Genomic DNA, 72,089 nt, shown 5'->3' with positions numbered 1-72,089 from the left:
CACTATAGTAGCTCAGGGCATAGGTGCCACCAAGGCCTACCAGGGGCTGAAGCATAGCTTTTTCCACCCCTGACTGGTTCTTAAATTGACACAACTGGCTGATCACTCAGCTGGGGCAAGTGGGTGTAATCACCCCTTGCTTAGATATAGTATACCTATATCTAAACCTATATCTGGACACATATATAGCCTGTAAGCCACTCCTATGGAAGGCCTCATCAATCCTGGAGGCAGAGTGCGTGGTTTTATGTGAGATGTAGCTCTGGCATGAGCTGAGCCTGTCTGCAGCTGTCGAGAACAACTCCCTAAGTTGATCCGGGATAATGCCATACCATATACTCTTAAGCGCCTTATAATCCTCGCGGTTATATAGCAACTTTGGTTTGGCTTTATCAAAACATGTCGTGTAAGGTGTCATACGAATTGGAATACTACCCCCTCGCAAGTTCTGGCGACGGGGGTAGCATTCCACCCTTCTAGAGGGACAAGACATGTTACTTTACTGAAACGCGGTTGATTTAAAATGAGCCTCAGATCCACAAAATGGATGCCTCTGCCACAGACACGGGTCTGGCCTCCTGCTGCTGACCGAAACTCAGCATATGGTGGCCTTGACAAAGGGTTTCCTGTCGTAGGGCGGTGTCAAACCACCCCAGACAGGAGATAGTGGATTGTAGCAGGGAGGTTTCAAAGAAACCAGACACTGCCTGGGAAGCACAAGGCTGCCCCTTGCATAATCCGGCCAAACCGGTTCTGGGGTATCCCAGCCCCAGTCCCAGCGCGGCCTGGATCAAAGGAAAGGGGTGTAACCACCCCCTTCCTGGGTCCCACCCATAGGAGGGGACCTAGCAGGATGTCCAGCCCACCAGATTCGAATAAGAGTGGGAGCAGTGCCAATGCAACTCAGATCATCCTGAAGAAACATAAGAAACAAATTCTGGACCCTTCGACATTCTATTCAACATAGAAGATAGAAGAATCTCCCTTGTGGTCAAGGAGTGACCACCCTGTGCAAACAGGCACCATCCAGCCCTCGACCCTTGCTTTGTTGCAGTTCCCGCCGGAACTCGAGCGACAGAGATCGACGAGATCAAGCTTGCCTGCCTTCTCCCAGCCCGATCCACAGTCCCTGCAGAGCTGAGACCCGTGGAGGTGACCGGAAGTGTGGGGCACGCCATCTTGAAAAGGCCCCGAGACGCTGACCGTGCAGCCCACGAGTGACCCTCGAAGCTGTACACCGGGGTTTGAGAAGCCCTCACCGCGAGCTACCCTTGCTCCAAAGCTCACCCCTCCACACTCGACGAGTGCTGCATGGGGCCCTTCTGCTTGTGTTGGCTCGATGCGTTGGCCCAGTCACTTGCCAGCTGGCTTGTGGCCCCTGTGCCGACGAAACCTTAAATATGACTTGCTTTTCTGGTTGCTCCAGATCTGCACCAGCTCCTGTGAAAAGGAGCCCCCACTCTGACCCTCCTGGTTCGAGTGAGAAGCAATCTCCCGGTTCCGCGTGGATTGCTTTTGCCAAGTGCTGTTTGCTGCAATCTTGAAGCCGACGGTGCTGACGGCGAGAGCCTACGTGGAACAGATCGTGACCTGCTCCTGGACGTCGCAGATGCCCCAGAGCCCATGTGACAGTGGAGAGAAGCCTCTCAACAACCACCTGATTGCGCCCGACATTGCCTGGTTCCGTCCTGGTTCCACCCTGGTCACTGCTGAGTGACCCAGACTCTGTCCCCTCTGCTTTCAGGTACTTTTCGACTTCGATCCACCCTTGGATCACACCGGACACTTCTGCTTCGCATCGCCTGCAGCTTCTTCAGCTCCAAGCACCAAGAGCCTGCGTGTCAAAACCCGACGCCACTTCGACCCTGTGCACCCGCTTCCTGTGGGTGAGGTAACATTGCAACGCCGGTGTTCCCACACTGGCCCACACCTCTAGGGTCTGTGTCTTAAGTTTTGTTCCTCTAGGTTCAGCGGAAGTATCTTTAAACTCACTTTGTGTAACTTTTATGCACCATTGACATTGCATTGGTGCAAGCCTCACTTTCCGTGCTGCACCCGAGTCCCGTGGGCTACTCCCGACTTCAGCATTGCTAGTCCTGACTGCTCCCAGCGATTCACTAGGCCCTAGGCCTAACCACTGTTCGATTGGTATCTCATACCATTTTTTTAGTATATGGTTTGAGTGGCCACCGGCCCTCATCCAAAATTGTGCAACTTTGTATGTTATACTGTGCTTTTGATTTAACGCTTGTGCCCCTTTCCTCATAAAGAGTACTGGGGAGTAATTTAGAAATAAATACATATATTTTTACAATATATACTTGTGTGGTGTCCTTTCATTTGATTACAGGATTGTATGTGGTAAAACAGCTCGCTTAACACGACCTCTTAAGTTTAGCCTTTAAGGCTGCTTAGTCCATGCTACCACTAGGATAGCTTGTCTAACAAGGTTGACTTACAACCAGACATCTTTGGGGTTTGTTTGGACTGATACCAAGTGGTTCCAGAATTGGAAACACTACATATCAGGCCAACTTCTCACAACAACATAAATCGCGTATCCGCAGAGGGGTTGAAAATGCGCCCTTGGTCAATCATTGGACCAACTTGAAACATAAGTTAACTGATTTAAAATGGACAGTTTTATCAAAAATTGAAAGAGACCCTCGAGGAGGTGATTTGGAGGCCAAATTATCACAGCGCGAGGCGTTGCTGATTATGAAATTCAATACGGCTATAAGGGGGTTAAATGAAATTTCTGAAATCTACAAGCCTACTGCTTGAACTCCCATCCAGAGATCCTTTCCCTTGGTTTCCTGACGTTTCCCTGCAATGCTCCGCCCGTGTATTGAACTACAAGTCCCATAACTGCCTGGGACGCTTTGTATCCAGGAAGTACCGGCCATGTTCACGCAGTTACCAAGGGCGGAACACTTGTCTCACCCGAGTGAAGGACGGATGCCTTCCCTTCGCCGGTGCGTTCTCCCCAAACTCCATTAGCGTTTTTATGGGGGGGTTTTCCATCCTCGCAACAGCGTTTTGATTCACGACCTCCTTTTGTTTCATTTTTCAGCTCCGTTCAAGCAATAGGAGGAACTTGATTACACCGGCGAGTCAGAAGTAAACACGCCACGAGTGTAAGAGTGTGCAATTAAATGTAGTGCTTTTATTCACCTTGTCTACCTGCAGCCCCTGGGAACACGTTATCTTTTGGAGAAGTTTGGTGACTTCGCTTTATTTTGGAATCGACCCTTTTCACGTTTGGCTGATCAGCCTGATGGCTTAAGGTAGGGAGCGGCAGTCGTTTGACACTGGAGTTAGTCTTTAGTCTCTAGTTTGCTTTATTCTGAAGTAGCTGTTTTGTCATTTTTACAGAACCCTATTGGTCCTGAGGAGAACCCCCACAATAAATAGGGGTTCGAAACGCGTCGACCGACCCTGTCCCGTTTTTGGACCACAATTGGTGCTTCACAACGACCCTTTCATTATTCACAAGAGATGTGGATACTCCCTTTGAACTGTGATTTATAAAGACTCTAATAACTAAAACTACGAAAGGTTTGTTTCCATTGAAGTTACAACCATAACGTGGACGCATTAGTTTTGTTTTCTTTAGGTTATGTCTGTGTGAATGTGTTTTGTATGATTGAATGGCCAAGTGTGCATGAAGCGTGTAAATGTTTCACTGTAATTGATGTTTTTTCATGTATATATTGTATATAAAATTGTTTGTATTCCCATGCACTAAAATAGTGTTATAATAAGTGAAAGAAAAACTTAAAACAAAAGAGAATAAATCTGCTATACCTTAAGCAAGTTGTTTTTGCTCTATTCAAAACAACTATTCTTGTCAATCAGTTGCTGGCAAATTGAACTTCTCAGCGTTGGCCCTTGTTTTGCTATATAGTTTCGGTTGGACTCAGCACACTGAGTTAAGAGTCAAGGCCCTTGTGTGTTTGTTGACCCAGAACCGGTTTGGCCGGATTATGCAAGGGACAGCCTTGTGCTCCCCAGGCAGTGTCTGGTTTCTTTGAAACCTCCCTGCTACAATCCACTATCTCCTGTCTGGGGTGGTTTGACACCGCCCTGCGACAGGAAACCCTTTGTCCAGGCCACCATATGCTGAGTTTCGGTCAGCAGCAGGAGGCCAGACCCGTGTCTGTGGCAAAGGCATCCATTTTGTGGATCTGAGGCTCATTTTAAATCAACCGCGTTTCAGTAAAGTAACATGTCTTATCCCTCTAGAAGGGTGGAATGCTACCCCCGTCGCCAGAACTGGCGAGGGGGTAGTATTCCAATTCGTATGACACCTTACACAACATGTTTTGATAAAGCCAAACCAAAGTTGCTATATAACCGCGAGGATTATAAGGCGCTTAAGAGTATATGGTATGGCATTATCCCGGATCAGCTTAGGGAGTTGTTCCCGACAGCTGCAGACAGGCTCAGCTCATGCCAGACCTCCATCTCACATAAAACCACGCACTCTGCCTCCAGGATTGATGAGGCCTTCCATAGGAGTGGCTCACAGGTTTGTATGTGTCCAGATATAGGTTTAGATATAGGTATACTATATCTAAGCAAGGGGTGATTACACCCACTTGCCCCAGCTGAGTGATCAGCCAGTTGTGTCAATTTAAGAACCAGCCAGGGGCGGCAAAAGCTATGCTTCAGCCCCTGGTAGGCCTTGGTGGCACCTATGCCCTGAGCACCTATAGTGCATGGTACAGGGGCTGACAAGGAGTCCATTTCCAATTGTGGTATGTACCTATAGCACATGTATCATAAATTTAGAGAGAGAACAGCAGGCTGGGGGTCTGATTAGCAGGCCCACAGCCTCAGTAAGTCGAAAACCAGTGAAGCAAAAAGCAAAAAATTGGGGTGACCATAGGATAGTAGACCCTACTCTCCTACACAACCCCCCCCCAAACGCAGGGACATTAAACTTAACCTTGACCAGATAAGTCTTCATGTTCTAAGTGGAAGTACCTGGAGAGACCATCTGCATTACCATGGTCAGTCCCTGGGCGGTGCTCCACTGTAAAGTCCATCCCCTGTAGGGAAATGGACCACCTGAGCAGTTTGGGATTTTCACCCTTCATCTGATTTAGCCATAAGAGGGGCTTATGGTCTGTCTGAATTAGGAAGTGAGTACCAAACAAGTATGGCCTCAACTTCTTCAGGGCCCAAACCACAGCAAAGGCCTCCCTCTCAATGGCTGACCAACGTTTCTCCCTGGGGGTCAGCCTTCTGCTAATAAAAGCAATGGGCTGGTCTTGACCATCTTGATTAAGTTGTGAAAGCACAGCTCCCACCCCCAACTCAGAAGCATCTGTCTGTACAATGAACTGTTTGGAGTAGTCAGGACTCTTCAGGATAGGTGCAGAGCACATGGCCTTCTTCAGGTCATCAAATGCCTTTTGACAGCTAACTGTCCACTGAACCTTTTTGGGCATCTTCTTGGATGTCAAGTCATTCAATGGTGTCACAATGGACCCTTAGTTCTTTACACATTTTCTGTAATACCCAGTCAGGCCCAAGAAGGCTCTGACTTGTGTCTGGGTAGTTGGAGGAGCCCAGTCCTGTATGGTCTGGATCTTGCTCTCCAATGGTTGAACCTGACCCCCACCTACTAGGTGGCCCAGGTACACAACCTTGCTCTGCCCTATCTGGCACTTAGTAGCCTTGATAGTCAGGCCTGCCTTTTGCAGGGCCTCCAGAACCTTCTTCAGGTGGATCAGGTGATCCTCCCAGGTGGAGCTAAAGACAGCAATATCATCTAGATATGCGGCACAAAAGTCATCCAACCCAGCAAGGACTTGATTCACCAACCTTTGGAAGGTGGCAGGTGCATTCTTCAAACCAAAGGGCATTACCACAAATTGATAATGTCCACTAGGGGTAGAGAATGCTGTTTTGGCTTTTGACTCTTCAGCTAGTCTGATTTGCCAGTAGCCAGCTGTCAAATCAAATGTGCTCAGAAACTTGGCAGAAGCCAATTTATCAATGAGCTCATCTGCTCTTGGAATGGGATGGGCATCTGTCCTAGTGACAGCATTGAGACCTCTGTAGTCCACACTAAACCTCATTTCTCTCTTCCCATCTTTGGTATGAGGTTTTGGCACAAGGACCACTGGGCTAGCCCATTGGCTCTCTGATGGCTCAATCACTCCAAGCTCCAACATCTTTTGCACCTCAGCCTTTATACAATCCCTGACATGGTCAGGTTGCCTGTAGATCTTATTCTTCACAGGCAGACTGTCACCAGTGTCCACCTCATGGGTGCACCAATTAGTCTGGCTGGGTGTGAGTGAAAACATATGTCTGTGGGCCTGCAACACCTGTCTGCAGTCCACCTGTTGCTGCTCAGTGAGGCTGCCTGCCAAGGCTACTCCATCAACTGAACCATCATCAGGGTTCTGGGAAGGCAGGTCTGGGAGAGGGTCACTCTCTTCCTCCTGATCCCCATCTGTGGCCATGAGGAGACTCATGTCCTCCCTGTCAACAAATGCTTTCAAACGGTTTACATGGAGCACCCTGTGGGGGCTCCTAGGGGTGCCAAAGTCAACCACATAGGTGATTTCTCCCTATTTCTCAATGATAGGGTAGGGTCCAGTCCATTTGTCCTGGAGAGCTGCTGGGCCCACTGGGTCCAACACCCACACCTTCTGCCCTGGCTGGAACTCAACCAGAACAGCCTTTTGGTCATGCCAAGCTTTCTGTAATTCTTGACTGGCCTCAAGGTTTTTGGATGCTCTCTCCATGTATTCAGCCATCCTGGAGCGGAGACCAAGTACATAGTCCACAATGTCTAGTTTAGGCTTTTTGAGAGGTAACTCCCATCCTTCCTTCACCAAACTCAATGGACCCCTCACAGGGTGGCCAAACAAAAGTTCAAAAGGGCTGTAGCCAACCCCCTTCTGTGGGACCTCTCTGTAAGCAAAGAGCAAGCAGGGTAAAAGGATGTCCCATTTCCGCCTAAGCTTCTCTGGTAAACCTTTTATCATTCCCTTTAGGGTCTTGTTGAACCTTTCAACAAGCCCATTGCACTGTGGATGGTAGGGTGTGGTAAACTTATAGTTTACTCCACACTCTTTCCACATTGCTTTTAAGTATCCAGACATAAAGTTGGTACCTCTGTCTGAAAGAACCTCCCTTTGAAAGCCCACTCTTGAGAAAACTGCAATGAGGGCTTTTGCCACCACCGGTGCTGTTGTGGCCCTCAGGGGAATTGCCTCTGGGTACCTGGTGGCATGATCCACTACCACCAGTATAAATCTGTGCCCAGATGCTGTTTGAGGATCCATGGGACCCACAATATCTATTCCAACTCTTTCAAAGGGCACCCCCACCACAGGTAGTTGTATCAGGGGGGCCTTTGTTGTGCCACCTGACTTACCACTGGCTTGGCAAGTGACACAGGAGCGACAAAACTCCTTGACATTTTCTGACATGTGAGGCCAGTGAAAGTGTGGAACAAGCCTGTCCCAAGTCTTATTCTGGCCTAAGTGTCCTGCAAGGGGAATATCATGGGCCAGGGTGAGAAGGAAACCCCTAAAATTCAAAGGTATTGGAGTTCTGGACATTTAATTACGGTCCAGAGGTGTCAGGGACAACACCCGAAGACCCCTGAGTTCTACCTGTCTCGGTGCACAAATGAACAGAAACACGGGCTTCTCGATGGTGGCGTCAAAGACCAAAGGTTTATTACTGCAGGGACACAGAAGTCACAGAAACTACACACGGGCAGATTCTAGGAGCCTGTTCGATTTGCACTAAGTGGGTTGCTCCTTAAATACAAAATATTTAGCTGGGGGCAACATTCTCCACATACTAGTGTGTTTCTTAACCTTTATGTCCTAAACAATAAATATTTGGCGTTACACAGGAATCGTCAACAATATCTGATGTCAAAACATTACGAACGAGAGGTTCCCACTGTTCCATCATAATCCCATGTCATCTTTACATTCAAGAGCCGGACCGCCTCATCGTAAATTTCGTTACCTCCCCCTAATAAAGGCCCAGAAGGAAAGGAGCAGAGCCAGGTGCATAAGATAGAAAAACAGGATAAGAGATGTTTGTGGGTCGTAAATGGGCAAGGCTACCAGCTTCGGCCGCCTAATCATGATCAGGCCAACGAACACGAGAACCAGTATAGCAGGACTGGCCTCGGGCAGAGGAGGCAGCTTCTGCCGAGTCATGCGGCCACAGCGTTTTCTGTCTTAAGGTGCACGTGTCACTAGCAAGGTGAATCGCCGGCTAAAGCCTACGTATCCTTAAGTGAAATGAGTTGATCAGAGGTCACTGTGTGTCCATTGACTATGTGAGGGCAAGAATACAAGATGGATGCCATGATCTAAAATGGATGCCATCGGTGTATCAGAAATGTGGTTATAACAGGAGTGTTCTTGCTCGTAGCATAGCGAAAACACCAGGATATACTAAATGGATCATTTGCGGTTCACCGGTACCAAAATTATGAGTTTACGACAATGTTGAAAACACGGGTTCAAATCGTCACGGAACCTCAGACCCTCCTTTTGCCCTTACATAGCCAATTACTCAGTCTATGTCAGAGTCTATTTCGATGTTCATTTTTTTTTTTTTTTGTATGTTCTTATATAGCGCTCGACTACCCCAAGGCATCTCGGCGCTTGCCTTGGGAACCCGTCCTGGCTTTTCCCTGTGAGATAGCCCCTAACGGGCATCCCCAAGGTGAAAGCCAGGCATCCCGCCGCGGGGGCCGTTGTGGAGATTAAGCAAGCTTAATGCCCAGAGTTGCAGAGTGTGAACCCATGATTAGGTCAGGCACCGAAGCGAGAATTATCGAGTCCGTGGACATTTGAGCTCAAGACCCTGCCGCGTCGGGAATTGAACCCTGGTCCCGGGTCTGACCTCTGCTTCAGGGTCTGCCTGCTCTAACCAGTGAGCCACACTTCTCCACTCTGCCTGCTCTAACCAGTGAGCCACACTTCTCCACCTCATTAGGTCAGTGATATGTTGTTGCATCATCATCCTTCCTCGCACCTTGTCTCCAAATACAGGCGGTTTTCTAAGACAGGTTGCAGCACATAGGCTACACAAAGCGGGACCACATTGGATAATAAGGCAGCACGAGAATAGGAATACTAAGATAATACCAACGACCATCAGAACCTTCCATCCCCACGCTGACAGTAGAGTCCAAAGCCATTCCATTAAGGACCAGTTTCCCTTGTCTACGTGAATAGAGTCGGAAATCTTGTGTAGCTTAGAGATCGCTTCATACACTGTCGGAGCATTATTGGGGATAAAAACACAGCAGCTCGATTGGATCATTCTGCATACCCCACCTCGATCTGCAAGTATTACGTCAAGAACCATACGATTCTGTAACGTCATGAGACGATCCGCCTGGAGCTCAGCTATTAAATTACTAAGGGCACCCGCAGTTTCTGTAATAGTAGATTCAACTACCCGTGTTAGTTGACGTAGGTTTCTACTATTGGCCATAGGCCCCCAGAACGGAAGGAAACCTTTGAAAAAGTCTCCGGCTTCCTGACCAGCGGTATCTTCTTTGCTGAAAACACCTCTTGCTACTCTGGTCTTGTGATAATCTGGGGAAGCAGTGTATGTCGAAGGCAATAGCCGAGCAATATAGCATGAACCTGAAAAGTCAGCAGGCAACCATGTATATGCCCTATCCTGACAAATGAAGTAGGTACCCTTAGCAGTTAGGAAGGCAGGGGAAGAGTTAGACGGATACACGTAAGTTTCAACACAGTCACTCTTCCTAGCCGAGCTCTTGGATTTCTCCCATTACCTTGCAAACAGACTTGACCTCTGTGAAGCACGACCCAAACTGGAGTGGAGCTGTTACGCTTGCTTTCACCCAAACTAATGCGATACTCTGTAGAATTCCAACTCAAATATACTTGTAGTTCATCCTTAGGATAAGATGGGGTGTTATTGACGTCTTTAATCATGTCAATGATTCCCTTGACTAAAGCTTTATTAGCGGAATTATACTTAGCGGAATGTGGTGGACGCGGGGGATAGGTCTCGAGGGCATAAACAAATATAGTCTGAAAGGCCTGAAATGATCCATTATAGCTAAAAGGCAAGACCAGATAGGGAATGCCTTTATCCATAGTGTGTGGTATCAGACCACATACCCAGCAGTCTGTTGTGTTAACTACCAGTTGGTGTTGATGCAAGAGCTGTACAAAAGTGTTATTTATGAATTCTGAGCGTCGAGCTTGCTCGTGTTCGGGGAACGGATGAAAGGAATGAAAAGAAGCAACAGTAGAAGAAACAGGATCAAAGGGAGGTACTGTAGTTGTTATCGGTGCAAAAATCAAATGGATACCAAAGACGATTCCACCCACCAACATTATTAAAACAATTAAAAACGTAATTGCACATTGCATCATAAAACATTTGTTATGAAGAATCTTGTACAGTCTATTTCTGCGAACATAAATTACATTCTCTCGATGCAGACCAGGAAGCTCCATCTTCTACAACCGCTCGCGACCACTGATGGTATGTACGTAGTTGAAAATGCCTCTACCAGCCCTTGGAGTTCCCAGAACTGACAGAAAGACCGACATTGTGTCTGGCCCCCGCAGATTCAACTAGGCACAAAGCCACGACCCTACGGCTACCCAGACGGCAAGGTAATAAGCACAATAGAAATATACAGAGAAATGCGAAATATTTAGCAAACTTCCTGGCTGGAGGCAATGTATTAGTGCAGAATATGAAAAAGATAGGCAGTTTCCTGCTTTATTAGTCCTTAAAATGAGATCGGAGGTTGTATCTCAGTTTTCCTGGAGTAGTTTGATCCGGAAATAGACTGTTTTCAGCAGGAGTGACAGTGTTCGAGTTCGCAGAGGGCAAATTTTCGATTGATGCAGTGTTCTGGTCAGTGTTCAAAGGAGCAGCTTCAGAAAAAGAGTCAGAGTTCGGTGGATCAGTTATTAGTTCTGCATCACTGAAAGGAACGTATTTTGGAACCGGTTCTGTTTCTGAGGCACCAATTCCTTTTCTAATCCAATTATCATAAGGGAGTGGAAGGGGTACACGCTTAGTATGTGTCGCGTGGACCCAGTTTTTTCTTCCAGCCACTCGTACAGCAGTCCTTGTTGCCAACAACACTTGAAACGGGCCAACGAACTTGGGTTGAAGATTTCTGGTCCGTCCAAAATTCCTTATGACAACGAAGTCGCCGGGTTTCAGCTGATGACCTGGACTTTCCGGAGGCTTTGGCAATGCATCAAAAACCTGTTGGTGAATGAGACTCAATTTAGCAGTCAAGTCAAAAAGGTAATCAATTAGCATTGGGTATTCCAGCTGCCTAAACTCCCTAGGTCTTGGTACCCCCCAAATATTGGCAGGGCGACCGAACACAATCTCATAGGGACTAAGCCCTACTCGGGAATGCACAGTCGCTCTTGTGGATAACAGGGCCAAAGGTAATGCGTCTGGCCAGGACACGCCCGTGGAGGCTTGTATCTTAGCCAGTTTCAGCTTGAGGGTGCCATTGTAGCCTTCAACTAAACCTGCTGACTGGGAGTGATTCGCACTGTGGAACTTTTGCTTGATGCTCAAGCCTGCACACACACTCTGCATAACTTTCCCTACGAATTCACTTCCATTATCTGACCATACAATCCGTGGCATGCCATACCTGGGGAAGTATTCCTTTAGGAGAATTTTGGCAGTGGACAAGGCAGTATTATCTTTGAGTGGATATGCTTCGATCCACCTTGAAAAAGCACAGACTACCACTAGAACATATTTAAGGTTGTTACATCGATCCATATGAATGAAATCTAACTGAATCACTTCAAAGGGGCAAGAAGGAGGAGCGAAGTGACCAGTAGGTGTGGGAGTTCCCTTGCCAGGATTATGCATCAGGCATATCATGCAGTTTCTCACCACTCTTTCTGCACACTTACTAATTCCATCATTCTTCCAGACTGGAGCCAACATCTTACAAATCCCTTTAGAACTGATGTGCGCTGCTCCATGCGCCATCGTTACTACCGCAAGCACATACGCATCAGGCAACATCCAACGCTGTTGTTCCGACAAATCAATCCAACATCCATTCGAGTTCAATTTACCCGTTTTCTTTTTCCATGCGAGCTTTTCCTCTTCAGTCGCTTCTTTCTGAATCATTCTCACACTTTCCATTGTGTCCTCACACATTCCCGAATCAGTAACCCATCTTGCAGACATTGCAACATACATCCCACTCATCGTATTCCTAGCTGTCTGTTTTGCTGTCTCATCAGCAAAGGCATTTCCTCGACCAACATCATCCGTGATTGCTCGATGAGCACTGCACTTCACAATCACAACTTCCATTGGTAAGGTTAGAGATTCCAACAAGTCATTGACTAGCTGACCATGCTGGATCTTAGTCCCATGGGACGTAATAAAACCTCTTTCCTTCCACAATCGGCCAAAACTATGGGCTACGCCGAACGCGTACTGACTATCTGTGAACACATTCACTCTCTTTCCCTTAGCTAAAACACACGCTCTAGTCAATGCAATTAATTCTGCAGCTTGGGCAGAATTCTGACTCACTCTTGCAGTCTCCACAATTGTACTCAAAGTCGTTACGGCATAGGCAGCTGTTACATCACCATTCTCCAATTTAAAACAAGACCCGTCAACATACAACGTGCCATCTGGGTCTGGTAACGGAGTGTCTTTTAGATCATGTAGGAGAGTAGGGTCTGCTATCCTATGGTCACCCCAATTTTTGCTTTTTGCTTCACTGGTTTTCGACTTACTGAGGCTGTGGGCCTGCTAATCAGACCCCCAGCCTGCTGTTCTCTCTCTAAATTTATAATACATGTGCTATAGGTACATACCACAATTGGAAATGGACTCCCTGTCAGCCCCTGTACCATGCACTATAGGTGCTCAGGGCATAGGTGCCACCAAGGCCTACCAGGGGCTGAAGCATAGCTTTTGCCACCCCTGGCTGGTTCTTAAATTGACACAACTGGCTGATCACTCAGCTGGGGCAAGTGGGTGTAATCACCCCTTGCTTAGATATAGTATACCTATATCTAAACCTATATCTGGACACATATATAGCCTGTGAGCCACTCCTATGGAAGGCCTCATCAATCCTGGAGGCAGAGTGCGTGGTTTTATGTGAGATGGAGCTCTGGCATGAGCTGAGCCTGTCTGCAGCTGTCGGGAACAACTCCCTAAGCTGATCCGGGATAATGCCATACCATATACTCTTAAGCGCCTTATAATCCTCGCGGTTATATAGCAACTTTGGTTTGGCTTTATCAAAACATGTCGTGTAAGGTGTCATACGAATTGGAATACTACCCCCTTGCCAGTTCTGGCAACGGGGGTAGCATTCCACCCTTCTAGAGGGAGAAGACATGTTACTTTACTGAAACGCGGTTGATTTAAAATGAGCCTCAGATCCACAAAATGGATGCCCCTGCCACAGACACGGGTCTGGCCTCCTGCTGCTGACCGAAACCCGGCAGAGGAGGCCTGGACAAAGAGTTTCCTGTCACAGGGCGGTGTCAAACCACCCCAGACAGGAGATAGTGGATTGGAGTAGGGAGGTTTCAAAGAAACCAGACACTGCCTGGGGAGCACAAGGCTGCCCCTTGCAGGATCCGGCCAAACCGGTTCTGGGGCCTCCCAGCCCCTGTCCCAGCGCGGCCAGGATCAAAGGAGAGGGGTGTAACCACCCCCTTCCTGGGTCCCACCCATAGGAGGGGACCTAGCAGGATGTCCAACCCCCCAGATTCGAATAAGAGGGGGAGCAGTCCCAACGGACCTCAGATCATCCTGAAGAAACATAAGAAACGAATTCTGGACCCTTCGACTTTCTACACGACGTGAGAAGACTGAAGAATCTCCCTTGTGGTCAAGGAGTGACCACCCTGTGCAAACAGGTACCATCCAGCCCTCGACCCTTGCTTTGTTGCAGTTCACGCCGGAACTCGAGCGACAGAGATCGACGAGATCAAGCTTGCCTGCCTTCTACCTGCCCGATCCACAGTCCCTGCAGAGCTGAGACCCGTGGAGGCGACCGGAAGCGTAGGGCACGCCATCTTGGAAAGGCCACGAGACGCTGACCGTGCAGCCCACGAGTGACCCTCGAAGCTGTACACCGGGGTTTGAGAAGGCCCAGCCCCGAGCTCCACTTGCACCAAAGCTCACCCCTCCACACTCGACGAGTGCTGCGTGGGGCCCTTCTGCCTGTGTGTGCTCGACGCGTTGGCCCGGTCACTTGCCAGCTGGCTTGTGGCCCCTGTGCCGACGAAAACTGAAATACGACTCGCTTTTCTGGTTGCTCCAGATCTGCACCAGCTCCTGTGAAAAGGAGCCCCCACTCTGACCCTCCTGGTTCGAGTGATAAGCAATCTCCCGGTTCTGCGTGGATTGCTTTTGCCAAGTGCTGTTTGCTGCAATCTTGAAGCCGATGGTGCTGACGGCGAGAGCCTACGTGGGACAGATCGTGACCTGCTCCTGGACGTCGCAGATGCCCCAGAGCCCACGTGACAGCGGAGAGAAGCCTATCAACAACCGCCTGATTGCGCCCGACATTGCCTGGTTCCGTCCTGGTTCCACCCTGGTCACTGCTGAGTGACCCAGACTCTGTCCCCTCTGCTTTCAGGTACTTTTCTACTTCGATCCACCCTTGGATCGCACCGGACACTTCTGCTTCACAGCGCCTGCAGCTGCAACAGCTTCAAGCACCAAGAACCTGCGTGACAGAACCCGACGCCACTTCGACCCTGTGCACCCACGGCCTGTGGGTGAGGTAACTTTGCAACGCCGGTGTCCTTACACTGGTACACACCTCTAGGGTCTGTGTCTAAAGTTTTGTGTTCCTAGGTTCAGCGGAAGTATCATTTAATTCACTTTATCCAACTTTTACGCACCATTGACTTTGCATTGGTGCGCGCCGCACTTTCCGTGCTGCACCCGTCTCCTGTGGGCTACTCCCGACTTCATCATTGCTAGTCCTGACTGCTCCCAGCGAATCTCTAGGCCCTAGGCCTAACCATTGTTCGATAAGTGTTCCTTATACCACTTTTTTAGTATATGATCTGAGTGGCCACCCGCCCTCATCCATAATTGTGCAACTTTATATGTTTTACTGTGCTTTTGATTTAACGCTTGTGCCCCTTTCCTCATAAAGAGTACTGGGGAGTAATTTAGAAATAAATACATATATTTTTACAATATATACTTGTGTGGTGTCCTTTCATTTGATTACAGGATTGTATGTGGTAAAACAGCTCGCTTAACACGACCTCTTAAGTTAAGCCTTTAAGGCTGCTTAGTCCATGCTACCACTAGGATAGCTTGTCTAACAAGGTTGACTTACAACCTGACATCTTTGGGGTTTGTTTGGACTGATACCCAGTGGTTCCAGAATTGGAAACACTACATATCAGGCCAACTTCTCACATTGGTGTGCAGCGGTGCGGATTTGAGCTTGCTGTTTGTTTTACCATTGCAATCTTTATCAAATTGAAAGATCACATCAAGTACCTCTAGGTACATATAAATCAAAAGCTTAGCATATTAAGTTCTACTGAACTTAGTAGTTGTAGATTAAAGGGATTAGCACACCCTGACTACAACTCACTAGCAAGGTACAGTAGGAAAACACTTAGTGTAGGTAAGTGCACCACTTACACCTCACTAGCAGTCATGTCTGATACAGATAGAGCCGCAGGCTCTGCTCCTGTAGAAGTTGATCCTATAGGGACAACATCCAGATATGACAACCTTAGCCACAAAGACCTGAGTGCCTTGTGCACAGCCAGGGGGCTAAAAAAGGGCAGAGGCCCTACCATTCCTTCCCTAATAGCTCTCCTAGAAAAGGATGACCTAGATAAGGTGAGTCAGGCTCCCTTAGAATCAGGTGAAGGGATAAACTCCCCTGAGAATGAGAAACTTCCAGAAGAAGAGGAGGAGGAAGAGGAAGAGGAAGGCTCAGATTTAGAAGAGCCTGAAGATCAGGATCAGAGGGGAAACCAGGTACAGGTTGCCAGCCTTAACCAGGCCAACCTAGACCTACATGGGAATGGAGGGGGCCAGCACCTCCCCAGATCTCATAACCAAATTCTCCCAGGTAACAGAAGGGAGAGATCTCTATCAGGGGACTCTCACCTTTCTAGTGCCTCAAGAGAATCTCAGAGAGGGATGACTCCCTCCCAGAGGAAAGAGCATAGGGCTAGAATGAGGGCTGTCCAACTCCAAATAGAAAGGGAAGAGGTAGCCTTGGCTCAAGCTAAACTTGCTTTAGCAAGAGAAAGAAAATTGTGTGGCTTAGATGCCACTGGTGGCAGCAAAGTTCCTAAAGAAAAAGACAGGGCCTATGACAATAGAAACCTGACAAAAATAGTGCCCCCCTACAAGGAAGGGGATGATATCCACAAATGGATGACTGCTCTTGAGAGGGCCTGCATGGTACAGCAGGTCCCTGAGGACCAGTGGGCAGCAATTTTATGGTACTCCTTTTCTGAGAAAGGGAGGGACAGGCTCCTCACTGTTAGACCTGAGGATGCCAAAAACTACTCTGTTCTGAAGAGTGCTCTTATTGAAGGGTTTGGCCTAACCACTGAGCAATACAGGTTGTTGTTCAGAGACACCCAAAAAGCACAGACTCAGGACTGGACTGATTTTGTAGATTGTGCCACTAAGGCTCTGGAGGGTTGGCTGCAGGGAAGTAAAGTTTCAGACTATACAGGATTGTACAATCTTATGATGAGAGAACAGATCCTTAATAACTGTCAGAACCAGCTGTTGCATCAATACCTTGTTGACTCTGATCTGACCTCTCCCCAAGAATTGGGAAAGAAGGCAGACAAATGGGTCAGAACAAGGATTAAGCAGAAAAACCAGAACCAAGGTGACCAGAAGAAAACAGACCAGAAGGGTGGGAATCAGAAAGATAAAAAAAAAGGACCAGAAGTCTTCAGGCCCCCAAGCTAGCAATAAGGAGGGGGGTTCCCAAAATGGAAACAAGAAAAAGAAGAATGATGGCCCAAAGAAACCTTGGTGTAATACCTGCAAATCAGTTTCACACTGGGGCAGTGAATGCACTAAGAAAAATCCAGTCCCCACCACTGCAGCTCCTAAAGCACCTGCACCCCCCCCCCTAGTACAGGTAGCAGTGGTGGTACACAGCCAAAGGGTTTAGTAGGGTTGACCCTGGGTACTGAGGTGGAATCTGGCCTAGTCAGAATCCCCACACAGGCAGTTCTCCTATATGATGTGGACTTATCTTTGACCACTGCAGTAAGCCCCAGTAACCTGGGCAAATATAGGCAGACTCCCTTAATCAATGAGAAACTGGCTCAGGCCTACAGGGACACTTGTGCCAGTGTCACTATGGTGACACCTGACTTTGTGGACCCTGGGCAGATTGTACTAGGTGAGAGTTACCTAGTGACCAATGCAAGCAACTCCACTACTTCCCATAGTGTGGCTGTTGTGAACTTCTCCTGGGGAGGGGTAGATGGCCTAAAGAAAGTTGTTGTGAGTGCAGACCTCCCAGTAGACTGTCTGTTAGGCAATGATCTTGAAAGCTCAGTTTGGTCAGAAGTGGAGTACAGGACTCATGCAGAAATGCTAGGGATTTCAGCTCATGTCCTTGCAGTGACAAGGTCTTAGGCTAAGAAGTGCCTTCCTGAACCAGTGGTGGATCTTGAAACAATAGACCAACCACAACCCAAGAGGAGGAGCAAGAGGGTTAAGGCTGTGCCTTCCCACTTGCCCCAGGTTGAGGATCAAGTTTCACAGGAAACTGATTCTGCAGTCCAAGAGGAGACTGTCTCAGATGAGCTTGAACCTGAACAGGTTGAGTTTCTGGGGGCAGGGGGACCCTCAAGGGCAGACCTGGGGCAGGCTCAATTAGATTGCCCTTCACTTGAACCCCTCAGACAGCAAGCTGCTGCTGAGGCTGCAGGGAATGCTCAAGGTACCCATAAGGTGTATTGGGATGAAGGACTCCTTTATTCAGAGGCTAGAGACCCCAAGCCTGGCACAACCAGGAGGTTGGTCATACCTTTGAAGTTTAGGGGCTTCCTTCTTACCTTGGCCCATGATATTCCCCTTGCAGGACACTTAGGCCAGAATAAGACTTGGGACAGGCTTGTTCCACACTTTCACTGGCCTCACATGTCAGAAAATGTCAAGGAGTTTTGTCGCTCCTGTGTCACTTGCCAAGCCAGTGGTAAGTCAGGTGGCACAACAAAGGCCCCCCTGATACCACTACCTGTGGTGGGGGTACCCTTTGAAAGAGTTGGAATAGACATTGTGGGTCCCATGGATCCTCAGACAGCATCTGGGCACAGATTTATACTGGTGGTAGTGGATCATGCCACCAGGTACCCAGAGGCAATTCCCCTGAGGACCACCACAGCTCCTGTGGTGGCAAAAGCCCTCATTGCAGTTTTCTCAAGAGTGGGCTTTCCAAAGGAGGTTCTTTCAGACAGAGGTACTAACTTTATGTCTGGATACTTAAAAGCAATGTGGAAAGAGTGTGGAGTAAACTATAAGTTTACCACACCCTACCATCCACAGTGCAATGGGCTTGTGGAAAGGTTCAACAAGACCCTAAAGGGAATGATAAAAGGTTTACCAGAGAAGCTTAGGCGGAAATGGGACATCCTTTTACCCTGCTTGCTCTTTGCTTACAGAGAGGTCCCACAGAAGGGGGTTGGCTACAGCCCTTTTGAACTTTTGTTTGGCCACCCTGTAAGGGGTCCATTGAGTTTGGTGAAGGAGGGATGGGAGTTACCTCTCAAAAAGCCTAAACTAGACATTGTGGACTATGTACTTGGTCTCCGCTCCAGGATGGCTGAATACATGGAGAGAGCATCCAAAAACCTTGAGGCAAGCCAAGAATTACAGAAAGCTTGGCATGACCAAAAGGCTGTTATGGTTGAGTTCCAGCCAGGACAGAAGGTGTGGGTGTTGGACCCAGTGGGGCCAGCAGCTCTCCAGGACAAATGGACTGGACCCTACCCTATCATTGAAAAGAAGGGAGAAGTCACCTACATGGTTGACTTTGGCACCCCTAGGAGCCCCCACAGGGTGCTCCATGTAAACAGATTGAAAGCATTTGTTGACAGGGAGGACATGAGTCTCCTCATGGCCACAGATGGGGAACAGGAGGAAGAGAGTGACCCTCTCCCAGACCTGCTTTCCCAGAACCCTGATGATGGTTCAGTTGATGGAGTAGCCTTGGCAGGCAGCCTCACTGAGCAGCAACAGGTGGACTGCAGACAGGTGTTGCAGGCCCACAGACATTTGTTTTCACTCACACCCAGTCAGACTAACTGGTGCACCCATGAGGTGGACACTGGTGACAATCTGCCTGTGAAGAATAAGATCTACAGGCAACCTGACCATGTCAGGGATTGTATAAAGGCTGAGGTGCAAAAGATGTTGGAGCTTGGAGTGATTGAGCCATCAGAGAGCCCATGGGCTAGCCCAGTGGTCCTTGTGCCAAAACCTCATACCAAAGATCGAAGAGAGAAATGAGGTTTTGTGTGGACTACAGAGGTCTCAATGCTGTCACTAGGACAGATGCTCATCCCATTCCAAGAGCAGATGAGCTCATTGATAAATTGGCTTCTGCCAAGTTTCTGAGCACATTTGATTTGACAGCTGGCTACTGGCAAATCAGACTAGCTGAGGAGTCAAAAGCCAAAACAGCATTTTCGACCCCTAGTGGACATTATCAGTTTGTGGTAATGCCCTTTGGCTTGAAGAATGCACCTGCCACCTTCCAAAGGTTGGTGAATCAAGTCCTTGCTGGGTTGGATGACTTTTGTGCAGCATATCTAGATGATATTGCTGTCTTTAGCTCCACCTGGGAGGATCACCTGATCCACCTGAAGAAGGTTCTGGAGGCCCTGCAAAAGGCAGGCCTGACTATCAAGGCTACTAAGTGCCAGATAGGGCAGAGCAAGGTTGTGTACTTGGGCCACCTCGTAGGTGGGGGTCAAGTTCAACCACTGGAGAGCAAGATCCAGACCATACAGGACTGGGCTCCTCCAACTACCCAGACACAAGTCAGAGCCTTCTTGGGCCTGACTGGGTATTACAGAAAATTTGTAAAGAACTATGGGTCCATTGTGACACCATTGAATGACTTGACATCCAAGAAGATGCCCAAAAAGGTTCAGTGGACAGTTAGCTGTCAAAAGGCATTTGAAGACCTGAAGAAGGCCATGTGCTCTGCACCTATCCTGAAGAGTCCTGACTACTCCAAACAGTTCATTGTACAGACAGATGCTTCTGAGTTGGGGGTGGGAGCTGTGCTTTCACAACTTAATCAAGATGGTCAAGACCAGCCCATTGCTTTTATTAGCAGAAGGCTGACCCCCAGGGAGAAACGTTGGTCAGCTATTGAGAGGGAGGCCTTTGCTGTGGTTTGGGCCCTGAAGAAGTTGAGGCCATACTTGTTTGGTACTCACTTCCTAATTCAGACAGACCATAAGCCCCTCTTGTGGCTAAATCAGATGAAGGGTGAAAATCCCAAACTGCTCAGGTGGTCCATTTCCCTACAGGGGATGGACTTTACAGTGGAGCACCGCCAGGGACTGACCATGGTAATGCAGATGGTCTCTCCAGGTACTTCCACTTAGAACATGAAGACTTATCTGGTCAAGGTTAAGTTTAATGTCCCTGCGTTTGGGGGGAGGGGGTTATGTAGGAGAGTAGGGTCTGCTATCCTATGGTCACCCCAATTTTTGCTTTTTGCTTCACTGGTTTTCGACTTACTGAGGCTGTGGGCCTGCTAATCAGACCCCCAGCCTGCTGTTCTCTCTCTAAATTTATAATACACGTGCTATAGGTACATACCACAATTGGAAATGGACTCCCTGTCAGCCCCTGTACCATGCACTATAGGTGCTCAGGGCATAGGTGCCACCAAGGCCTACCAGGGGCTGAAGCATAGCTTTTGCCACCCCTGGCTGGTTCTTAAATTGACACAACTGGCTGATCACTCAGCTGGGGCAAGTGGGTGTAATCACCCCTTGCTTAGATATAGTATACCTATATCTAAACCTATATCTGGACACATATATAGCCTGTGAGCCACTCCTATGGAAGGCCTCATCAATCCTGGAGGCAGAGTGCGTGGTTTTATGTGAGATGGAGCTCTGGCATGAGCTGAGCCTGTCTGCAGCTGTCGGGAACAACTCCCTAAGCTGATCCGGGATAATGCCATACCATATACTCTTAAGCGCCTTATAATCCTCGCGGTTATATAGCAACTTTGGTTTGGCTTTATCAAAACATGTCGTGTAAGGTGTCATACGAATTGGAATACTACCCCCTCGCCAGTTCTGGCGACGGGGGTAGCATTCCACCCTTCTAGAGGGAGAAGACATGTTACTTTACTGAAACGCGGTTGATTTAAAATGAGCCTCAGATCCACAAAATGGATGCCCCTGCCACAGACACGGGTCTGGCCTCCTGCTGCTGACCGAAACCCGGCAGAGGAGGCCTGGACAAAGAGTTTCCTGTCACAGGGCGGTGTCAAACCACCCCAGACAGGAGATAGTGGATTGGAGTAGGGAGGTTTCAAAGAAACCAGACACTGCCTGGGGAGCACAAGGCTGCCCCTTGCAGGATCCGGCCAAACCGGTTCTGGGGCCTCCCAGCCCCTGTCCCAGCGCGGCCAGGATCAAAGGAGAGGGGTGTAACCACCCCCTTCCTGGGTCCCACCCATAGGAGGGGACCTAGCAGGATGTCCAAGCCCCCAGATTCGAATAAGAGGGGGAGCAGTCCCAACGGACCTCAGATCATCCTGAAGAAACATAAGAAACGAATTCTGGACCCTTCGACTTTCTACACGACGTGAGAAGACTGAAGAATCTCCCTTGTGGTCAAGGAGTGACCACCCTGTGCAAACAGGTACCATCCAGCCCTCGACCCTTGCTTTGTTGCAGTTCCCGCCGGAACTCGAGCAACAGAGATCAACGAGATCAAGCTTGCCTGCCTTCTACCTGCCCGATCCACAGTCCCTGCAGAGCTGAGACCCGTGGAGGCGACCGGAAGCGTAGGGCACGCCATCTTGGAAAGGCCACGAGACGCTGACCGTGCAGCCCACGAGTGACCCTCGAAGCTGTACACCGGGGTTTGAGAAGCCCCAGCCCCGAGCTCCACTTGCACCAAAGCTCACCTCTCCACACTCGACGAGTGCTGCGTGGGGCCCTTCTGCCTGTGTGTGCTCGACGCGTTGGCCCGGTCACTTGCCAGCTGGCTTGTGGCCCCTGTGCCGACGAAAACTGAAATACGACTCGCTTTTCTGGTTGCTCCAGATCTGCACCAGCTCCTGTGAAAAGGAGCCCCCACTCTGACCCTCCTGGTTCGAGTGATAAGCAATCTCCCGGTTCTGCGTGGATTGCTTTTGCCAAGTGCTGTTTGCTGCAATCTTGAAGCCGACAGTGCTGACGGCGAGAGCCTACGTGGGACAGATCGTGACCTGCTCCTGGACATCGCAGATGCCCCAGAGCCCACGTGACAGTGGAGAGAAGCCTATCGACAACCGCCTGATTGCGCCCGACATTGCCTGGTTCCGTCCTGGTTCCACCCTGGTCACTGCTGAGTGACCCAGACTCTGTCTCCTCTGCTTTCAGGTACTTTTCTACTTCGATCCACCCTTGGATCGCACCGGACACTTCTGCTTCACAGCGCCTGCAGCTGCAACAGCTTCAAGCACCAAGAACCTGCGTGACAGAACCCGACGCCACTTCGACCCTGTGCACCCACGGCCTGTGGGTGAGGTAACTTTGCAACGCCGGTGTCCTTACACTGGTACACACCTCTAGGGTCTGTGTCTAAAGTTTTGTGTTCCTAGGTTCAGCGGAAGTATCATTTAATTCACTTTATCCAACTTTTACGCACCATTGACTTTGCATTGGTGCGCGCCGCACTTTCCGTGCTGCACCCGTCTCCTGTGGGCTACTCCCGACTTCATCATTGCTAGTCCTGACTGCTCCCAGCGAATCTCTAGGCCCTAGGCCTAACCATTGTTCGATAAGTGTTCCTTATACCACTTTTTTAGTATATGGTCTGAGTGGCCACCCGCCCTCATCCATAATTGTGCAACTTTATATGTTTTACTGTGCTTTTGATTTAACGCTTGTGCCCCTTTCCTCATAAAGAGTAATGGGGAGTAATTTAGAAATAAATACATATATTTTTACAATATATACTTGTGTGGTGTCCTTTCATTTGATTACAGGATTGTATGTGGTAAAACAGCTCGCTTAACACGACCTCTTAAGTTAAGCCTTTAAGGCTGCTTAGTCCATGCTACCACTAGGATAGCTTGTCTAACAAGGTTGACTTACAACCTGACATCTTTGGGGTTTGTTTGGACTGATACCCAGTGGTTCCAGAATTGGAAACACTACATATCAGGCCAACTTCTCACAGATCAATTCGTCCTTTTGTCTCCTCCTCAGTTCTAAAACAACAGTCATGTGGTTCAGAATCACTCGACTCCTGACTAGTCGGCAACAATGTTGCTGGATTCAATACATTGCATCTCTTAATCTGAATATGACTTGCTAGCAGTGTCAGCTCATAGCCTGATAATCTAGCACTGGTAAGGTGCTGCGTCTTTGTTCTGTTCATGAGTGTATCCACGGCATGTGGAACCATGACCACTAGCATGTTGTTCATGACCAAACCAGCAGATTGTCGAATGGACGCTGCAGCTGCCGCTGTAGCTCTCAAGCAACTAGGCAACGCTCTGGCTACCGGATCTAATGTTGATGAAAAATACGCACAAGGGCGTTGTTTATCACCAAATTGTTGCATCAAGACACTCAACGCGCAACCTTCTCCTTCGTGAACATAGAGTGTAAATGGCTTACTGTAATCAGGTGTACCCAACACAGGAGCTGAACATAGTGCGTTTCGTAACTCAGAAAAGCTTTGCTGACATTCGTCAGACCATGGCACTGGATTCGGAACACCTTTCCCAGTCAAAGCCACCAACGGTTTTGCCAAAAGAGAAAAATTTGGGATCCATTGCCTGCAGTATGAAGTAATACCCAAAAACGCACGCACTTCTCTCTGTGTGCTAGGAACATTCATCTGCGTAATTGCTTTTATTCTCTCTGGGGTCAATCTTCTTCCCTCCTTTGACAAGAGATGACCTAGGTAGGTCACTTCTTGGCAACAGTATTGCATTTTAGAAGGTGACACCTTGTGATTTAAATCAGACAAATGATGCAATAAGGAAATTGTAGCTGCTTTGCAAGTTTCCTTGTCATCGGCAGCCACTAAAAGATCATCGACATATTGCACTAAGGCAGAACCAGGAGGAAGTACAAAAGAATCTAACTGACTTTTTAATGCCTGATTGTAAATGGATGGGCTTTCACTATAGCCTTGTGGAGCACGTTTGAACCTGAAGCTTCGTCCTCCTAGAGAGAAGCCGAAAATATCTCTGCTTTCCTCGGCTATCGGAATTCTGAAAAAGGCATTCTTCAAGTCGATCACTGAGAACCACGTGGCTGTAGCAGGAACCAACGTTAACAATGCAGTAATGTCTGGAACCACAGGAAACTGTGGAATCACAATTTTATTAACCTCTCTAAGGTCGATTACAAATCTATAGACTGGAGGTTTTGAGGGATCAGTGTGTTTTAGAATAGGCAATACAGGGCTATTAAAGACATTTCCTCTAGTTTCCTCTATTACGTCTTTCTTGATCAAATCTTGCACTATCGATAAGAGCGCACGCTCACCTTCATTAGAGATTTTGTATTGTGGGATTCGTGGAAATTTGACATTTGATTTCAACGTTACTACATAAGGTGGAATTTCCAAAAGACCTACATCATTAGGACCAGTCGCCCAAAGAGTATCAGGGAGAGAACGCAGCTCCAGTGGGAGCGCATCCATTGACAAATACATCGGGGAGATGATTCTCTTACCTAATGTAAGCTGTACTCTTGAAGGAGAACAGTACAATGTCGCATATAGGCGTTTTAACAAGTCTAAACCAAGCAGATTTTCATTACAACCAGTCGTCAAAATCAGGGGTGCTTTCAATTGACGAGGCCCAACAGAAATAGACAAAGGATTAGAAACAGGGTTGTGAACAGGGGCGCCTGAAAAACCTACAGAAACATTTGTTAAGCCGGACAAAGGTGCGCCAGGGAGTTTTGCATGTATGATAGAACTTTTTGCTGCACCAGTATCCAACAGAAACGGTTCGACTACACCTGATGTGGCTACTGCGACATAAGGCCCACTCTGGTCTACTGGAACTGATACTACTCCCTCTCTTTGTCCAAGGCTGTCCTAGTACTCGCTTTGCTGAAATTCCTCACCAACTTCACAGTAATCTTCAACATGATACTGTTGAGATCTAGCTGGCTGTGTAGACTGACCATTTCGTTGATCAAAATAATTAGAAGGGCCATCATTCGTTTGTGGAGGCATAGCACCTCGTCCTCGACCTCTAGAATTTTGCATAGAACCACCACGACCTCTCTGAGCTGCAGCAGCATTATTTTGTGCCGGACACTCATTCTTGTAATGACCTTCCTTTTTGCAATAAGCACACTGATTCCATTGGTATTGCGGTCTCTGTGAACCATAGTCGGTCCTCTGATATGACCCTTGCTGTGTGTTCATTTGAGTCGTGCGAGGCGGATATGCTTGTTGCAAAAGGACTTTAGTTTTTAAATCTTTCGTTTTCTTATCTGATTTTTCTTTCTCTTCTTTATCCCTATTTTCATAGTACTGGGCAGTTGCAAGTATCTGTGCAGTCGTAGAGACAGCCCACGCACTTTCAGAATTCTTTAATTAATTACTGAGTTCTGGTAACAGATTGTGCACAAATTTATCAACAAATAATCTCTGGCCTCCTTCCGTGCTCATATCCTGACCACTGTGATCTACGAAAGTTTCTTCGAATCTGGTGAAAAAGTCGGAGACACTTTCGTCTTTCTTCTGCCTGCATGCGGACAACTTGTCCCAGTTAACGCGCAATGCTGGCATCAGGGTTTTCATTAAATCGATTATTCTACCGGGTAAATTAGCAATCAGAGGTTCAGGTTTAGAACCCCCAATTTGTTGACCATCTGCCGCAATAATAGCTGCCCAATCACCACCTAGAGCAACTGGATGATTTTCTCTACAAATTTTAGCCCAGATTGGTTGCGGTACTACATTACCAAATAGCATATCAATGTCCGCTAGATTCATTACGCAAGCTTCAACCGTCTGAGCCAACTCTTTGTAATATCCAGCGGGATTTTCACGCGGATCTGGCAAGGCCTGTTTTACTGCTAACACTTCAGCTCGTTTCCACGGAATGTGTATCCACACTCTCTGGAATTGCGCTGGAGCGGCCGCAATACCACGGACCGCATCAGCTTGCACAGCGTCGCGCCATATTGGCGGAACCTCCCTCATAGGGTATTGGCGACCTTTGTTTGCGCTATCTTTCTCTAAATCTCTTGGTGAACGAAGGGAAGGATCAACCCTAAAACCTAAAATCAGTTCCATTGCTTCTTTAATCTCCTGTCCAACTATCATACCTGCAGCAAATTTCTGTTGGACATGAATCAATTTGTCTGGAATTTGTTCAGAATCATTCTCATCCCATTCCTCACGTAAAAGGGAACACATAACATTGTTGCGTGTTTATCTAGGTTCCTGATCGATACTGTGACCGTATGCCCCTATTCGGCTATAAATCCATTTATTCCCTATATTGGCATAACCGTTCAAGTGCGATTTCAGAAAGTCATCTCTGGCCTCACACGAACAGAGCCACATTCCAGCATAGTTCTCTGCCACTTCCTTTGCAACCAATTAGTGCAATGACAGAGCAGAAGTCACTATCTGATATTCCTAGATTAACACTCCGAGTTCAACAAGATAAAAACTCAGCAAACCTGGAAATCCCCGCTTGCTGTGTTTTGATTAGTAGTGGAACTCTAATGAGCAACTGATAGCTATCACTTCCTAGTGACATCTTTAATTGACGTCTTATGTCCAGCAAACTTGCGTCAAACCCGGCACCTGTCAGGTATAAATATTACCAACGTTGCCTTAAGCAATAAGCTGTCGTGCTGTTGTATGCTGTCGTGCACCCTGTTGTGCACCCCATTGCTGCTGCAGGCAGTACGCTGCTGCTGCTGTCCCTTGGTGGTGAAGCTACTGATACCATTATCGCTGCTAAAGCGCGAACGATGGTGCGGTATGCTTAGGAGCTGAACAGCAGTCCCTCTGCGAAGAGCCCAGCAGATTCCAGCTGCCGCAGACGCTGTCCCCCCTCCTCCTCCCGACGCGCTGAGAAGAGAGCCGCTGCCTTTCTCCTGCAGAGAAATCCAGCTCCAGCGTTTCCGGTCTGCCCTCGCGGGTGACTGGGATATTGAGTGCCCCCTGAAGGAAATACCAGACTTCCATCATTCTATTCAGAGGTATGGTGTTGACTAAACCCTTAGACGAGAATTCTTGAAGCAAACCTTGGCAAAACCAACTTAACTTAAAGCTACTTACTTACTCCCCTTTCACGTGTTAGGCTTAGGTCAGGCACACTGGGGTAGGCTTAGTTAGAAGCACCAGTTGAGTATGTTAGCCTAATGTATATATGAATGTATATATGTTTTATTACTTTTAAACCATTGTATGGCTAAGAAACCATATCAATGCTTTTACAGTAATTTTTCGCAATTCTTATCTTACTGTACGTACTTTTTATAATAACAAGTCTTGCAATTGTGGCAATACATTTCTCTTGTACGAGAAGAAAGACTGTTCAATAAATGTTAACCCTTTATTGACAAACGCCCGTCTCTCTATTCTCTACATATCGTGAAAGTAAACTGCACTAAACTGACTGAGTGAAATACATGTCTATTGTTTCACACGACCCTAGAGATTGACTCTTGATCTGAGGAGCAAAGTTGTCATGTTGCACGGTTGTTGGAAAACTGAATCCCTTCTTGTCTGTGCCAGGGAAGCTGATCACTTCCCATGCAGAGAAGAAAGTTTCCAGTGACCTCTGAGCTAGTTGGTAACACACCCAATTAAGTTTAGCATAGTCAGTGGAGGCCTGGAATATCCGCAGTTCCACGTCGATACTACTGTTTATGTTATTCCAATGCGCAGGGCCTAGTGGGAAACTAGGAACTACACTACATGGCGCCCAATCGTTTGGTAAGGCGATAAACTAACGCAAGACGTTAGAGTAACTCAGTCGTGCATATTTCACACCCCTTTCTCCCGTAAATACTCCAATAGACGTCTGGAGTGGGTGAAAGGTTAAAATCCGCCCGACCTTAGTAGGAAGAGATTCCTATGTAAAGCTCTGGTTTATTCAACGTTGAAGGATACAGTGTTCCAAAATATTGTGCACCTAATCTTTGTATCCTTGGAGACCTACTCTGCAAAGCCTGCATTTATAAAATGTCAGACAGTGAAGAAGAAAGGGAAGCAGTTAGACTGGCAGCCCTACTAATAGAGGAAGACACGAGTCTCCTACAGACTGACCCGGATGCAATTATCATCCCGGTCCACTTAAGAAGATCTATAACATTAAAACTTATAGAGAACGGACTGACACCTCAAGGTGGTACAGTAATTTTCGTGATAGAGGCTCACGAGTATCGGCAGACAGAGGTATTCTATTCATGGATAAACTTTCCAGCGGTAAACGCTACAACAAAAGAGTTTCACTATTACAAAATAGAGAAACTTCCAGAAGAGTATGCTCCTTTCGAGGAGATTGAAATTCCACTTAAATTTCAAGAGCACCTGCTCTGGTTTAATGGCGCCCTAAAACATAATGATCACATTACCAGGCTCGGTCCACTAGGTAGACCAGGAGCCACGTGGCCGGTTCTAGCCAGCTACACACCACATCCTGACATTGCAAAAATGTCAAAAGAAGAACTCTTATTTAACATAGGAGAATTAACAAAAGCATATAGAGAGTTAGTAAAATTATTTATTAAAATTATTCAAACACTCCTAAAAAGAGCTGGGATGGAAATAAACAATCCACTCCCAAGGAAAAAGTTTTCCAGTCCAGAGGAAGGTCTCCTCGACGGAGGGAAAGAACTCCGACTCGAGAACACCAGTCTCCCCAGAGGGAGCCCTCTGAGAAAAGATATAACCTCAGAAATAGGGATAATCTGAAAAAACCTGATAGATATCAAAGTATTGATACACGTCCCTCTCGATCTTTTCCACAGAATTCGGAAAGAAGAGGACGGTCAGACCCAGGAGAGCACACCAAGTCCAAAGACAAGGAACCTGCTCAGAGTAAAAAATCTCAATTTCCTAAAAAGAAGGTAGCCAGTATTAGAGTAATCAACCATGCCGAGAATACTGAGGACACAGTTGAAAAACGGGGAGTGGGCATTGACAATGTTGGACAGTGCAGCAGAAATCAGTATAGCGCGCAAGATCTTGATGAGTCATCTGGAGACAGTGGACACGAATGAATTCATTCAGGTTGAAACTGCCGACACCAGACTTAGCGAGCCCCATAAAATATACGTAATAACATTGCGTATAGAGGGTGATAAGACTAGGAAAATTAGGGGTCTATTTTGGGATAAACTCTCAAAAGGCTATGATATTCTGTTAGCTGAAAAAGATTGGCCCCCAGAGTTTGTCAGGGAGTGCCCTCGTGGCGAAGAAGTAATTATGCCTGCCTTCTCGAATCACATTCCGATTCACAAAAAATATACCTATGCAAGGAAATGGGCATTAGCCCAGGCACCTGCATTGTATAAAAATCATGTAGGATGGGATGAGGACTCAACACCTCACAAAATCCAATTAAAAAATGAACCAACTGCCCAACGGCAGTATCCCATAAAGCAAGAAGCTAAAAAACAAGTCAGGGAGATCTTAGATCAACTTGAATACCAGGGGGTGATTGAAACATGCACCTCTCAAATGAACAATCCTTTGTTTCCTGTCTCCAAGCCAGACAATTCATATCGTCTAGTTTTGGACTACAGACATCTTAATGCATGTTGCAAAACATTTGCAGTACAAAACTTGCATAGTGCAGCCCTAATGAATAATATAGTTAGGAAAAAATATAAAACTACATTAGACATATCTAATGGTTTCTTTTGTCAAAACATTGCACCGGAAAGCAGATATTTGACCGCTTTCTCTGCATTTGGGTCGCAGAAAAAATTCTGTCGACTCCCACAGGGGTTCAAGAACAGCCCAGGACTTTTCTCAGCTAGGGTAACAGAGTTACTACAAATCTATGATGATGAGGCATTATCTTACGTAGATGATATCTATCTCACAGACGATGACTTGGATACTCACTTGAAAAGAGTGAACACCATTATACTTGGGTTCGCAGCAGAGGGTTACAAATTCAACTTTAAAAAGTCTCGAATTGCCCATCTGACAGTACTATTCTTAGGGTACGAATTATCAAGTGAAGGGAAAAGCCTAGCGGACAACTTCTTAGAGAAGTGCGCTGTACTCCAAGCTCCAAAAACGCTGAAGAATTTACAATCCATTCTAGGTTTTCTGAATTTCGGAAGAACTTACATCCTAAATTACGCAGAGAGGGTTAAACCTCTCTACGAACTAATAAAACCTGATTTTAAACAAATCAATTGGACTCAAAAACACACAGAAATTTTGAGATCACTGCAAACAGACATGTTAGAAAAAACAAAATTAGATACACGTGACAACACGATCGATCTTGTAATCCGAGTCATCCCAGGAAGATGCGGATTCACGTACCTAACCTCTAATGAGGGAGAAAAGGTACCAATTTCAATTAAATCTCACTTGTACACACAAGCAGAAAAAACATTCAGTCACACAGAAAGAACTGTGAAAGCAGTGCAAATCGCATTAGCAAATGAACGAGAACTAGCACACGGCAAACGGATTAATATCCTTACAGCTGAATCTGCCTTCGAAGCACTATTCAGCCCAGTAAACCTGCCTACAGTGTCACTGGATCCGAAATGGATACAGTGTATAGATTCTCTAGGAGCGGAAGATGTGAAATACTATTTCGCCCGCAATTTGAAGAACTGAATGATTTAGAATATGAAGAAGAATATCCTGTAGGAAGGTGGCTACCTGACTATGGTTACCCCAGATTTTTGCCCTGTGTTTAGCTGGTTTTCGACTTAGTTGGCCTGGTTCCCTGCTAATCAGGGCCCCAGGCTATCTGCTCTCTCTGTAAAATGGATTCCATGTACCCTAGGTGCATAACTAGATTGGCTTGGGTCACCTTATCAGCCCCTGTACAGAGCACTATAGGTGCCCAGGGCATAGGTGCATCCAAGGCCTACCAGGGGCTGCAGCATATCTTTTGCCACCCCTGGCTGGTTCTTAAATTGACACAACTGGCTGATCACTCAGCTGGGGCAAGTGGGTGTAATCACCCCTTGCTTAGATATAGTATACCTATGTCTAAACCTATATCTGGACACATATATAACCTGTGAGCCACTCCTATGGAAGGCCTCATCAATCCTGGAGGCAGAGTGCGTGGTTTTATGTGAGATGGAGCTCTGGCATGAGCTGAGCCTGTCTGCAGCTGTCGGGAACAACTCCCTAAGCTGATCCGGGATAATGCCATACCATATACTCTTAAGCGCCTTATAATCCTCGCGGTTATATAGCAACTTTGGTTTGGCTTTATCAAAACATGTCGTGTAAGGTGTCATACGAATTGGAATACTACCCCCTCGCCAGTTCTGGCGACGGGGGTAGCATTCCACCCTTCTAGAGGGAGAAGACATGTTACTTTACTGAAACGCGGTTGATTTAAAATGAGCCTCAGATCCACAAAATGGATGCCCCTGCCACAGACACGGGTCTGGCCTCCTGCTGCTGACCGAAACCCGGCAGAGGAGGCCTGGACAAAGAGTTTCCTGTCACAGGGCGGTGTCAAACCACCCCAGACAGGAGATAGTGGATTGGAGTAGGGAGGTTTCAAAGAAACCAGACACTGCCTGGGGAGCACAAGGCTGCCCCTTGCAGGATCCGGCCAAACCGGTTCTGGGGCCTCCCAGCCCCTGTCCCAGCGCGGCCAGGATCAAAGGAGAGGGGTGTAACCACCCCCTTCCTGGGTCCCACCCATAGGAGGGGACCTAGCAGGATGTCCAACCCCCTAGATTCGAATAAGAGGGGGAGCAGTCCCAACGGACTTCAGATCATCCTGAAGAAACATAAGAAACGAAATCTGGACCCTTCGACTTTCTACACGACGTGAGAAGACTGAAGAATCTCCCTTGTGGTCAAGGAGTGACCACCCTGTGCAAACAGGCACCATCCAGCCCTCGACCCTTGCTTTGTTGCAGTTCCCGCCGGAACTCGAGCGACAGAGATCGACGAGATCAAGCTTGCCTGCCTTCTACCTGCCCGATCCACAGTCCCTGCAGAGCTGAGACCCGTGGAGGCGACCGGAAGCGTGGGGCACGCCATCTTGAAAAGGCCACGAGACGCTGACCGTGCAGCCCACGAGTGATCCTCGAAGCTGTGCACCGGGGTTTGAGAAGCCCCAGCCCCGAGCTCCACTTGCCCCAAAGCTCACCCCTCCACACTCGACGAGTGCTGCGTGGGGCCCTTCTGATTGTGTGCGCTCGACGCGTTGGCCCGGTCACTTGCCAGCTGGCTTGTGGCCCCTGTGCCGACAAAACCTGAAATATGACTTGCTTTTCTGGTTGCTCCAGATCTGCACCAGCTCCTGTGAAAAGGAGCACCCACTCTGACCCTCCTGGTTCGAGTGATAAGCAATCTCCCGGTTCTGCGTGGATTGCTTTTGCCAAGTGCTGTTTGCTGCAATCTTGAAGCCGACGGTGCTGACGGCGAGAGCCTACGTGGGACAGATCGTGACCTGCTCCTGGACGTCGCAGATGCCCCAGAGCCCACGTGACAGCGGAGAGAAGCCTATCGACAACCGCCTGATTGCGCCCGACATTGCCTGGTTCCGTCCTGGTTCCACCCTGGTCACTGCTGAGTGACCCAGACTCTGTCCCCTCTGCTTTCAGGTACTTTTCTACTTCGATCCACCCTTGGATCGCACCGGACACTTCTGCTTCACAGCGCCTGCAGCTGCAACAGCTCCAAGCACCAAGAACCTGCGTGACAGAACCCGACGCCACTTCGACCCTGTGCACCCACGGCCTGTGGGTGAGGTAACTTTGCAACGCCGGTGTCCTTACACTGGTACACACCTCTAGGGTCTGTGTCTAAAGTTTTGTGTTCCTAGGTTCAGCGGAAGTATCATTTAATTCACTTTAACTAACTTTTACGCACCATTGACATTACATTGGTGCGCGCCGCACTTTCCGTGCTGCACCCGTATCCTGTGGGCTACTCCCGACTTCTTCATTGCTTGTCCTGACTGCTCCCAGCGAATCTCTAGGCCCTAGGCCTAACCATTGCTCGATAAGTGTTACTTATACCATTTTTTTAGTATATGGTCTGAGTGGCCCCCCGCCCTCAGCCATAATTGTGCCAACTTTATATGTTTAACAGTGCTTTTGATTTAACGCTTGTGCCCCTTTCCTCATAAAGAGTACCGGGGAGTAATTTAGAAATAAATACATATATTTTTACAATATATACTTGTGTGGTGTCCTTTCATTTGATTACAGGATTGTATGTGGTAAAACAGCTCGCTTAACACGACCTCTTAAGTTAAGCCTTTAAGGCTGCTTAGTCCATGCTACCACTAGGATAGCTTGTCTACAAGGTTGACTTACAACCTGACATCTTTGGGGTTTGTTTGGACTGATACCCAGTGGTTCCAGAATTGGAAACACTACATATCAGGCCAACTTCTCACATTGGTGTGCAGCGGTGCGGATTTGAGCTTGCTGTTTGTTTTACCATTGCAATCTTTATCAAATTGAAAGATCACATCAAGTACCTCTAGGTACATATAAATCAAAAGCTTAGCATATTAAGTTCTACTGAACTTAGTAGTTGTAGATTAAAGGGATTAGCACACCCTGACTACAACTCACTAGCAAGGTACAGTAGGAAACCACTTAGTGTAGGTAAGTGCACCACTTACACCTCACTAGCAGTCATGTCTGATGCAGATAGAGCCTCAGGCTCTGCTCCTGTAGAAGTTGATCCTATAGGGACAACATCCAGATATGACAACCTTAGCCACAAAGACCTGAGTGCCTTGTGCACAGCCAGGGGGCTAAAAAAGGGCAGAGGCCCTACCATTCCTTCCCTAATAGCTCTCCTAGAAAAGGATGATCTAGATAAGGTGAGTCAGGCTCCCTTAGGTGCAGGTGAAGGGATAAACTCCCCTGAGAATGAGGATCTTCCAGATGATGATGTAGTGGAGGAGGAAGAGGAAGAGGAAGGCTCTGATTTAGAAGAGCCTGAAGATCAGGATCAGAGGGGAAACCAGGTACAGGTTGTCAGCCTTAACCAGGCCAACTTGGACCTACATGGGAATGGGGGGGGGCCAGCACCACCCCAGATCTCATAACCAAATTCTCCCAGGTAATAGGAGGGAGAGATCTCTATCAGGGGACTCTCACCTTTCTAGTGCCTCAAGAGAATCTCAAAGAGGAATGACTTCCTCCCAGAGAAAAGAGCATAGGGCCAGGATGAGGGCTGTCCAACTCCAAATAGAAAGGGAAGAGGTAGCCTTGGCTCAAGCTAAACTTGCTTTAGCAAGAGAGAGAAAATTGTGTGGCTTAGATGCCACTGGTGGCAGCAAAGTTCCTAAAGAAAAACCCAGGTCCTATGATAGTAGAAACCTGACAAAGATTGTGCCCCCCTATCAGGAAGGGGATGACATCCACAAATGGATGACTGCTCTGGAGAGAGCCTGCATGGTACAGCAGGTTCCTGAGGAACAGTGGGCAGCAATCTTATGGTACTCCTTTTCAGAGAAAGGGAGAGATAGGCTCCTCACTGTCAGACATGAGGATGCCAGCAATTACAAAGTCCTGAAGAGTGTCCTAATAGATGGGTTTGGCTTAACCACTGAACAGTACAGGTTAAAGTTCAGAGATACCCAGAAGACACAGACTCAGGACTGGACTGATTTTGTTGATTGTGCAACTAAGGCTCTGGAGGGTTGGCTGAATGGCAGCAAAGTACATGACTTCACAGGATTGTATAATTTGATTATGAGGGAGCAGATCCTTAGTAATTGTCAGAACCAGCTCTTACACCAGCACCTGGTGGACTCAGATTTGACCTCTCCCCAAGAATTGGGAAAGAGGGCAGATAAGTGGGTCAGAACCAGGATTAGGCCTAAGAATCAGGACAATAACCAGAAGAAGGAGTCTACCAAGCCTCAAGATAAGGGTGGGGATAAAAGTAAAGAAAACACTTCCCCAGGGCCCCAAAACTCCAAGAAGGGGGGTGGGTCCCAAGACACTTCTTCAACAGAGAAAAAGCCTTATTGCCATGCCTGTAAACAGGTTGGGCATTACAAAACAGACAACTGTTGTCCCAAGAATGGCAATAAAGAAAATATACCTCCAAAGCCAGCTCCAACACCTCCTGTTACTGTCAGCAGTAATCCCCCAGGAAGTGGGAGCACACCCAGGAATCTGGGTGGGTTTACTTTTGGAGCCCAAGGGGACCCTGGCCTATCCAGGTCTCCATCCCCAAATGATCTTGTCTATGAGACTGGCATGGGGTTTGCCAACTTCTCTGTTTGCCCAAATACCTTGAGCAAATATAGACAGGAACCCATCATCAATGGTTTGAAAGTTGAAGCTTTTAGAGACACAGGGGCTAGCATCACCATGGTGGCTGACTGTATAGTCCCCTCTAAGCAACTTTTACCAGGTGCCACATACCAGGTAACAAACATTGATGGCATCAAAACCAATCATCCCATGGCAGTGGTAAGTCTCAGCTGGGGAGGTGTCATTGGCCCAAAGAGAGTGGCAGTGTCACCAAACTTGCCTGTAGACTGTCTACTGGGTAATGATTTGGAAATCTCAGCCTGGGCTGAGGTTGAACAGGAAATCCATTCTAGAATGGTAAATTCCAATGGAAAGGTTAGTGGGGCTGTACTGGCTATAGCCCCAATCCAAGATGTCCTCCCTGAAAAGGTTGGTAGGGCTGAGCAACTCTCTGCCCCATCTTTAACAGAAGCTCTTCCAAAGCAGAATAGCAAAGCTGTTATGATAACAGCAGAAACCCAAACTGAGTCTCCTCCTGAAAAGGTTGGTGGGGCTGTGATGGCCACAGCCCAAACTCAAACAGATATGTGTGTTGTGAAGCCTGAAAGGATGGATCACTCCACCCAAACTGAGAGCATGGAGGAGGAAGAGAAATCTCCCCCTCACCAGACATTAGGACAGGATCAGCCTCCTCAGGGAACTGATCTTACCCCTGATGAAGGAACTGCCCCAGAGGTTGTTAGGCCTGGCCTGACAGAGCCTCTGATGGCAGTGGACCCTTCTCAGGTGGGATCCAGTCTGGAGCAGGTAACCTGCCCCTCTCTACCTTGCCTTAGTCAGCCCAGGGCTGCAGAGGACAAGAAGGACAGTGAGACCCAGAGGGCCCCCTGTCAAATAAAGCACCCCCATCCACAGATTAGGGGCACCAAAACTAGTAGGCCTAGTAAGGTGAAAACTTTAAGAACTCCTGAGGGAGCCCCCTTAAAAGTAGTTAGGGACCTCCCACAGATGGATTCTGTTGGGCACAGCCAAACCTGGGACCCAAAGGGCCCAAACCTGAACTGTCCCTCCAGCAAGCCAAACAGAGGGACCCAGCCTCCAGCTTTAGGTAGCCAGAGGTTGACCCTGAGAGCTCAGTGCAACTCAGTTGAAGAAAGAAAGGCATACATGGTGGAAGATAATTGGAGGAAGTTGAGCCCAAAAATAGTGGAGCCTCACTTCAATACTCCATATCCACACCAGCCTTTAACTTTGCATAAACACACCCAAGGTAGTGATTCCCTATGGTGGAGACCCTCTAATACCCCTAGGGTGAGGGACTGCTTAGTGGACCATGAGACAGGGGGTACCCATGCTAGTGCAGGTACTTCCTTATATGGCCACTCAGGCAATAAAGGCTTACCTGGCCAAGGATAGCCTTATCTCCTTTCGTTTGGGGGGGGGGTTATGTAGGAAGGTGGCTACCTGACTATGGTTACCCCAGATTTTTGCCCTGTGTTTAGCTGGTTTTCGACTTAGTTGGCCTGGTTCCCTGCTAATCAGGGCCCCAGGCTATCTGCTCTCTCTGTAAAATGGATTCCATGTACCCTAGGTGCATAACTAGATTGGCTTGGGTCACCTTATCAGCCCCTGTACAGAGCACTATAGGTGCCCAGGGCATAGGTGCATCCAAGGCCTACCAGGGGCTGCAGCATATCTTTTGCCACCCCTGGCTGGTTCTTAAATTGACACAACTGGCTGATCACTCAGCTGGGGCAAGTGGGTGTAATCACCCCTTGCTTAGATATAGTATACCTATGTCTAAACCTATATCTGGACACATATATAACCTGTGAGCCACTCCTATGGAAGGCCTCATCAATCCTGGAGGCAGAGTGCGTGGTTTTATGTGAGATGGAGCTCTGGCATGAGCTGAGCCTGTCTGCAGCTGTCGGGAACAACTCCCTAAGCTGATCCGGGATAATGCCATACCATATACTCTTAAGCGCCTTATAATCCTCGCGGTTATATAGCAACTTTGGTTTGGCTTTATCAAAACATGTCGTGTAAGGTGTCATACGAATTGGAATACTACCCCCTCGCCAGTTCTGGCGACGGGGGTAGCATTCCACCCTTCTAGAGGGAGAAGACATGTTACTTTACTGAAACGCGGTTGATTTAAAATGAGCCTCAGATCCACAAAATGGATGCCCCTGCCACAGACACGGGTCTGGCCTCCTGCTGCTGACCGAAACCCGGCAGAGGAGGCCTGGACAAAGAGTTTCCTGTCACAGGGCGGTGTCAAACCACCCCAGACAGGAGATAGTGGATTGGAGTAGGGAGGTTTCAAAGAAACCAGACACTGCCTGGGGAGCACAAGGCTGCCCCTTGCAGGATCCGGCCAAACCGGTTCTGGGGCCTCCCAGCCCCTGTCCCAGCGCGGCCAGGATCAAAGGAGAGGGGTGTAACCACCCCCTTCCTGGGTCCCACCCATAGGAGGGGACCTAGCAGGATGTCCAACCCCCTAGATTCGAATAAGAGGGGGAGCAGTCCCAACGGACTTCAGATCATCCTGAAGAAACATAAGAAACGAAATCTGGACCCTTCGACTTTCTACACGACGTGAGAAGACTGAAGAATCTCCCTTGTGGTCAAGGAGTGACCACCCTGTGCAAACAGGCACCATCCAGCCCTCGACCCTTGCTTTGTTGCAGTTCCCGCCGGAACTCGAGCGACAGAGATCGACGAGATCAAGCTTGCCTGCCTTCTACCTGCCCGATCCACAGTCCCTGCAGAGCTGAGACCCGTGGAGGCGACCGGAAGCGTGGGGCACGCCATCTTGAAAAGGCCACGAGACGCTGACCGTGCAGCCCACGAGTGATCCTCGAAGCTGTGCACCGGGGTTTGAGAAGCCCCAGCCCCGAGCTCCACTTGCCCCAAAGCTCACCCCTCCACACTCGACGAGTGCTGCTTGGGGCCCTTCTGCTTGTGTGCGCTCGACGCGTTGGCCCGGTCACTTGCCAGCTGGCTTGTGGCCCCTGTGCCGACGAAACCTGAAATACGACTTGCTTTTCTGGTTGCTCCAGATCTGCACCAGCTCCTGTGAAAAGGAGCACCCACTCTGACCCTCCTGGTTCGAGTGATAAGCAATCTCCCGGTTCTGCGTGGATTGCTTTTGCCAAGTGCTGTTTGCTGCAATCTTGAAGCCGACGGTGCTGACGGCGAGAGCCTACGTGGGACAGATCGTGACCTGCTCCTGGACGTCACAGATGCCCCAGAGCCCACGTGACAGCGGAGAGAAGCCTATCGACAACCGCCTGATTGCGCCCGACATTGCCTGGTTCCGTCCTGGTTCCACCCTGGTCACTGCTGAGTGACCCAGACTCTGTCCCCTCTGCTTTCAGGTACTTTTCTACTTCGATCCACCCTTGGATCGCACCGGACACTTCTGCTTCACAGCGCCTGCAGCTGCAACAGCTCCAAGCACCAAGAACCTGCGTGACAGAACCCGACGCCACTTCGACCCTGTGCACCCACGGCCTGTGGGTGAGGTAACTTTGCAACGCCGGTGTCCTTACACTGGTACACACCTCTAGGGTCTGTGTCTAAAGTTTTGTGTTCCTAGGTTCAGCGGAAGTATCATTGAATTCACTTTAACTAACTTTTACGCACCATTGACATTACATTGGTGCGCGCCGCACTTTCCGTGCTGCACCCGTATCCTGTGGGCTACTCCCGACTTCTTCATTGCTTGTCCTGACTGCTCCCAGCGAATCTCTAGGCCCTAGGCCTAACCATTGCTCGATAAGTGTTACTTATACCATTTTTTTAGTATATGGTCTGAGTGGCCCCCCGCCCTCAGCCATAATTGTGCCAACTTTATATGTTTAACAGTGCTTTTGATTTAACGCTTGTGCCCCTTTCCTCATAAAGAGTACTGGGGAGTAATTTAGAAATAAATACATATATTTTTACAATATATACTTGTGTGGTGTCCTTTCATTTGATTACAGGATTGTATGTGGTAAAACAGCTCGCTTAACACGACCTCTTAAGTTAAGCCTTTAAGGCTGCTTAGTCCATGCTACCACTAGGATAGCTTGTCTACAAGGTTGACTTACAACCTGACATCTTTGGGGTTTGTTTGGACTGATACCCAGTGGTTCCAGAATTGGAAACACTACATATCAGGCCAACTTCTCACATATCCTCTGCCAATCGAAATTCTACCTCTCCCACAATACGCCTGTATAATCTATACAGATAGTTTTGTACAGCATTTCAACGTAGAGAGAAAATCCTACGATGCAGCATGTGCGATCATTAAAGGTCGTTGGCTGTGCGGTAAATTCAGACCGAAAGTAACAAAAACTGAATCTGTAAGAAACTGTTCGGTTCAGAGAACTGAAATCAGATGTTGAAAGATGGCGCTCGAAAATGCAGAACGTGAATTCCCGACACTTATCGTGTGCGATTCTCATTTTTGCGTCAACTCTTACAACAATAAACTGCAGAGTTGGATTGAAAACGACTACAAAGATGACACAGGTGCCACAATTAAGCATAAATTGCTATGGAAACAGGTAGCTCTTTTATACAAAGAACTACAAAAAACTCACGTGATTCACGCACAGAGTCTTCAACGTGATGGCGTTCATGTTGCAGGGAATTCATTGGCTAATACAGCCACAGCGGAAGCAACTAAACCGACTTCCGTAGCCACAAAAAAAGCGTGCAGATAAATACATAGACGGGGAAACCATGCTGGCAGTAAAAACGACCGTAAAAGGCGACTGTGCAGCACTACCCGTGAACTATCCACTCAATTATGCATACGTAATCGATGCAAACTCCGTTCCTTTTGCTCGAATCCCTGGAGTGGGGGACAGAGTAATTCCTAACAGGAGCAGGAGGGGCTTCCTCTTACTGGAAGCACACATGGGGTTGGGTCTGAGACATCAAACAATTAAGGAGTCTCTGAAAGAATTACAATCAGAGTACTGGTGGCCAGGAATGAGCATAGATATCCAATGTTTTGCTCAAAATTGTGAAGACTGCAACAGAGATCGCAGTAATGAACAGGCCAGTGTAGTTTCAGGATCCCTTCTAGACAGCATAAGGCGGTCTATCTGCGCAATCAAAGAAGAGAAGCGCGTCCCATTGTACACAGTTAAGGCTAAACACATTTAAATAATGAGGCCCCAGCGCTCGGCTGACGCTAGAACGGTTATAAAAGATTTGCGAGTCTTTATCGGCACATACGCAATTACCACGTTCCATTCTGACCAGGGTCCTGCTTTTAGCTCTCGAGCTTATAAGGAGGCCATGGCTAGCATGGGAATTGGGTTGCGGTATTCTTGTCCGTCGCACCCCGAAGGGAACAGTGTGGTAGAAAGAAAAAACCGGGACATAAAGCAATCTATAACAGCGAAGGTATTAGGTTCAGGCGCTGGGTGGGTCAAACATTTAATAAGTGTCCAGACTAGTCTTAATAACTTGCCAAGAAATTCTCTAAAAGGTTTCAGCCCATACAAACTATTGTTCGGAATTAGAATGCGTATTCAGGACCTCGATAGTCAGATGTCAGTGGTACAAGAAGAAACAACGCACTTTGATGTAAAGGATCGTTTGGCTGTTTTACAGGAACTGAATGAAACAAGAATATCCTTAAGCAACATAAAGTTAAAGCAACAGCCAAGTACCACTGACGAGGCACCACCAGCAACAGCCCCAGCAAGGCCTGTCTGGATTCCAAAGATTGGGGATCTAGTCAGAGAAAAGATCGCGGTTAAGAAGGAATTTGGGCCTTCTTACAGAAAAGCAGTACCTGTCTTGGCAGTCACCGGAACAAGATCAGTTGTGCTACCGCCCCTTGCTGGTAAAAAGGAGAACAGAGTCGTGTCCATCGATCTGGTAAAACCACAAGCATGTGGCCTATAATCAACAGTAGGCCCAGTGGACTCCCAAGAAACAACAGAATACCCAAACTTGCAACAATCTAAGAGGTTCAAACTGAAAGACTAATCACATTCGATCAGCCTGCAGTGCACAATAAAGGACTATGCAATAATGCCATGGAACTCGTGCCTCTTGAAACACAGATTGAAACCGCTTGTCAAGAAACAACACCAGTCTATACTAATGTGGTATCAGAAAGTGCTACGGAGAGACAGATTGAAAGAACAATCCCATCAATTGACAGAGCTGCCTCTGGTTATTTCATCGACTTCGACAACTTCTCTGAAGATCAAAACGACCCCGAAGTGATGCCAGAAACAAAAAAGACTTTTAAAGAAAAAGCAACGGAACTCTCTCATCAACTAAAGGAAATCTACCTTATTTCCCCTTGGCTAGAGTTCTGGTTCGGTCTAGGTGTATTTTCCTCCTGCTTTGGCTCATCATGGTACTGTGTTTGGGAAAATTCATTGAGGGAAAGTATATTACGATGGACACAGCAAGTCAGAACATCAACCTAGTCCTCAAACCACACAGATCATCCCATGTGAAGAAAAGAGAACTGTCAACAGTAAATGTCACAGCAATTCCAATACCTGGTGGGGTAGTATGGGAGAAAACAGACTATGAGATATATGGTCCGGTCGAAATCCTGAAGTATCCTCATCAACTGAAGGTTTCCTTAAGTGACTTTGTAACACCGAGTACATTCTCTGATGATTGGGACTTTAACAGTATTAATGACATGATGTCTGATTTAGTAATGTCAGCTAGATTCACAGATCATGATTATTTACAAGGTTCGCTTAGAATTGATAGACCTAAACAACGAGGTGGAGGACTTGCACTGATTTGCAAAAAGGAATTGGAATGTACTCTCACTAACAAATCCATCATTAATAGTGAATGCGGGACCTTCTCCATAAAACTGACCCCGACGATGACCGTTACTGGTCTGCTTATATATCGCCCTCCTGGCAATGCAACCCCTTTCTGCAGCCAACTAATAGAAATATCTACTCAGTTAACTATAAAGCATAATAATTTTATGATTTTAGGGGACCTGAATCTTCATTTTGAAGATGATAACGCCAAAGAGGCTAAAATACTCAAGACAGCATTGCATGCATTGGGAATAACATTGCTATCAACCAACCCCACGCATCAACATGGCCACCTACTCGACCCTGTGTTTGCCACCTGGGAAGGAATTGAAATATCCCCCCCGGTCCCTATAATCTGGTCAGACCATTACATAATCACTTTTAACATTCCCATCAACATCACTAAGATTGCTCCTAATAAACCTTTGTTCTCTAAGCGCCGTAACTGGAAAGACTACACCCCTGAACGCCTGATCAGCGAATTAAAAAAACACCCTCCGCCCACAGGACAGTCCCTGCAAGACACTTGGAACAACTATGAATTATGGTTGAACAAGGCATTAGATGAAATTGCCCCGTGGACCTCGAAGCCCCCAGTTAGGAGAACGAAGTCAGAACCTTGGTACACGGAAAAACTTAAAATCGCTAAGTCACACTGCAAAGCGATAGAACGCAAGTGGAGAAAATGCTACTCCCCTGAACTTAAGGAAATGTATAAATTGGAACTAAAATCATATCATAAATTGATAAGAGAGGAAAAAAGCGTTTTTTTTCAAACTAGAATTGAAGAGGCCACCAATCCTACAAAAGAATTATTCCGTATTTATAAGGAACTCACAGATACAACATGTCTAGATACGCAGGATACTTACTCCAATGACATATACGAAGAAATAGCTGACTTCTTTGTCGAAAAGGTGGAGAAAATTCACGCTACCTTTCCCAAATCCTCTACCTCAGGAAAAGAGACAAGGTCCAGTAACCCCCCCACTCAAAAGTCAATCCTTACTAAATTTACCACACCTGACAATAAAGATCTGGCCATCATCATCAACAGTATCCACTCAGGTTCCCCCAGTGATGTGTGTCCTCTGGCAAAAAGCAAAGACATTATGGAAAAGTGTCTCATTGACCAATTAAGAAACATGATAAGCCTTTCTTTTAAAGAATGTTATGTTCCTGAGGCTTGGAAAACAGCACAAGTTATTCCTCTAAAAAAAAAACAAATATCCCTGTCATCCAATTCCAATATCTCAGGCCTATCTCCCTCCTGCCACAATCTGCCAAGATTATAGAAAAAATAGTCAATAAACAACTTATGGCTTTTTTAGAATCAGAAGATGTTCTCCATCCGACACAATCAGGTTTTAGACCTGCTATTCCACGGAATCAGCTGTTTTATATTCCACGGAATGCATTCGCAAGATGGTGGACGAGGGAGAGACAGCAGCGTTGGTCATGTTAGACTTAAGCGCAGCTTTTGATACTGTGCTACATGCCACGCTGCTGTCTCGACTTTCGGATATAGGAGTGAAGGAACATGCATTGGCTTGGTTCAAGTCTTTCCTCACAAAAAGATCTTTCCGGATTGTAGGAGAGTAGGGTCTGCTATCCTATGGTCACCCCAATTTTTGCTTTTTGCTTCACTGGTTTTCGACTTCCTGAGGCTGTGGGCCTGCTAATCAGACCCCCAGCCTGCTGTTCTCTCTCTAAATTTATAATACATGTGCTATAGGTACATACCACAATTGGAAATGGACTCCTTGTCAGCCCCTGTACCATGCACTATAGGTGCTCAGGGCATAGGTGCCACCAAGGCCTACCAGGGGCTGAAGCATAGCTTTTTGCCACCCCTGGCTGGTTCTTAAATTGACACAACTGGCTGATCACTCAGCTGGGGCAAGTGGGTGTAATCACCCCTTGCTTAGATATAGTATACCTATATCTAAACCTATATCTGGACACATATATAGCCTGTGAGTCACTCCTATGGAAGGCCTCATCAATCCTGGAGGCAGAGTGCGTGGTTTTATGTGAGATGGAGCTCTGGCATGAGCTGAGCCTGTCTGCAGCTGTCGGGAACAACTCCCTAAGCTGATCCGGGATAATGCCATACCATATACTCTTAAGCGCCTTATAATCCTCGCGGTTATATAGCAACTTTGGTTTGGCTTTATCAAAACATGTCGTGTAAGGTGTCATACGAATTGGAATACTACCCCCTCGCCAGTTCTGGCGACGGGGGTAGCATTCCACCCTTCTAGAGGGAGAAGACATGTTACTTTACTGAAACGCGGTTGATTTAAAATGAGCCTCAGATCCACAAAATGGATGCCCCTGCCACAGACACGGGTCTGGCCTCCTGCTGCTGACCGAAAACCGGCAGAGGAGGCCTGGACAAAGAGTTTCCTGTCACAGGGCGGTGTCAAACCACCCCAGACAGGAGATAGTGGATTGGAGTAGGGAGGTTTCAAAGAAACCAGACACTGCCTGGGGAGCACAAGGCTGCCCCTTGCAGGATCCGGCCAAGCCGGTTCTGGGGCCTCCCAGCCCCTGTCCCAGCGCGGCCAGGATCAAAGGAGAGGGGTGTAACCACCCCCTTCCCGGGTCCCACCCATAGGAGGGGACCTAGCAGGATGTCCAACCCCCTAGATTCGAATAAGAGGGGGAGCAGTCCCAACGGACCTCAGATCATCCTGAAGAAACATAAGAAACGAAATCTGGACCCTTCGACTTTCTACACGACGTGAGAAGACTGAAGAATCTCCCTTGTGGTCAAGGAGTGACCACCCTGTGCAAACAGGCACCATCCAGCCCTCGACCCTTGCTTTGTTGCAGTTCCCGCCGGAACTCGAGCGACAGAGATCGACGAGATCAAGCTTGCCTGCCTTCTACCTGCCCGATCCACAGTCCCTGCAGAGCTGAGACCCGTGGAGGCGACCGGAAGCGTGGGGTACGCCATCTTGAAAAGGCCACGAGACGCTGACCGTGCAGCCCACGAGTGACCCTCGAAGCTGTGCACCGGGGTTTGAGAAGCCCCAGCCCCGAGCTCCACTTGTACCAAAGCTCACCCCTCCACACTCGACGAGTGCTGCGTGGGGCCCTTCTGCTTGTGTGCGCTCGACGCGTTGGCCCAGTCACTTGCCAGCTGGCTTGTGGCCCCTGTGCCGACGAAACTTGAAATACGACTTGCTTTTCTGGTTGCTCCAGATCTGCACCAGCTCCTGTGAAAAGGAGCACCCACTCTGACCCTCCTGGTTCGAGTGACAAGCAATCTCCCGGTTCTGCGTGGATTGCTTTTGCCAAGTGCTGTTTGCTGCAATCTTGAAGCCGACGGTGCTGACGGCGAGAACCTACGTGGGACAGATCGTGACCTGCTCCTGGACGTCGCAGATGCCCCAGAGCCCACGTGACAGCGGAGAGAAGCCTATCGACAACCGCCTGATTGCGCCCGACATTGCCTGGTTCCGTCCTGGTTCCACCCTGGTCACTGCTGAGTGACCCAGACTCTGTCCCCTCTGCTTTCAGGTACTTTTCTACTTCGATCCACCCTTGGATCGCACCGGACACTTCTGCTTCACAGCGCCTGCAGCTGCAACAGCTCCAAGCACCAAGAACCTGCGTGACAGAACCCGACGCCACTTCGACCCTGTGCACCCACGGCCTGTGGGTGAGGTAACTTTGCAACGCCGGTGTCCTTACACTGGTACACACCTCTAGGGTCTGTGTCTAAAGTTTTGTGTTCCTAGGTTCAGCGGAAGTATCATTTAATTCACTTTATCCAACTTTTACGCACCATTGACTTTGCATTGGTGCGCGCCGCACTTTCCGTGCTGCACCCGTCTCCTGTGGGCTACTCCCGACTTCATCATTGCTAGTCCCGACTGCTCCCCGCGAATCTCTAGGCCCTAGGCCTAACCATTGTTCGATAAGTGTTCCTTATACCATTTTTTTAGTATATGGTTTGAGTGGCCACCCGCCCTCATCCATAATTGTGCAACTTTATATGTTTTACTGTGCTTTTGATTTAACGCTTGTGCCCCTTTCCTCATAAAGAGTACTGGGGAGTAATCTAGAAATAAATACATATATTTTTACAATATATACTTGTGTGGTGTCCTTTCATTTGATTACAGGATTGTATGTGGTAAAACAGCTCGCTTAACACGACCTCTTAAGTTAAGCCTTTAAGGCTGCTTAGTCCATGCTACCACTAGGATAGCTTGTCTACAAGGTTGACTTACAACCTGACATCTTTGGGGTTTGTTTGGACTGATACCCAGTGGTTCCAGAATTGGAAACACTACATATCAGGCCAACTTCTCACATTGGTGTGCAGCGGTGCGGATTTGAGCTTGCTGTTTGTTTTACCATTGCAATCTTTATCAAATTGAAAGATCACATCAAGTACCTCTAGGTACATATAAATCAAAAGCTTAGCATATTAAGTTCTACTGAACTTAGTAGTTGTAGATTAAAGGGAGTAGCACACCCTGACTACAACTAACTAGCAAGGTACAGTAGGAAACCACTTAGTGTAGGTAAGTGCACCACTTACACCTCACTAGCAGTCATGTCTGATACAGGTAGAGCCTCAGGCTCTGCTCCTGTAGAAGTTGATCCTATAGGGACAACATCCAGATATGACAACCTTAGCCACAAAGACCTGAGTGCCTTGTGCACAGCCAGGGGGCTAAAAAAGGGCAGAGGCCCTACCATTCCTTCCCTAATAGCTCTCCTAGAAAAGGATGACCTAGATAAGGTGAGTCAGGCTCCCTTAGAATCAGGTGAAGGGATAAACTCCCCTGAGAATGAGAATCTTCCAGAAGAAGAGGAGGAGGAAGAGGAAGAGGAAGGCTCTGATGTAGAAGAGCCTGAAGATCAGGATCAGAGGGGAAACCAGGTACAGGTTGCCAGGCTTAACCAGGCCAACTTGGACCTACATGGGAATGGAGAGGGCCAGCACCTCCCCAGATCTCATAACCAAATTCTCCCAGGTAATAGGAGGGAGAGATCTCTATCAAGGGACTCTCACCTTTCTAGTGCCTCAAGAGAATCTCAAAGAGGGATGACTTCCTCCCAGAGAAAAGAGCATAGGGCCAGGATGAGGGCTGTCCAACTCCAAATAGAAAGGGAAGAGGTAGCCTTGGCTCAAGCTAAACTTGCTTTAGCAAGAGAAAGAAAATTGTGTGGCTTAGATGCCACTGGTGGCAGCAAAGTTCCTAAAGACAGGGCCTATGACAATAGAAACCTGACAAAAATTGTGCCCCCCTACAAGGAAGGGGATGATATCCACAAATGGATGACTGCTCTTGAGAGGGCCTGCATGGTACAGCAGGTCCCTGAGGATCAGTGGGCAGCAATTTTATGGTACTCCTTTTCTGAGAAAGGGAGGGACAGGTTCCTCACTGTTAGACCTGAGGATGCCAAAAACTACTCTGTTCTGAAGAGTGCTCTTATTGAAGGGTTTGGCCTAACCACTGAGCAATACAGGTTGTTGTTCAGAGACACCCAAAAAGCACAGACTCAGGACTGGACTGATTTTGTAGATTGTGCCACTAAGGCTCTGGAGGGTTGGCTGCAGGGAAGTAAAGTTTCAGACTATACAGGATTGTACAATCTTATGATGAGAGAACAGATCCTTAATAACTGTCAGAACCAGCTGTTGCATCAATACCTTGTTGACTCTGATTTGACCTCTCCCCAAGAATTGGGAAAGAAGGCAGACAAATGGGTCAGAACAAGGATTAAGCAGAAAAACCAGAACCAAGGTGACCAGAAGAAAACAGACCAGAAGGGTGGGAATCAGAAAGATAAAGAAAAGGACCAGAAGTCTTCAGGCCCCCAAACTAGCAATAAGGAGGGGGGTTCCCAAAATGGAAACAAGAAAAAGAAGAATGATGGCCCAAAGAAACCTTGGTGTAATACCTGCAAATCAGTTTCACACTGGGGCAGTGAATGCACTAAGAAAAATCCAGTCCCCACCACTGCAGCTCCTAAAGCACCTGCACCCCCTAGTACAGTTAACAGTGGTGGTACACAGCCAAAGGGTTTAGTAGGGTTGACCCTGGGTACTGAGGTGGAATCTGGCCTAGTCAGAATCCCCACACAGGCAGTTCTCCTATATGATGTGGACTTATCTTTGCCCACTGCAGTAAGCCCCAGTAACCTGGGCAAATATAGGCAGACTCCCTTAATTAATGAGAAACTGGCTCAGGCCTACAGGGACACTTGTGCCAGTGTCACAATGGTGATCCTGGACAGATTGTACTAGGTGAAAGTTACCTAGTGACCAATGCAAGCAACTCCACTACTTCCCATAGTGTGGCTGTTGTGAACTTCTCCTGGGGAGGGGTAGATGGCCTAAAGAAAGTTGTTGTGAGTGCAGACCTCCCAGTAGACTGTCTGTTAGGCAATGATCTTGAAAGCTCAGTTTGGTCAGAAGTGGAGTACAGGACTCATGCAGAAATGCTAGGGATTTCAGCTCATGTCCTTGCAGTGACAAGGTCTCAGGCTAAGAAGTGCCTTCCTGAACCAGTGGTGGATCTTGAAACAATAGACCAACCACAACCCAAGAGGAGGAGCAAGAGGGTTAAGGCTGTGCCTTCCCACTTGCCCCAGGTTGAGGATCAAGTTTCACAGGAAACTGATTCTGCGGTCCAAGAGGAGACTGTCTCAGATGAGCTTGAACCTGAACACGTTGAGTTTCTGGGGACAGGGGGACCCTCAAGGGCAGACCTGGGGCAGGCTCAATTAGATTGCCCTTCACTTGAACCCCTCAGACAGCAAGCTGCTGCTGAGGCTGCAGGGAATGCTCAAGGTACCCATAAGGTGTATTGGGATGAAGGGCTCCTTTATTCAGAGGCTAGAGACCCCAAGCCTGGCACAACCAGGAGGTTGGTCATACCTTTGAAGTTTAGGGGCTTCCTTCTTACCTTGGCCCATGATATTCCCCTTGCAGGACACTTAGGCCAGAATAAGACTTGGGACAGGCTTGTTCCACACTTTCACTGGCCTCACATGTCAGAAAATGTCAAGGAGTTTTGTCGCTCCTGTGTCACTTGCCAAGCCAGTGGTAAGTCAGGTGGCACAACAAAGGCCCCCCTGATACCACTACCTGTGGTGGGGGTACCCTTTGAAAGAGTTGGAATAGACATTGTGGGTCCCATGGATCCTCAAACAGCATCTGGGCACAGATTTATACTGGTGGTAGTGGATCATGCCACCAGGTACCCAGAGGCAATTCCCCTGAGGACCACCACAGCTCCTGTGGTGGCAAAAGCCCTCATTGCAGTTTTCTCAAGAGTGGGCTTTCCAAAGGAGGTTCTTTCAGACAGAGGTACTAACTTTATGTCTGGATACTTAAAAGCAATGTGGAAAGAGTGTGGAGTAAACTATAAGTTTACCACACCCTACCATCCACAGTGCAATGGGCTTGTGGAAAGGTTCAACAAGACCCTAAAGGGAATGATAAAAGGTTTACCAGAGAAGCTCAGGCGGAAATGGGACATCCTTTTACCCTGCTTGCTCTTTGCTTACAGAGAGGTCCCACAGAAGGGGGTTGGCTACAGCCCTTTTGAACTTTTGTTTGGCCACCCTGTAAGAGGTCCATTGAGTTTGGTGAAGGAAGGATGGGAGTTACCTCTCAAAAAGCCTAAACTAGACATTGTGGACTATGTACTTGGTCTCCGCTCCAGGGTGGCTGAATACATGGAGAGAGCATCCAAAAACCTTGAGGCAAGTCAGGAATTACAGAAAGCCTGGCATGACCAAAAGGCTGTTATGGTTGAGTTCCAGCCAGGACAGAAGGTGTGGGTGTTGGACCCAGTGGGGCCAGCAGCTCTCCAGGACAAATGGACTGGACCCTACCCTATCATTGAAAAGAAGGGAGAAGTCACCTACTTGGTTGACTTTGGTACCCCTAGGAGCCCCCACAGGGTGCTCCATGTAAACAGATTGAAAGCATTTGTTGACAGGGAGGACATGAGTCTCCTCATGGCCACAGATGGGGAACAGGAGGAAGAGAGTGACCCTCTCCCAGACCTGCTTTCCCAGAACCCTGATGATGGTTCAGTTGATGGAGTAGCCTTGGCAGGCAGCCTCACTGAACAGCAACAGGTGGACTGCAGACAGGTGTTGCAGGCCCACAGACATTTGTTTTCACTCACACCCAGTCAGACTAACTGGTGCACCCATGAGGTGGACACTGGTGACAATCTGCCTGTGAAGAATAAGATCTACAGGCAACCTGACCATGTCAGGGATTGTATAAAGGCTGAGGTGCAAAAGATGTTGGAGCTTGGAGTGATTGAGCCATCAGAGAGCCCATGGGCTAGCCCAGTGGTCCTTGTGCCAAAACCTCATACCAAAGATGGGAAGAGAGAAATGAGGTTTTGTGTGGACTACAGAGGTCTCAATGCTGTCACTAGGACAGATGCTCATCCCATTCCAAGAGCAGATGAGCTCATTGATAAATTGGCTTCTGCCAAGTTTCTGAGCACATTTGATTTGACAGCTGGCTACTGGCAAATCAGACTAGCTGAGGAGTCAAAAGCCAAAACAGCATTTTCGACCCCTAGTGGACATTATCAGTTTGTGGTAATGCCCTTTGGCTTGAAGAATGCACCTGCCACCTTCCAAAGGTTGGTGAATCAAGTCCTTGCTGGGTTGGATGACTTTTGTGCAGCATATCTAGATGATATTGCTGTCTTTAGCTCCACCTGGGAGGATCACCTGATCCACCTGAAGAAGGTTCTGGAGGCCCTGCAAAAGGCAGGCCTGACTATCAAGGCTACTAAGTGCCAGATAGGGCAGAGCAAGGTTGTGTACTTGGGCCACCTAGTAGGTGGGGGTCAAGTTCAACCACTGGAGAGCAAGATCCAGACCATACAGGACTGGGCTCCTCCAACTACCCAGACACAAGTCAGAGCCTTCTTGGGCCTGACTGGGTATTACAGAAAATTTGTAAAGAACTATGGGTCCATTGTGACACCATTGAATGACTTGACATCCAAGAAGATGCCCAAAAAGGTTCAGTGGACAGTTAGCTGTCAAAAGGCATTTGATGACCTGAAGAAGGCCATGTGCTCTGCACCTATCCTGAAGAGTCCTGACTACTCCAAACAGTTCATTGTACAGACAGATGCTTCTGAGTTGGGGGTGGGAGCTGTGCTTTCACAACTTAATCAAGATGGTCAAGACCAGCCCATTGCTTTTATTAGCAGAAGGCTGACCCCCAGGGAGAAACGTTGGTCAGCTATTGAGAGGGAGGCCTTTGCTGTGGTTTGGGCCCTGAAGAAGTTGAGGCCATACTTGTTTGGTACTCACTTCCTAATTCAGACAGACCATAAGCCCCTCTTGTGGCTAAATCAGATGAAGGGTGAAAATCCCAAACTGCTCAGGTGGTCCATTTCCCTACAGGGGATGGACTTTACAGTGGAGCACCGCCCAGGGACTGACCATGGTAATGCAGATGGTCTCTCCAGGTACTTCCACTTAGAACATGAAGACTTATCTGGTCAAGGTTAAGTTTAATGTCCCTGCGTTTGGGGGGGGGTTATGTAGGAGAGTAGGGTCTGCTATCCTATGGTCACCCCAATTTTTGCTTTTTGCTTCACTGGTTTTCGACTTCCTGAGGCTGTGGGCCTGCTAATCAGACCCCCAGCCTGCTGTTCTCTCTCTAAATTTATAATACATGTGCTATAGGTACATGCCACAATTGGAAATGGACTCCTTGTCAGCCCCTGTACCATGCACTATAGGTGCTCAGGGCATAGGTGCCACCAAGGCCTACCAGGGGCTGAAGCATAGCTTTTGCCACCCCTGGCTGGTTCTTAAATTGACACAACTGGCTGATCACTCAGCTGGGGCAAGTGGGTGTAATCACCCCTTGCTTAGATATAGTATACCTATATCTAAACCTATATCTGGACACATATATAGCCTGTGAGTCACTCCTATGGAAGGCCTCATCAATCCTGGAGGCAGAGTGCGTGGTTTTATGTGAGATGGAGCTCTGGCATGAGCTGAGCCTGTCTGCAGCTGTCGGGAACAACTCCCTAAGCTGATCCGGGATAATGCCATACCATATACTCTTAAGCGCCTTATAATCCTCGCGGTTATATAGCAACTTTGGTTTGGCTTTATCAAAACATGTCGTGTAAGGTGTCATACGAATTGGAATACTACCCCCTCGCCAGTTCTGGCGACGGGGGTAGCATTCCACCCTTCTAGAGGGAGAAGACATGTTACTTTACTGAAACGCGGTTGATTTAAAATGAGCCTCAGATCCACAAAATGGATGCCCCTGCCACAGACACGGGTCTGGCCTCCTGCTGCTGACCGAAACCCGGCAGAGGAGGCCTGGACAAAGAGTTTCCTGTCACAGGGCGGTGTCAAACCACCCCAGACAGGAGATAGTGGATTGGAGTAGGGAGGTTTCAAAGAAACCAGACACTGCCTGGGGAGCACAAGGCTGCCCCTTGCAGGATCCGGCCAGCCGGTTCTGGGGCCTCCCAGCCCCTGTCCCAGCGCGGCCAGGATCAAAGGAGAGGGGTGTAACCACCCCCTTCCCGGGTCCCACCCATAGGAGGGGACCTAGCAGGATGTCCAACCCCCTAGATTCGAATAAGAGGGGGAGCAGTCCCAACGGACCTCAGATCATCCTGAAGAAACATAAGAAACGAAATCTGGACCCTTCGACTTTCTACACGACGTGAGAAGACTGAAGAATCTCCCTTGTGGTCAAGGAGTGACCACCCTGTGCAAACAGGCACCATCCAGCCCTCGACCCTTGCTTTGTTGCAGTTCCCGCCGGAACTCGAGCGACAGAGATCGACGAGATCAAGCTTGCCTGCCTTCTACCTGCCCGATCCACAGTCCCTGCAGAGCTGAGACCCGTGGAGGCGACCGGAAGCGTGGGGCACGCCATCTTGAAAAGGCCACGAGACGCTGACCGTGCAGCCCACGAGTGACCCTCGAAGCTGTGCACCGGGGTTTGAGAAGCCCCAGCCCCGAGCTCCACTTGCACCAAAGCTCACCCCTCCACACTCGACGAGTGCTGCGTGGGGCCCTTCTGCTTGTGTGCGCTCGACACGTTGGCCCGGTCACTTGCCAGCTGGCTTGTGGCCCCTGTGCCGACGAAACTTGAAATACGACTTGCTTTTCTGGTTGCTCCAGATCTGCACCAGCTCCTGTGAAAAGGAGCACCCACTCTGACCCTCCTGGTTCGAGTGATAAGCAATCTCCCGGTTCTGCGTGGATTGCTTTTGCCAAGTGCTGTTTGCTGCAATCTTGAAGCCGACGGTGCTGACGGCGAGAGCCTACGTGGGACAGATCGTGACCTGCTCCTGGACGTCGCAGATGCCCCAGAGCCCACGTGACAGCGGAGAGAAGCCTATCGACAACCGCCTGATTGCGCCCGACATTGCCTGGTTCCGTCCTGGTTCCACCCTGGTCACTGCTGAGTGACCCAGACTCTGTCCCCTCTGCTTTCAGGTACTTTTCTACTTCGATCCACACTTGGATCGCACCGGACACTTCTGCTTCACAGCGCCTGCAGCTGCAACAGCTCCAAGCACCAAGAACCTGCGTGACAGAACCCGACGCCACTTCGACCCTGTGCACCCACGGCCTGTGGGTGAGGTAACTTTGCAACGCCGGTGTCCTTACACTGGTACACACCTCTAGGGTCTGTGTCTAAAGTTTTGTGTTCCTAGGTTCAGCGGAAGTATCATTTAATTCACTTTATCCAACTTTTACGCACCATTGACTTTGCATTGGTGCGCGCCGCACTTTCCGTGCTGCACCCGTCTCCTGTGGGCTACTCCCGACTTCATCATTGCTAGTCCCGACTGCTCCCCGCGAATCTCTAGGCCCTAGGCCTAACCATTGTTCGATAAGTGTTCCTTATACCATTTTTTTAGTATATGGTTTGAGTGGCCACCCGCCCTCATCCATAATTGTGCAACTTTATATGTTTTACTGTGCTTTTGATTTAACGCTTGTGCCCCTTTCCTCATAAAGAGTACTGGGGAGTAATCTAGAAATAAATACATATATTTTTACAATATATACTTGTGTGGTGTCCTTTCATTTGATTACAGGATTGTATGTGGTAAAACAGCTCGCTTAACACGACCTCTTAAGTTAAGCCTTTAAGGCTGCTTAGTCCATGCTACCACTAGGATAGCTTGTCTACAAGGTTGACTTACAACCTGACATCTTTGGGGTTTGTTTGGACTGATACCCAGTGGTTCCAGAATTGGAAACACTACATATCAGGCCAACTTCTCACACGGATACATTGCCCACCCTTCAAATCATCCTCTCGTGACGTGAGCTATGGGGTTCCACAGGGCTCTAGTTTGAGCCCTACCTTATTCAACATCTATATGGAACCCATCTATATGGAACCCCTGGCTCGCGTCGTAGAGAACTTTGGGGTGGGCATTGTCAGCTACGCGGACGACACCCAGCTTATGGTCGCCACATGGATGGACAACAACTGCCTCCGCTTAAATGGAGACAAAACGGAGGTGTTGGTGGTCGGGAACAAAACTTCAATATGGTCCCAGGCTTGGTGGCCGGCAGCTCTGGGTGACTTCCCTCGCCCCGTAGAGAAGGTTAAAAATCTAGGGATTATGATTGACTCTGATCTTTCAGGAAAATCCCAAGTTAACAAAACAATAGGTAAATGCATTGGCACGCTAAAAATCCTGAGGAAAATTATAGATCTCATCCCGACAGAAGCCAGAAAAACGATTGTACATGCGCTTATAACGCCCCATTTGGACTACGGTAACGTTCTCCTATTAGGCGTGAACCAAAAGCAGTTACATCAGTTACAATGCATTCAAAATACAGCCGCCCGCATGGTACTGGGCCTTCCTAAAAGAACATCTTCCAAAGCGGTGCTGGCCAAACTTCACTGGCTTCCTGTTAGGGAAAGAATTAGATTTAAAAGCCTTTGCTATGCCCACAAGATTGCCCATAACAAGGGACCCATCTATCTAAGAAACCTTCTCACCATTCATTGTCCGATCAGAGAACTTAGATCCTCAGGAATGACACAATTTAAACTCCCTCGTATTCACAGAACCAAAATGGGGGGTCGCTCCTTCCGATACCTTGGAGTAAAACATTGGAATGCCCTCCCCGTCCATTTGCGTATGGAACCCTCAGAAACCCTTTTTAGAGCCAGATTAAAAACCCATCTCTTCCCCCAATAATACTGCCCTACTCCTTTCTGTAGGAAGGTGGCTACCTGACTATGGTTACCCCAGATTTTTTGCCTTGTGTTTAGCTGGTTTTCGACTTAGTTGGCCTGGTTCCCTGCTAATCAGGGCCCCAGGCTATCTGCTCTCTCTGTAAAATGGATTCCATGTACCCTAGGTGCATAACTAGATTGGCTTGGGTCACCTTATCAGCCCCTGTACAGAGCACTATAGGTGCCCAGGGCATAGGTGCATCCAAGGCCTACCAGGGGCTGCAGCATATCTTTTGCCACCCCTGGCTGGCTATCTAAAATTGACACAACTGGTTGATCACTCAGCTGGGGCAAGTGGGTGTAACCACCCCTTGCTTAGATATAGTATACCTATATCTAAACCTATCTGGACACATATAAACCTGTGAGCCACTCCTATGGCAGGCCTTAACAATCCTGAAGGCAGAGTGCGTGGTTTAATGTGAGATGGTGCTCTAGCATGAGCTGAGCCTGTCTGCAGCTGTCGGGACCAATTCCCTTAGCTGTTCCGGGATAATGCCAAACCATATACTATTAAGTGCATTATAATCCTCGCGGTTATATGTCAACTTTGGTTGGGCTTTATCAAAACATGTCGTGTAAGGTGTCATACGATTTGGAATACTACCCCCTCGCCAGTCCTGGCGACGGGGGTAGCATTCCACCCCTCTAGAGGGGACGACATGTTACTTTTGCTAAAACGCGGTTGATTTTTAAAAGAGCCTCAGATCCACAAAATGGATGCTTCTGCCACAGACACATGTCTGACCTCCTGCTGCTGACCGAAACTCAGCAGAGGAGGCCTGGACAAAGGATTTCCTGTCACAGGGAGGTGTGACACCACCCCAGACAGGAGATAGTGGATTGTAGCAGGGAGGTTTGAATGAAACCAGACAGTGCCTGGGGAGCACAAGGCTTCCCCTTGCATAATCCGGTCAAACCGGTTCTGGGGCAGCCCAGCCCCAGCTCCAGTGAGACCTGGACAAAGGAAAGGGGGTGTAACCGCCCCCCTTCCTGGTCCCACCCATAGGGGAGGGACCTAGCAGGAGATCCACCCCTCAGATTGGAATAAGAGGGGGAGCAGTGCCAATGCAACTCAGATCATCCTGAAGAAACATAAGAAACGAATTCTGGACCCTTCGACTTTCTACACGACGTGAGAAGACTGAAGAATCTCCCTTGTGGTCAAGGAGTGACCACCCTGTGCAAACAGGTACCATCCAGCCCTCGACCCTTGCTTTGTTGCAGTCCCCGCCGGGACTCAAGCGACAGAGATCGACGAGATCAAGCTTGCCTGCCTTCTCCCTGCCCAGTCCACAGTCCCTGCAGAGCTGAGACCCGTGGAGGCGACCGGAAGTGTGGGGCACGCCATCTTGAAAAGGCCACGAGACGCTGACCGTGCAGCCCACGAGTGACCCTCGAAGCTGTACACCGGGGTTTGAGAAGCCCCAGCCCCGAGCTCCACTTGCACCAAAGCTCACCCCTCCACACTCGACGAGTGCTGCGTGGGGCCCTTCTGCTGGTGTTGGCTCGATGCGTTGGCCCGGTCACTTGCCAGCTGGCTTGTGGCCCCTGTGCCGACGAAAACTGAAATACGACTTGCTTTTCTGGTTGCTCCAGATCTGCACCAGCTCCTGTGAAAAGGAGCCCCCACTCTGACCCTCCTGGTTCGAGTGATAAGCAATCTCCCGGTTCCGCGTGGATTGCTTTTGCCAAGTGCTGTTTGCTGCAATCTTGAAGCCGACGGTGCTGACGGCGAGAGCCTACGTGGGACAGATCGTGACCTGCTCCTGGACGTCGCAGATGCCCCAGAGCCCACGTGACAGCGGAGAGAAGCCTATCGACAACCACCTGATTGCACCCGACATTGCCTGGTTCCGTCCTGGTTCCACCCTGGTCACTGCTGAGTGACCCAGACTCTGTCCCCTCTGCTTTCAGGTACTTTTCTACTTCGATCCACCCTTGGATCGCACCGGACACTTCTGCTTCACAGCGCCTGCAGCTGCAACAGCTTCAAGCACCAAGAACCTGCGTGACAGAACCCGACGCCACTTCGACCCTGTGCACCCACGGCCTGTGGGTGAGGTAACTTTGCAACGCCGGTGTTCTTACACTGGTACACACCTCTAGGGTCTGTGTCTAAAGTTTTGTTCCTCTAGGTTCAGCGGAAGTATCTTTTAATTCACTTTATCCAACTTTTACGCACCATTGACTTTACATTGGTGCGAGCCGCACTTTCCGTGCTGCACCCGTCTCCTGTGGGCTACTCCCGACTTCAGCATTGCTAGTCCTGACTGCTCCCAGCGAATCTCTAGGCCCTAGGCCTAACCATTGTTCGATAAGTGTTCCTTATACCACTTTTTTAGGTTATGGTCTCAGTGGCCACCCGCCCTCATCCATAATTGTGCAACTTTATATGTTTTACTGTGCTTTTGATTTAACGCTTGTGCCCCTTTCCTCATAAAGAGTACTGGGGAGTAATTTAGAAATAAATACATATATTTTTACAATATATACCTGTTTGGTGTCCTTTCATTTGATTACAGGATTGTATGTGGTAAAACAGCTCGCTTAACACGACCTCTTAAGTTAAGCCTTTAAGGCTGCTTAGTCCATGCTACCACTAGGATAGCTTGTCTACCAAGGTTGACTTACAACCTGACATCTTTGGGGTTTGTTTGGACTGATACCCAGTGGTTCCAGAATTGGAAACACTACATATCAGGCCAACTTCTCACATTGGTGTGCAGCGGTGCGGATTTGAGCTTGCTGTTTGTTTTACCATTGCAATCTTTACATCAAATTGAAAGATCACATCAAGTACCTCTAGGTACATATAAATCAAAAGCTTAGCATATTAAGTTCTACTGGACTTAGTAGTTGTAGATTAAAGGGATTAGCACACCCTGACTACAACTCACTAGCAAGGTACAGTAGGAAAACACTTAGTGTAGGTAAGTGCATCACTTACACCTCACTAGCAGTCATGTCTGATACAGGTAGAGCCTCAGGCTCTGCTCCTGTAATAGTTGATCCTATAGGGACAACATCCAGATATGACAACCTTAGCCACAAAGACCTGAGTGCCTTGTGCACAGCCAGGGGGCTAAAAAAGGGCAGAGGCCCTACCATTCCTTCCCTAGTAGCTCTCCTAGAAAAGGATGACCTAGATAAGGTGAGTCAGGCTCCCTTAGAATCAGGTGAAGGGATACACTCCCCTGAGAATGAGAATCTTCCAGAAGAAGAAGAGGAGGAGGAAGAGGAAGAGGAAGGCTCAGATTTAGAAGAGCCTGAAGATCAGGATCAGAGGGGAAACCAGGTACAGGTTGCCAGGCTTAACCAGGCCAACCTAGACCTACATGAGAATGGAGAGGGCCAGCACCACTCCAGATCTCATAACCAAATTCTCCCAGGTAACAGGAGGGTGAGATCTCAATCAAGGGACTCCCATCTTTCTAGTGCCTCAAGAGAATCTCAAAGAGGGATGACTCCCTCCCAGAGAAAAGAGCATAGGGCCAGGATGAGGGCTGTCCAACTCCAAATAGAAAGGGAAGAGGTAGCCTTGGCTCAAGCTAAACTTGCTTTAGCAAGAGAAAGAAAATTGTGTGGCTTAGATGCCACTGGTGGCAGCAAAGTTCCTAAAGAGAAACCCAGGTCCTATGATAGTAGAAACCTGACAAAGATTGTGCCCCCCTATCAGGAAGGGGATGACATCCACAAATGGATGACTGCTCTGGAGAGAGCCTGCATGGTACAGCAGGTTCCTGAGGAACAGTGGGCAGCAATCTTGTGGTACTCCTTTTCAGAGAAAGGGAGAGATAGGCTCCTCACTGTCAGACATGAGGATGCCAGCAATTACAAAGTCCTGAAGAGTGTTCTAATAGATGGGTTTGGCTTAACCACTGAACAGTACAGGTTAAAGTTCAGAGACACCCAGAAGACACAGACTCAGGACTGGACTGATTTTGTTGATTGTGCAACTAAGGCTCTGGAGGGTTGGCTAAATGGCAGCAAAGTACATGACTTCACAGGATTGTATAATTTGATTATGAGGGAGCAGATCCTAAGTAATTGTCAGAACCAGCTCTTACACCAGCACCTGGTGGACTCAGATTTGACCTCTCCCCAAGAATTGGGAAAGAGGGCAGATAAATGGGTCAGAACCAGGATTAGGCCTAAGAATCAGGACAATAACCAGAAGAAGGAGTCTACCAAGCCTCAAGATAAGGGTGGAGATAAAAGTAAAGAAAAGACTTCCCCAGGGCCCCAAAACTCCAAGAATGGGGGTGGGTCCCAAGACACTTCATCCACAGAGAAAAAGCCTTATTGTCATGCCTGTAAACAGGTTGGGCATTACAAAACAGACAGCTGTTGTCCCAAGAATGGCAATAAAGAAAACATACCTCCAAAGCCAGCTCCAACACCTCCTGTTACTGTCAGCAGTAATACCTCAGGAAGTGGGAGCACACCCAGGAATCTGGGTGGGTTTACTTTTGGAGCCCAGGAGGACCCTGGCCTATCCAGGTCCCCATCCCCAAATGATCTTGTCTATGAGACTGGCATGGGGTTTGCCAACTTCTCTGTTTGCCCAAATACCTTGAGCAAATATAGACAAGAACCTATCATCAATGGTTTGCAAGTTGAAGCTTTTAGAGACACAGGGGCTAGCATCACCATGGTGGCTGACTGTATAGTCCCCTCTAAGCAACTTTTACCAGGTGCCACATACCAGGTAACAAACATTGATGGCATCCAAACAAATCATCCCATGGCAGTAGTAAGTCTCAGCTGGGGAGGTGTCATTGGCCCAAAGAGAGTGGCAGTGTCACCAAACTTGCCTGTAGACTGTCTACTGGGTAATGATTTGGAAATCTCAGCCTGGGCTGAGGTTGAACAGGAAATCCATTCTAGAATGGTAAATTCCAATGGAAAGGTTAGTGGGTCTGTACTGGCTATAGCCCCAATTCAAGATGTCCTTCCTGAAAAGGTTGGTAGGGCTGAGCAACTCTCTGCCCCATCTTTACCAGAAGCTCTTCCAAACCAGAATAGCAAAGCTGTTATGATAACAGCAGAAACCCAAACTGAGTCTCCTCCTGAAAAGGTTGGTGGGGCTGTGATGGCCACAGCCCAAACTCAAACAGATATGTGTGTTGTGAAGCCTGAAATGATGGATCACTCCACCCAAACTGAGAACATGGAGGAGGAAGAGAAATCTCCCCCTCACCAGACAGTAGGACAGGATCAGCCTCCTCAGGGAACTGATCTTACCCCTGATGAAGGAACTGCCCCAGAGGTTGTTAGGCCTGGCCTAACAGAGCCTCTGATGGCAGTGGACCCTTCTCAGGCGGGATCCAGTCTGGAGCAGGTAACCTGCCCCTCTCTACCTTGCCTTAGTCAGCCCAGGGCTGCAGAGGACAAGAAGGACAGTGAGACCCAGAGGGCCCCCTGTCAAATAAAGCACCCCCATCAACAGATTAGGGGCACCAAAACTAGTAGCCCTAGTAAGGTGAAAACTTTAAAAACTCCTGAGGGAGCCCCCTTAAAAGTAGTTAAGGACCTCCCCCAGATGGATTCTGTTGGGCACAGCCAAACCTGGGACCCAAAGGGCCCAAACCTGAACTGTCCCTCCAGCAAGCCAAACAGAGGGACCCAGCCTCCAGCTTTAGGTAGCCAGAGGTTGACCCTGAGAGCTCAGTGCAACTCAGTTGAAGAAAGAAAGGCACACATGGTGGAAGATAATTGGAGGAAGTTGAGCCCAAAAATAGTGGAGCCTCACTTCAGTACTCCATATCCAAACCAGCCTTTAACTTTGCATAAACACACCCAAGGTAGTGATTCCCTATGGTGGAGACCCTCTAATACCCCTAGGGTGAGGGACTGCTTAGTGGACCATGAGACAGGGGGTACCCATGCTAGTGCAGGTACTTCCTTATATGGCCACTCAGGCAATAAAGGCTTACCTGGACAAGGATAGCCTTATCTCCTTTCGTTTGGGGGGGGGTTGTGTAGGAAGGTGGCTACCTGACTATGGTTACCCCAGATTTTTTGCCTTGTGTTTAGCTGGTTTTCGACTTAGTTGGCCTGGTTCCCTGCTAATCAGGGCCCCAGGCTATCTGCTCTCTCTGTAAAATGGATTCCATGTACCCTAGGTGCATAACTAGATTGGCTTGGGTCACCTTATCATCCCCTGTACAGAGCACTATAGGTGCCCAGGGCATAGGTGCATCCAAGGCCTACCAGGGGCTGCAGCATATCTTTTGCCACCCCTGGCTGGCTATCTAAAATTGACACAACTGGCTGATCACTCAGCTGGGGCAAGTGGGTGTAACCACCCCTTGCTTAGATATAGTATACCTATATCTAAACCTATCTGGACACATATAAACCTGTGAGCCACTCCTATGGCAGGCCTTAACAATCCTGAAGGCAGAGTGCGTGGTTTAATGTGAGATGGTGCTCTAGCATGAGCTGAGCCTGTCTGCAGCTGTCGGGACCAATTCCCTTAGCTGTTCCGGGATAATGCCAAACCATATACTATTAAGTGCATTATAATCCTCGCGGTTATATGTCAACTTTGGTTGGGCTTTATCAAAACATGTCGTGTAAGGTGTCATACGATTTGGAATACTACCCCCTCGCCAGTCCTGGCGACGGGGGTAGCATTCCACCCCTCTAGAGGTGACGACATGTTACTTTTGCTAAAACGCGGTTGATTTTTAAAAGAGCCTCAGATCCACAAAATGGATGCTTCTGCCACAGACACATGTCTGACCTCCTGCTGCTGACCGAAACTCAGCAGAGGAGGCCTGGACAAAGGATTTCCTGTCACAGGGAGGTGTGACACCACCCCAGACAGGAGATAGTGGATTGTAGCAGGGAGGTTTGAATGAAACCAGACAGTGCCTGGGGAGCACAAGGCTTCCCCTTGCATAATCCGGTCAAACCGGTTATGGGGCAGCCCAGCCCCAGCTCCAGTGAGACCTGGACAAAGGAAAGGGGGTGTAACCGCCCCCCTTCCTGGTCCCACCCATAGGGGAGGGACCTAGCAGGAGATCCACCCCTCAGATTGGAATAAGAGGGGGAGCAGTGCCAATGCAACTCAGATCATCCTGAAGAAACATAAGAAACGAATTCTGGACCCTTCGACTTTCTACACGACGTGAGAAGACTGAAGAATCTCCCTTGTGGTCAAGGAGTGACCACCCTGTGCAAACAGGTACCATCCAGCCCTCGACCCTTGCTTTGTTGCAGTCCCCGCCGGGACTCGAGCAACAGAGATCGACGAGATCAAGCTTGCCTGCCTTCTCCCTGCCCGATCCACAGTCCCTGCAGAGCTAAGACCCGTGGAGGCGACCGGAAGTGTGGGGCACGCCATCTTGAAAAGGCCACGAGACGCTGACCGTGCAGCCCACGAGTGACCCTCGAAGCTGTACACCGATGTTTGAGAAGCCCCAGCCCCTAGCTCCACTTGCACCAAAGCTCACCCCTCCACACTTGACGAGTGCTGCGTGGGGCCCTTCTGCTGGTGTTGGCTCGACGCGTTGGCCCGGTCACTTGCCAGCTGGCTTGTGGCCCCTGTGCCGACGAAAACTGAAATACGACTTGCTTTTCTGGTTGCTCCAGATCTGCACCAGCTCCCGTGAAAAGGAGCCCCCACTCTGACCCTCCTGGTTCGAGTGATAAGCAATCTCCCGGTTCCGCGTGGATTGCTTTTGCCAAGTGCTGTTTGCTGCAATCTTGAAGCCGACGGTGCTGACGGCGAGAGCCTACGTGGGACAGATCGTGACCTGCTCCTGGACGTCGCAGATGCCCCAGAGCCCACGTGACAGCGGAGAGAAGCCTATCGACAACCACCTGGTTGCGCCCGACATTGCCTGGTTCCGTCCTGGTTCCACCCTGGTCACTGCTGAGTGACCCAGACTCTGTCCCCTCTGCTTTCAGGTACTTTTCTACTTCGATCCACCCTTGGATCGCACCGGACACTTCTGCTTCACAGCGCCTGCAGCTGCAACAGCTTCAAGCACCAAGAACCTGCGTGACAGAACCCGACGCCACTTCGACCCTGTGCACCCACGGCCTGTGGGTGAGGTAACTTTGCAACGCCGGTGTTCTTACACTGGTACACACCTCTAGGGTCTGTGTCTAAAGTTTTGTTCCTCTAGGTTCAGCGGAAGTATCTTTTAATTCACTTTATCCAACTTTTACGCACCATTGACTTTACATTGGTGCGAGCCGCACTTTCCGTGCTGCACCCGTCTCCTGTGGGCTACTCCCGACTTCAGCATTGCTAGTCCTGACTGCTCCCAGCGAATCTCTAGGCCCTAGGCCTAACCATTGTTCGATAAGTGTTCCTTATACCACTTTTTTAGTATATGGTCTGAGTGGCCACCCGCCCTCATCCATAATTGTGCAACTTTATATGTTTTACTGTGCTTTTGATTTAACGCTTGTGCCCCTTTCCTCATAAAGAATACTGGGGAGTAATTTAGAAATAAATACATATATTTTTACAATATATACCTGTGTGGTGTCCTTTCATTTGATTACAGGATTGTATGTGGTAAAACAGCTCGCTTAACACGACCTCTTAAGTTAAGCCTTTAAGGCTGCTTAGTCCATGCTACCACTAGGATAGCTTGTCTAACAAGGTTGACTTACAACCTGACATCTTTGGGGTTTGTTTGGACTGATACCCAGTGGTTCCAGAATTGGAAACACTACATATCAGGCCAACTTCTCACACTTTCCGTACTTCCCCTCTGTTAGTTGAGTCTGCAATCAGCGCGGGGATACACTGTTTGTGCAGCCAGGCGCTTTAGAAATGTTTTTATTATTATTATTATTATTGTTCATCTAGTTATGAGCAGTTATTCTGTTACACGCACTATGGTGATCATTACTTGCATAAATCTGCACAGCCTAGAAATGTTTTTAGGTATAATCAATGGGAACATTGTGCTACACCACCTAAAAGCAGTTCTAAAGCATTTTTTGAGAAATTCAAATACTTCTCAGGTTTTAACACCAGTAATGCAGAAACGTTTTATTACAAACTGTTAGATAAAACAGGAATGAAAACAATGCTGACAAATTCTAAATTGATATATTCAGAAGCATTTTATGACAAAATGATGACATTTGGTTTTGAGTATTGGAAAAATAACATTGAAACGAAAACAATTTGGGGTACAAAAGATTGGCAGGTACAAGGCATTGAAGCACTATTTAGAACCTGCATGATACCAGAACAAATGTTGTTTTTAAATGACACAATACACCAAACATCTTGTCTTGGCCTAGCTAAGATCAAAGACCTTAAAACACCATCCATACCAAAGCCAATACCTGAAAATGCAACTGCAGATATTGAGTTAGACGTTTCACAATTTTTACATTTTAACAGAACACATCCTGATTGGAATAAGTGGTTAATCTGGCCTACTGACACAAACAGCTGTCAAGATAGATTCCTGAATAAAACACAGGGGTTAAAAATGACCAGATTAGACTCGAGATACTCCCAGAGACAACATCCAGGGATAATAACAACATACAGTGTAGGGAAACTCTGCCTTGAATGGCTAACAACATCCACACTGGCTGAAATTAAGCAACACTTATCTTTACTAAAAGATGGTGCTGATTTGCGCGATTTCATTCTTGGACCACGCAAACAGCGTCAAAAGCGTTTCATAGCGACCAGTATCTATGCTGCTTACAACGAGGCTTGGAAAGTCAAACACATTGAAACTGCTGAAAAAAATACGAGAAATTGATCGTATTAATTTGGAAAAATCACTTTCTGTAGTAGACAATGGGTTAATGACTCTGTCTTCCAGAATATATTCGTTGGACAATATTGTATCCTCTGCCTTTGATGTGATAGACAGAGACTTGCTAATGTTACAACATGGCCAATCCCAATTACGTTCTATTATAGAATTAGGCTGGACGCTGCAAAATCTTCGTTCAGGCTATGAGCCTTGGCGTTTAATCAACACAACGTCATTATTTTCCATTTTTAACCTTACTGATAAACAGATCAGTTTGGCACAGAAAGGAGCAGACTATACAATCCTGAGCATCGAAAAACTCGAGAGATTACCATTGACAATGTCAGAGAGTCCTGTCATTGAATGGATAATACACGGAAAAATTTCACTATTCCGATAACAACTTTCCGATTTAAAAAGTGCCTTGAGTACATACCTGCTGGCCAGTATGAACAATTGGGTAAAGGATATGTAAAATCTGAATGGAAATTACCATACACACATTCTTGCTATAGTGACAGCGACAAAAATGTATTTCTTAGTGGTGACAACTGTAAACATTCACTAAGTGGTATACTTTTGTGTCAGGGTATTAATTTACACGGAGCATGTGATGGAAATTCTAACAACCTTTCATGCCACCAGCTAGTCACACCTGCAACTCAGATAGAGCCCTTCTTTATGCAACTTTCAAACGGGAGTTACATTCTTAGAACGGATCACAGATGTTGTGGCCTTGTGCCAGGGAAAAGTTATCTAGTAAGCGTAACATCCATGGTCAAATGCTGTATGCAAGCATTGTTCCCGAGTAGGCCTGCAGACACAGTGACACCCATCTGGCCTCGTCTGAATCTCTATTCTATACGAATTGATACTTTAAGCAAAATTAAATCTGTGCTTTTACAGACAACAGTGCCTATAACGTCATCAAAAGAGACGTATGATCTTCTAGTTGCAAGGACAGCTACTGAAGTTCATGACCTTTTATCAACAAATTGCCCCGTGCATTTCGTAGAAATGCTCAGCCAACTCCTTAACATGTCTAGTGCCACAAGCATCCCAGGCATATTTAAGTCGATTTTTACGGGACTTCTAACACCCTTCCAGGCAATTTTGGGAATCGTTCCTAATTTTGTACACTCTGTTTTTGGCGGCATACCATTATTTTTGGGACTTGTAGCAGGGATTTTATTTTTGACCCTCCTGCTTCGTTATGGCAAGCCGAAACTCAGACATAGCTCCCATGGGAATGGAAGAGACAATCCTAGCAATGCGCTACCGGGACAGGATAACTAATGTCCTTGGATTGGCCAGGCTGAGAGATCTAAACATGACCTGGTTCCTTTCATTCAGACCTATATGGCAGAACTGTATCTTACCGGTACTACGATGTATGCTATGCGGAGATGAGTGCGTGTTGGACATCTGTCTTTCACTTTCATCAGCAGTACCAATGGACGTCGATACTTTGCTCAGTCCAATAACGGCTCACGCATTGTGTTGTCCCCAGCGGCTACCAATCCTGATGACGGCATTCGTTGAGACTCCTGTACTACGACTAGGTGGTAACAGTGGAGCAAGCAACAAAAGCAGCATCACCCAGGTACGACCTTCTGTGAGCATTGCTGCTCCTGACTACGATGACAGCAATCATTCTCACACCTGCCAAGTTACAGCACTATCGAATTTGGTTGAACTGTCACCTGATTTTGTAGACCAATTCTTTGAGAGCCTGTCTGATACGATGTTCTCACCCGTACAGAAACAATAACTTTTGAGAAGCTTTCCGACACACAGCGTTCCCATGAACTCTGAATTCGGCCTTCAGTTTTGATCAACAAAAACTGCAAAAAGCTTTGGAACTCTATTTCCCCGTTCAAGCAATAATTCTTTTGAAATGGACATTTTTAATATTCACCCTTTTTTTGGCACGAACAATTCTTTGCTTAACGTAAAAACTATTCTTAGAGAACAGAAGCTTCACACTTCTATTTCTAAACACATCTAGAGACATAACAACATTACATCAGCCTCTAGCACATGTTATTACAATGCATTTATATGTGATGATTTATCTCGCCCTTCTTCTGTCAGAGATACTTCATGTGTAATTCTTTTGCATAATTGTTCATTGATTTCATATGGAATAATTTTTTGAATGATTTCTATGCTTCAAAAAACGTACAGTACCTAAATTTCATGTATTACAAATACGCCTATTTCGAATGCATTTATGTATTTTGGGGTGGGCAATGTTACACATGCATCTAATTGCTCTAGTTTTAGTAATTTGATGGACATGAATACGTGGAGTGGGTGTTGCGTGTTTATCTAGGTTCCTGATCGATACTGTGACCTTATGCCCCTATTCGGCTATAAATCCATTTATTCCCTATATTGGCATAACTGTTCAAGTGCGATTTCAGAAAGTCATCTCTGGCCTCACACGAACAGAGCCACATTCCAGCATAGTTCTCTGCCACTTCCTTTGCAACCAATTAGTGCAATGACAGTCACTATCTGATATTCCTAGATTAACACTCCAAGTTCTTCAACAAGATAAAAACTCAGCAAACCTGGAAATCCCCGCTTGCTGTGTTTTGATTAGTAATGGAACTCTAATGAGCAACTGATAGCTATCACTTCCTAGTGACATCTTTAATTGACGTCTTATGTCCAGCAAACTTGCGTCAAACCCGGCACCTGTCAGGTATAAATATTACCAACGTTGCCTTAAGCAATAAGCTGTCGTGCTGTTGTATGCTGTCGTGCACCCTGTTGTGCACCCCATTGCTGCTGCAGGCAGTACGCTGCTGCTGCTGTCCCTTGGTGGTGAAGCTACTGATACCATTATCGCTGCTAAAGCGCGAACGATGGTGCGGTATGCTTAGGAGCTGAACAGCCGTCCCTCTGCGAAGAGCCCAGCAGATTCCAGCTGCCGCGGACGCTGTCCCCCCTCCTCCTCCCGACGCGCTGAGAAGAGAGCCGCTGCCTTTCTCCTGCAGAGAAATCCAGCTCCAGCGTTTCCGGTCTGCCCTCGCGGGTGACTGGGATATTGAGTGCCCCCTGAAGGAAATACCAGACTTCCATCATTCTATTCAGAGGTATGGTGTTGACTAAACCCTTAGACGAGAATTCTTGAAGCAAACCTTGGCAAAACCAACTTAACTTAAAGCTACTTACTTACTCCCCTTTCACGTGTTAGGCTTAGGTCAGGCACACTGGGGTAGGCTTAGTTAGAAGCACCAGTTGAGTATGTTAGCCTAATGTATATATGAATGTATATATGTTTTATTACTTTTAAACCATTGTATGGCTAAGAAACCATATCAATGCTTTTACAGTAATTTTTCGCAATTCTTATCTTACTGTACGTACTTTTTATAATAACAAGTCTTGCAATTGAGGCAATACATTTCTCTTGTACGAGAAGAAAGACTGTTCAATAAATGTTAACCCTTTATTGACAAACGCCCGTCTCTCTATTCTCTACATATCGTGAAAGTAAACTGCACTAAACTGACTGAGTGAAATACATGTCTATTGTTTCACACGACCCTAGAGATTGACTCTTGATCTGAGGAGCAAAGTTGTCATGTTGCACGGTTGTTGGAAAACTGAATCCCTTCTTGTCTGTGCCAGGGAAGCTGATCACTTCCCATGCAGAGAAGAAAGTTTCCAGTGACCTCTGAGCTAGTTGGTAACACACCCAATTAAGTTTAGCATAGTCAGTGGAGGCCTGGAATATCCGCAGTTCCACGTCGATACTACTGTTTATGTTATTCCAATGCGCAGGGCCTAGTGGGAAACTAGGAACTACACTACAATATCAAACACATAGCGTTGTGTCGGTTCATTCCATTGCATAAATGTATCTAATACATCTCGTACATTATACCTTCCAACTTTCGAAATCCACCTAAGAGCAGTGAATCTAATATTCCTCGTTCTTCAACACTAGGAAGCTGACTACGTCTCTGAACTGATTCAGAGGCAAGACTTTTAATCAGAGTTTTGTAAAAGGGAGAGAGAATATTAGAGACAGATTCAGTAATTCTCCGACAAACAGAAAGCGGAGTCATATAGCTAGAGGAAGTTTGAAGTAGAGTGGTAGTTGGGACAGAAGAAACAGCAACAGTAGGTGTAGGAGGCAAAGTAGCTTGCGAAACAACAGGTATCAGCGGTACAGGCATAGGCAGAGGAGCTGGCAACCCTGGAAGAGGGGGTGCCGGAGGAACATTGTTAATCACAGGGAATGCAGGAGCTTGATTCAGGGGAGCAGGAGCAGGTATACCAGGCTGTCCAGCAACCGGTAACGGTAACACAACATTCGGCAGAGGTGGACCTGTAGCACCCTGTGCATACGGTGGAGGTGACCTCAACAAGTAAGACAACAGAGGATCATTTTCAGAGTCCTCCACTATCTTAGCTGTACTCGATGGCAAAGCAGGGTAGCACTTGTCTATCGCTAAATTACGTTCTCTATCGGCTACCTCTATCCCTTTCTCAGATTCATTGAGTTGCAGCTGCTTAGCAGACTGTTCTAAAGTCAATTCTTGTTCTTTCTGCTCTTTCTTCAACTTTTTAGTCTCTCTCTGTTTGGATTCTTTTCGCCAACAACGGAAAGAATCAAACATTGCCGGCCGGGCTTTCTTTTTAAACAACTTTCTTTCTAGATTATCGAGAATTTCAAGTTCGAAACTACCATGTAGTGGCCAACTAAGGACACCATCTTTCTCCGTGTAGCGGATCCATACCTCGTTATAAGTTATAGGGCCCACACCGAACTTGCAATAAAGATCATAAAGAGGAGTTCCAATCGGAGGAACCGAACACGAGTCCTCCAACCGGGAATCCCTGTTGCAACCAAAACATGAAAACATAGAACTTTTCCGACTTACCATTTTATAAACCGGAACACAGAACAACACAAACAAAGGTGCGCACTCGAACTAAGAACTTAGGCCTACCAAAATGAACAAATGTATCGATACCCAAACTAAACCAAAAGATTATCGTAACTAGAACAACCAGTGATAATCTTACGAAACCAAACCAAACCAAGGAACTAAAAGGATTATCCATACCCTTACGAAGTAACCAAACAACTAGCAACCACTTAATACTTAACTGAGGCACTGAAGACGTCACCAAGGAGAAACCCGTCACGTCTCGCCGTACTAAGGTCTGCACCTCGGGTCCAAGACAGGGCGACGGTCAAGGCAACGGACCACTGCAGCCGTCCGAACGGGAACCCTCATGGAAGAGAACGTCAGGCCACTTTTGCGATATGCCGGGATCGATGAAGTGGGGCGCCTCCCTCCGGAATCTTCACACGAAGCTTCTCGAACTCTTCAGGCTTTTGGACCGGTACAGAATGACGTCGACCCACGTTGGGCCCCAATTGGAGTTCTGGACTTTTAATTACGGTCCAGAGGTGTCAGGGACAACACCCGAAGACCCCTGAGTTCTACCTGTCTCGGTGCACAAATGAACAGAAACACGGGCTTCTCGATGGTGGCGTCAAAGACCAAAGGTTTATTACTGCAGGGACACAGAAGTCACAGAAACTACACACGGGCAGATTCTAGGAGCCTGTTCGATTTGCACTAAGTGGGTTGCTCCTTAAATACAAAATATTTAGCTGGGGGCAACATTCTCCACATACTAGTGTGTTTCTTAACCTTTATGTCCTAAACAATAAATATTTGGCGTTACACAGGAATCGTCAACAATATCTGATGTCAAAACATTACGAACGAGAGGTTCCCACTGCTCCATCATAATCCCATGTCATCTTTACATTCAAGAGCCGGACCGCCTCATCGTAAATTTCGTTACCTCCCCCTAATAAAGGCCCAGAAGGAAAGGAGCAGAGCCAGGTGCAGAAGATAGAAAAACAGGATAAGAGATGTTTGTGGGTCGTAAATGGGCAAGGCTACCAGCTTCGGCCACCTAATCATGATCAGGCCAACGAACACGAGAACCAGTATAGCAGGACTGGCCTCGGGCAGGGGAGGCAGCTTCTGCCGAGTCATGCGGCCACAGCGTTTTCTGTCCTAAGGTGCACGTGTCACTAGCAAGGTGAATCGCCGGCTAAAGCCTACGTGTCCTTAAGTGAAATGAGTTGATCAGAGGTCACTGTGTGTCCATTGACTATGTGAGGGCAAGAATACAAGATGGATGCCATGATCTAAAATGGATGCCATCGATGTATCAGAAATGTGGTTATAACAGGAGTGCTCTTGCTCGTAGCATAGCGAAAACACCAGGATATACTAAATAGATCATTTGCGGTTCACCGGTACCAAAATTATGAGTTTATGACAATGTTGAAAACACGGGTTCAAATCGTCACGGAACCTCAGTATAACCAACCTCCTGGTTGTGCCTGGCTTGGGGTCTCTAGCCTCTGAATAAAGGAGTCCTTCATCCCAATAAACTTTATGGGTACCTTGAGCATTCCCTGCAGCCTCAGCAGCAGCTTGCTGTCTGAGGGGTTCAAGTGAAGGGCAATCTAATTGGGCCTGCCCCAGGTCTGCCCTTGAGGGTCCCCCTGTCCCCAGAAACTCAACCTGATCAG

Source organism: Lissotriton vulgaris, chromosome 2_2 (genome assembly GCF_964263255.1).
Source record: "Lissotriton vulgaris chromosome 2_2, aLisVul1.2, whole genome shotgun sequence".
Taxonomy (NCBI): domain Eukaryota; kingdom Metazoa; phylum Chordata; class Amphibia; order Caudata; family Salamandridae; genus Lissotriton; species Lissotriton vulgaris.
This window is presented reverse-complemented; position numbering follows the sequence as displayed.